The sequence below is a fragment of the Loxodonta africana genome, chromosome 1 (assembly GCF_030014295.1).
Source record: "Loxodonta africana isolate mLoxAfr1 chromosome 1, mLoxAfr1.hap2, whole genome shotgun sequence".
NCBI lineage: Eukaryota > Metazoa > Chordata > Mammalia > Proboscidea > Elephantidae > Loxodonta > Loxodonta africana.
This window is the reverse complement of record NC_087342.1, coordinates 49,429,016-49,501,104: the sequence shown is the minus strand read 5'-3', so window position 1 is coordinate 49,501,104 and position 72,089 is coordinate 49,429,016.

Sequence of the window (72,089 nt, the reverse complement as noted above, 5' to 3'; positions counted from 1 at the left end):
ATATTGTTAGAGGATTAATATAGTGGGCATTTGAGAGCATTCATTGAAGACAACAAACCGTTAAACCAAAAAGAAATAAATGGTGGCTAAAAGTGGTAGACTGCCAGGAGAAGGCATTTTTAAGAAAGGAAAGCCCTGAATGTGTTTGAGGCAAGGAGGAAGGAATCACTATAGTAAGAAAGACTTGAATCACAGTAAAGGAAATGAATAAGCTTGAGAGTGAGATGTCTTAAAATAAAAAATGGGTGCAACTTAGGACACATGAGGGAAGGGATAGTTACGGTGAGTAGGACTCAAATATGAGAGCTTAGTAAAGAAGAAGAGATGATTAGGAGAAGAAGGTTAACGTGGATCAATCAGTGAAGATTAAGGCTTGATTGTGAGAAAGGAAGAAGTAAAAGTATGATTGGTGATGGTGGGAACAGATGAAAGGAGTAAGGAATGAATGGAAAGGATGAATGGAAGCGATCCCAAGAAACAGCAAGTGCCAAAGTATAGCTGGAAGCAATGTCTGAGTCAAGCATACATCTACTTAAAAAGAGAACTTAAGCTAGAAGATATCCTGGAATTTTTTTTTTTTTCCTGGTGGCAGTCTGTGCTCTAAAAGGAAGGATAAATTTAGTAGATTTAGTAATTATTTTAGGTTGGGACATGATATTGAAGGCTTATCTAAAATCAGGAGACTTTAGGAGTCTAGGCTGATGGTGGTGGTGGTGGCTGTTAGTTTCCATCAAATCAACTCTGACTCGTTGAGACTTTATGTACAATAGAACAAAACATTGCCTGTTCCTGCTCATCCTCACAATTGCCAGCATGTTTGAGTCCATCTTTGTAGCTATTGTGCCAATTTATCTCACTGAGGGTCTCGCATGCTCTCGTTGGTTTACCAAACATGATGTCCTCCTCTAGTGATTAATCCATGCTGATGATGTGTCCCAAGCAAGCAAATCAGACAATGTTCTGTTGTGATCCATGAGGTCTTTGCTGGCTGATTTTTGGAAGTAGATCGCCAGGCCTTTCTTGCTGGACTATCTTAGTCTGTAAGCTTTGTTGAAATCTGTCCACTATAGGTGACCCTGCTGGCATTTGAAATACTGATAGCATATCTTTCAGCATTATAGGAATACACAAACCACCACCGTCCAACAAATTCAAAGAAGGTTGTGGAGACTGATGGTAAGAACCAGTAAAATAGTGCTCAAGTGGGGATGATACAGTCAAAGAAAGTCAAAAGATTGGAAAAAATGGAAAAGAATGTGGGTCAGGAGAGTGAGGAACACTGAGAAGTAGGCTTGATGGAGGTGAACAAGAGTGAGAAAGCAGTTGTGCTTATGAGAAGCTCACCAACTCCAAGATTTCAGAGGTGGAAAGCAGTAGCCTATGGTGGGCAATTCTAGAGTATGGAAGCCATACAGGGAAAGTGGGATCAGATATTGTTGAAACTGAGTTCATAACACTTCCTTGATAAACTCGCTAGGAATGTTAACATCACTGAGAATGATGGTGAGTGAGGAACAATATGAATCAAAAATGTTAATAGTGGCTAACAGTGTGAAGTCTGGAACAGCCGAAAGCTTGACTGCTAGCTATACCGCTTAACAGCTGTTTGTCTTTGGACAGATTATTGAAGCCCTCTAAGTCTCATTCTCCTCTACACCCTGGAAACAGTAGTAGACGCCTCTCAAAGTGTTTAACATGGCAGCAATCATGGGTAGTCAATCAGCAAATATTAGAAAATATCATTACCAAAAACCAAAAACACCAAACCCAATGCCATCGAGTCAATTCCAAATCATAGCGGTCCTATAGGACAGAGTAGAACTGCCCCAGAGGGTTTTCAAGGAGCACCTGGTGGATTCAAACTGCTGATCTTTGGTTAGCAGCCGTAGCTCTTAACCACTACGCCACCAGGGTTTCCAGGAAATATCATTTGGAATGTAAAAATGGAATGTGAGGAGCTCTACAGGACAGCAGTAGAGATTTGGAAAGTCAGTAAAGAAACCCTTGAGGCACTCCAAAAGGCAAGGAATGGGGAAAAGTACTATGGAAGGGCCATTGAAAAGGCTGGGACTCCACGGAAAAAAGGAGAGGAAGAAGCCAGTATCTGTTAAGACAAGAGGACAAAGGAAAACATGGAAATGAGAAATAGGCTTAATTAAGATACATGGAATTATCCCAGTATCAGTTAGGAACTTTGTAAGTTACAATCAAAAGATAAACCAAAAAAAAAAAAAAAAATAGTGATCCTGTAGGACAGAGTCAAACTGCCCCATAGGGTTTCCAAGGAGTGCCTGATGGATTTGAACTGCTGATGTTTTGGTTATCAGCTGAACTCTTAACCACTATGCTACCAGAGTTTCCACAATCAAAAAAGACAGGGGAGAAAGGGGAAAGGGACAAGGCAGGTGAGGGGGTTGCACAAAGAAGAGATGGGCATGAAAATGTTAACTGTCCCAGGTACTGGGAAGGATTAGAAGTTTCTATCTCCTCTCACCAACAAGACTCATAAAATGTCTCCACTTAAAGGTGGGGGAGGGGCATCCATTCCTCAAACACCCAAGACATGAGCGCTTTGGTCGTGATCCCAGGAACCAAGGACATAAAGTCAGAAGGGAAGATCTCGGAGGACAGCATCACTTACGAGCTCGCTGAGACCAAATAAGCTTTCACAGAAGAAGCTTGGTCCTCCTAACTGGAAGAACTCTAAGTAGAGCATTTTATTTTTTCCTACAATTGTTTTTTCATCACCATGCTCAGACTTTAAATATGTTTAGATAGTCATGTTAACATTTATGAGATGTTTGATCTTAATCCGTTAATAGTATAAATTATGTTTTCTACACAAAAATATTGCCTGTTATATTTTGTAAATAGTATTCTATTAAAAGGGAAAACATCTTCCTAGAGAGTTAATAAAATGCAAGTATATTTATATTTATTATGATTTATGCACAAACATAAATATACAAAGTATTGATTTTGACCCTCCCCATATTGGCATCCTTAACCAAAAAATGTTTTCATTCCCTGTGCCCCTTAGTCACTTCATCTGCTGCTTCACCATACCCACTCTTAAGATTTCACTGGGCTGCAATACTGTTATTTTCTATTCATTCACAACCATCCAAAAGCAAATTTGCCACGTGTTTTACAGTGCAACACAATGGTGTTTATGAGATCATGCCTGGAAGATTCGTGGTGGGGTGGAATCTACCTTTAGGCCATATCATTTGCATATGAGGACCTAATACCATTTAAACAGGTTAAAATCACAGCCTTCCAACACAAAACCAGTTATTAGAACATTGCCATAAGCAAAATATTGAGGCTTAAGCTGACTGCACACAATGGAAGGGGATGGAAGGGTGAATCACAGGAACACTATTGCTCTAATCTTTCCCATGATCCTTTGTACATATGAATTTTTCCCTATTTTCATTCACGTGTTTTATAAAAATCACTTTCAGGTTTATGGAAAATGAGGCATAAAGTGAGCAGTTTTTAAAATATGAGCTACATGGAAGAAAGAACAGCAACTAAGATTTTTGTGATTAATATGATAGATTTCCAGTAGGAAGTATTTAGTTTATCTTCACATAGAAAATGAATATTAAAATATTCATACCCCAAGGCTACCAGCAAAAGCAGATAACAGCTGTTGGTCTAAAATGTGGTTTCATTATGCAGAGATTGGAGTAAGCTTGTAATTATGAATTAAAGCTAGAGCAGTTTAAAAAAACGTTGAGTAGGTTTTCTCACTCCAACATTTAAAAATCAGTTTTCTGTTAAGAAATAAATAAATTGTTCCCACAATTTCCCTCAATAAGCTTTCAAGTGGTATCAGCAACAACAGGCTTGCTTTTGCTCACCTCAAAGGGAAATATGCAATAGATGCTTCATATAAATTCCTTAAAGACTTTTTTCCTAAAGCAGTTTCAAATGTCTTATACTAAGTTCATATTTCAAATAAACAAACAAAACTCAACTCTCATATTTTTTCAGACCTAAAGATATAGCTAATACAAGAAAACAAGATTTTTAAAAAGGATTTTGGTTAAGCAGATTGTGAGGTTTGTACCTGCGATGTATTATTCTTTCTTCTACATGATACCACTACATTAGGTAAAGTATTTGTGATGTAGTTACAATGTAAGGTCATCAAAATGAGGTATTACAACTTCAAAATCATAAATAAAATAGCATCTCAAAATCACTGAAAGTAGGCACAAATTTTTAATTGCATTCTAAAAAGAAAAAATAAGGTAATCTCTTTTCCTATTGTTCAATTAATAATCCACTGAGAACTCTGACTTTACTTTGAAGCAATTTATTTTAAGTAACATAAGCCAACTGTCTCTCACAAACTCTTGCTTGTTCACGTTCTCTCTCTTTCAAACGCGCGCGCACACACACACACACACACACACACACCACACAAGCGAATTATACAAAATAAAGCACAAAATATCTTGGCCCTCTACCCCCTCTCTCATTGCTTCCCCATTACAGTCTGTTAGGAATCTGGATAGATTATTACCGAGAAAAAACTAAAGAACATAAAATGGACTGAGGAGTGTAAATAGTAACTAAGGGAGTCTTTTGTATTAATGTGACACATTTCATTGAGAATCATAAAACATTTTAAAAAAATATTTTCTGAGATTAAATGTTTTTATCCTTTCTTGAGGATGAAGAAAACGAGACAGAAATGATGTACTAGACCCAAAATGAGTAAGAGTTAATCATGGTTAATAAACAAAAGATGGCAAACTTTGCTTCCATTCTTTGCTGTGATATGAACTTAAGTTTTGTGTAATCTTGGTGCTATGAACCACATATCTGTACTAGTTTCTCCTTTTAACAGAGTGATTCTCTCCTTGCCTTGCTCTAAGATGTGCCTAGAAAGCAAAAGGGAGTCAACAATCTTAACTCCCTCTTCCAGCCTCCACCTTCCTGGATCAGATGAGGAGAAGGAAAAGCAAAGGACAGACACACAGAAACCCTAAAACTGCCCCCATAGCTCTAACCAACACCTTCAGGTGAGAGATGTAGGTGTAAAATGAAAGGGAGAACAGAAACAACTATCTGGATAACATAAAATCAGAATTGTTACTTCACAATAATCTTAACAGCATAGCTGAATTGGAAGAGGAGCAAAAAAGGAAGTTCATCTTTATTAGACTTTCTATTTGGCAACTTTAAAAACTGTTTGATACAGTGCACTTACCTCCTCCTGGTGACAGATACAGGAGCAGGGAGTCAAAAGAAGAAAAACAATCTGCACAACCACAAAAAATCTCTCACTCTTCAATGAGCTCCATTAATGCACTCAATAATTTATTATGAACAAAAAGCCAAGCCAAACCAGTTGCTGTCGAGTCAATTCCAACTCATGGCGACCCCATGTGCTTAGAGTAGAAGTGCTCCATAGGGTTTTCTTGGCTGTAATCTTAATGGAAGCAGATTACCAGGCCTTTCTTTCACAGTACCACAGGGTGGGTTCAAACCACCAACTTTAGTTATCTACTGCTGCTATAACAGAAATACCACAAGTGGATGGCTTCAACAGTTTATTCACTTACAGTCTAGTAGGCTAGAAGTCCAAATTCAAGGTGTCAGCTCCAGGGGAAGGCTTTCTCTCTCTGTCAGCTCTTGAGAAAGGTCCTTGTCATCAATCTTCTCCTGGACTAGGAGGCTCTCAGCTCAGGGACCCCAGGTCCAAAGGACACTCTCCTCTCCTGGCATTACCTTCTCTCTGCTAGCTTCTCTATTTTATACCTCAAAAAGAGATTGGTTCAAGACACTACTTAATCCTGTAGATGGAGTCCTGCCTCAGTAACATAACTGCCTGCTAAGCTCACCTCACTAACACCATAGAAGTAGGCTTTTCAACACATAGGAAAATCACATCAGATGACAAAATGGTGGACAACCACAATACTGGGAATCATGGATAAACCAAGTTGGCACACATTTCTGGGGGAACACAATTCAATCCATAACAGTAACTGAGTACAAATTATTTGTGCCACCCAGGAACCTTTATTACCAATGACAAACACGAAAACAAGTTGACCTTAAAAATTGAAAGAAAGCATTTTATTATTGATATGTCAGCAGACAAAAATAAGTTGTTCATAATAAAGATAACTTTCTTGTTATCTCTAACAAGAAACAAGACAGAGAAACTTTGAAAAGTGTAATCAATTTAAAACCTGCTCTCATGCTCACCCTAATAAAGACGTTACAACAAAAAAAAAATGAAACTCAGATTCTTCTTAGATATAAAAACTTTTATAACTAAATTATAAGTAACCATAAAACACACACAAAAAAGTATAAACCTTTTCCAAAAAGCAAATTAAATAAATAGTGAAACAGTCAACATAAGTATATAAATTCATACTTTTGTTTAGATAATCAATCACATTGGTGTTTTAATTAGAGTCATGTGCAATATTAAATAGCAATGTAAATATAAAAAATATTTCTAATTTTATTGTGTTTTTTTCTCCCCCTTCATGTAAAAGGTAGTGGAGAACATTACAGAATATGGAAAATTAAAATATGGATTTCTTTCTCCTTCTGCCTGCCAACATTTAATTATGTGGCAAGGAGAGACCATTATTATCTTTCACAGTTTTGTGTAATGTTTGATGGAAAATAGCAATAAAGAAAACTTGGGAAATAATAATAGCATTCAATTCTTGGACTGCCTAAGATTTAACACCTTTTAATATACAGTACCAGTATTAATTAACCCCCATAAACAATGTAGGTGGGTGAGCATCACCATCCCCCTCGGGTGAAGAAACCGTGCGGACAACATCTTTGCCTGAGTCAGGCTAGGACCCTCTGTCTGCAATAACATATAATTTCTTAACTCCAGAAAAAATCAAAAGGAAAGAGATGGCATACTTCCAAATCCAATTGCTTCTGCAAGTTTTGGAAGAGTTGATCTGAAATCATTTTGAATTCTGTTGGTTCACTTAACTTCACCAGTTTAGCTGGTCGGAGCACCTCTCTCTGAAGATGGCTCTCCGCTGCACAGACATCCTGTGCTCTTTTAATTGAGCCCCTTTGGGGGATGGTATCATTTAAATATAACAATATATTCAGAACCCTAAAATAATTTCATCTATAATAAATTCTTAAGCAAGGGAGGAAGACCAGCCTGGGGACCCTGGGAGGGGAAGATTGCCAGGTACTAAGTCAGAGATTCACAAGGAAGTTGTAGAATCTCCTTCCCTAGAGACTTTTAAAAATAGAAGAGACAGCCCTCTGCATACAGCCCTAATATGCTTTGCTATTACAGAGCTTCACTATAGGTTTTCTCAGGCTTGATCTAAAAAGAAAGAAGAAAAGGGAGGAGGGGAAGAGAAAGCCATTAACTAGACGGGAGGAAAACTCAGTGTAAGAAACACCTTTGATAGTGAACTAAGTCTGTTCATTCATAATATGAGTTCTCTGACTTTTACACTTGAATGCAAACGTACAGTCTTAAAGGGGTTTAGATACTAACGCCTGTTTGATTCCACTGCTTTACGTTTTTATCTGAGTTTTTATTTTCCTGTTATGTTCACTGCCTACTGTACTGTGTTTTTTCAGTACATGTCAGGTCAAGAAGAAACTGAAAGTTGCTTGGATATTTTGCTTTTGGTCCTCCTTTAACTCCACAATTCTCAGTATAATTGAATACATATGTACACACATGACCAAGCATAAATATAATTTAACAATAGCTTTTCAGGGAAAATGAGCAATATTTTAAGTGTACATAATCTTTTAATTAATCAATTATGGAATATATTAATCACAGCTTTCAGGATTCGAGTTTGAGACAAATACTTTTCTCACTAAAAAGAAAAAAAAGAGAGAGAGAGAAAATTCTCCTGAATGCATACTGTATATCCACACTTAGAGCATCTCAGTGACATGTCCTTTTTCAGTACCCATACTCAAGACGTTGACCACTTTTTTACCTTTGACAGCGTACATTTGAAGCCTTTTTAAGACTACTGGGATTTGTCCTGCATCCTCTCTTTGGTTAAACTGATTGTTTCTTTCTTAATTGAATGACTAGAATTTAAACAAGCTTTCCTTTAAAAGTAAGCCTGATACTTTGGCCAGATAATATTATGTGGTCAAAAATTAGTACTCATTTGAATACATCACAACTCTGGAAAGTTCCAAAAGCTATTCCAAAGGTTTTGGTAATTTAATTGCTTTCATAAATTTCTGAATATAGTTTTTTGTTTTTTTTTTTGATACAGCACCATGGAATAATCTACATTTTGACACTCTACTTGGGGCCCAAATTTAGGATAAAATTCACTGTGGGAAAATCAATGCAAATAATTTAACCAAAATGTCCATCAGCTGAACAGAATCCGTCTACACAAGACTAAATTTGTATATATGTACACCATAATAAAGAAACCCTGGTGGTACAATGGTTAAGCTCTGGGCTGCTAACCGCTAACCGAACTCATTAAATTCAGCGTTTCAAGGATATGGGTGACTTTGGCATCTTTTTCTTCTTTATAAAAGAGGAAGCTTGTTAAAAATAATCAAAACTCACAGAAATTTGAATTTAAGGTTTATTCTGAGCATTATGCATATAGGGAGGCCATTTTGATCCCAGGTATAGCAAATGGCTCAAAGAAGCTAGGTGCAATGGAGCCTATAAAGAGAAGAGGAGGGAGAAATATAGAAGATCAACCAGTGGCTAATCTTAAAGTGATTGATTGAACCCTACCTTGCCCCTTTACTGAGATCGGCTGATATCAGGTTACTTCTGGCCTGTTGTTATGTGGCTTCAAGTTGATTCCGACTCATAGCGACGTATAGGACAGAGTAGAATTGCCTGATAGGGTTTCCAAGGAGCAGCAGCTGGTGGATTTGAACTGCAGATCTTTTGGTTAGCAGCCTGAGCTCTTAACCACTTTGCCACCAGGGTTCCATTTCTGGTCTGGCTGTCAATAATTTGGCCTTCCACCCACCTGTGCCCAGAGCCTTTTTGAGACTTAAATTAGGAGTTAGTGGTTTGTTGAGTGCCCTTTTCTAACAGGATAAGACAAATTTACATTGCTATAGAGCAGTTTCAGGCAGGCTTTTCCTGGTAAATATTTGGTTTCCTGAATCAGAAAAACTTTAAAATCAAAGTTAGATGTCTGTTATTAATTTTTCCCTTCAACAAGCTATTATTTTTCATGTATACAAAAAAAAAAACAAAAAACCCATTGCCGTTGAGTAAATTCCAACTCATAGCAACCCTATAGGACAGAGTAGAACTGTTTCATAGAGTTTTCAAGGAATACCTGGTGGATTGAACTGCTGACCTTTTGGTAGCGATAGCTCTTAACCACTACTCCACCAGGGTTTCCAAAACTCATTGCCATCAAGTGGATTCCTACTCATAGCAACTCCATAAGGCAGAGTAGAACTGCCCCATAGAGTTCCCAAGGAACGGCTAGTGGACTCAAACTGCTGACCCTCTGGTTAGCAGCAGAGCTTTTAACCACTGTGCCTCTGGTGCTCCTCAAAAACCAAACCCATTGCCTTTGAGTTCATTCCGATTCATAGCCAACCTCTAGGACAGAGTAGAACTGACCCATAGAGTTTCCAAGGCACGGCTGGTGGACTTGAACTGCTGGCCTTTGGCTAGTAGCCAAGTTCTTAACCACTGTACCGTCAGGGCTGCTTATATTTATATATATATATATTCATGTATAAAAAAATATATCTGTGTAAATAAGGGATCCAAGTTAGTTTATTTATACTAGCAATCCAAGAGAAACCGTGAGAACTCTGGGGACTAAGGATAAACCAGGTGTAGAGGTTCAACACAGAGAATCTAAGAGCAGAAAAGATGACTTGGGCCACTCCAGGCAATGATCATAGATAGTTTCTTCAGTTTTACCTGTAGAATTATGAAATAAAATCTGGAGAATCCATAAACCTTTAAATTGGTGTTCATATTTGTTCCGTCAGTCAATGAACAAAATTTTGATTTGGCAAAAATATTTACAGAAATACAAATTCAAGGTCTTATTTATAAAATATGAATCTGAAAAGTCATTGGGTCTTGTCTAGGACATAATGCTGTTGTTATTACAGGCCATCAAGTCCGTTCCAACTCATAGCAACTCTGTATACAACAGAACAGAAACACTGCCCCAGTCCTCCGCCATCCTCACAATCGTTGTTATGGTTGAGCCCACTGTTGCAGCAACTATGCCAATCCATTTCTTTGAGGGTCTTCTTCTTTTTTGCTGACACTCTATTTTACCAAGGATGACATCCTTCTCCAGGGACTGGTTCCTCCTGATAACATGTCCAAAGTATGTGAGGGGAAGTCTCACCATCCTTGCTTCTAAGGAGCATTCTGGCTGCACTTTTTTAAAGACAGATTTGTTCATTCTTTTGGCAGTCCTAGGCTGTAATCTTTAGAGTAGCAGACTACCAGTTCTTTTCTCCTGCAGACCCAAGAAAAAATCTATCCAAACTTGGTCTCGTGGACTGACACCATCTCTGATAAATGTGAAAAAAAATTAAGCTCCAACTGAAGGTCAATCTTGTTTTTAATATACTACCTCATTGTAACTACGTTTTTAGCTACTTGTGCTATTGAAAACAAAAAGAATAATTCCAAGTTGTTTTTCAACATCCACCCTCTCTTTGGAGAAGACTGTGGAAAGAGCAATCATATTTCTAATGTCTTATTGGTTATGGCTTCTACTGGTTATGGATAACAATTATAAAGATTTGACAAGGTTCATCCTTTTAGGTGGAACCATTAAAAAATCAATTAGCATTTGTTTTATAGAATATATATATATATATATATAAAAAATTGGATTGTTCTTTCTTGTAAGATTGTTTGATTATGTCCTCTACCAAGGAATGGAAGGAATTTAATTAACTCCAAAAAATTACTAAATCTTAGGAGGTATTTTACAAAATGCCATTCTTTACTTAATAAAGGGCAAGCACCATATTTTATGAGTTTCCATTCATCTGATAGAGCTATAGTGTTTGTAATTGTGTATATAAAGCCATCAGTCTTCTAGAGTCATCTTTAGCTAAGCAAGCCCCAAAGCACCGTCCATTCTGCTCAGATCTGATCAGCATCTTTATAGCTTATCAGCCTTGGGGTTCAATTTTGTTTTCGATGCTTTTATAAATGAGCACAATCACTGGTGAATCTGTTCTTCCAGATTGCAAAGAGAAAAATCGAGAGAGGAACTTGAGTAGATTACTGTGTCATTGAGAATAAAGTACAAGCACAAATGCACCTAAAGTAGTCGCAGGAATGTTTTTGTCCGAGTGCACATTTTCAGTTTTATTTCAGTAAAATTAGATGATTGTCTTAGTTATTATTGCTTTTGAAGTTATACTCTAACCCCAGGCTAGGGGTTTGATCAAGGAACTATCTAATAAAATCAATTTGTTCCAAGTAGTGTTTTTTTTTTTTTTTTTTTCTTAAAAAGAAAGGAAGGGTAAAAGAAAATAGGAATAGCAATAGATAGAAAGTCTAAGAATTACTTCAGGACTTTCTTCTTCTGGGCAGATGTACAATACATTTTATACTTTTTAGTAGCTGAATTCAACAGTATGGTTGGTTGTTGACGTAATCCAAAATAGCAGAAGCCAAGAGGAAATTTTAATGGCTTTTGAACATAAAATTTCTTCAGAAAAGCGTTCAGAATAATATTTACCTCAGTGGGTGGCTTTTTACGTCAGTAGAACAATTAGAGCACACAATGTCGAGAAAAGTTTTCTTACATGTATTTATGAAAATCTTTTGCTGTATTTAAAGTAGATCAAATAAAATATTGTATTACTTAGTATTTTAACAGAAGAAATAAAATTGCAAAGATCAGGATATCAAATATCAAAGAGTATATTTATAATTTGTTAAGCTGAAGGAAGACTATGGGAGTCCCTGGGTGGTACAAAGAGTTAACATACTTAGCCACTAACCAAGAGGTTGAAGTTCAAGTCCACCCAGAGGTACCTTGGAAGAAAATCCTGGCAATCTAATTCCAAAAACTCAGCCACTGAAAACACTGTGGAGCATAGTTGTACTCTGACACGTATGGGGTCACCATAAGTCAGTCAAGCTGACAACAGCTAGTAACTGATGAGGAAGACTATGATGTTGTTAAAGCAATTCCAGGGCCTGGTTAATAGATAATGTTCCCCTTTATGCTAGAAACTCAGAGGAGCAATAGTAATGTTAAAGATCCAAATCAATATGTCCTGTTCCTGGAAACCTATTTCTCAGTTATTATAAATTATAACTATATCTTAGGGATCAGTCTCCATATTTTAGGAGCAAAAACTGACACGAATGAGCCTCAAGGGACATTTAGTTTCCACATTTTCTCTCTACCCATTCTGTGCTCAGCATCAATCAGTTCCTATAGCATCATTCTTAGAAGGGTTTACAACACAGACCTGAAAATGGAGACACATACTTGTCCTCACCACAGCATCTCTGAGAGCTGAACACAGAATATCTTGCCATTTTGATTGTCTTCACATTGACAGTCACTTTGGCTTACATATGGACCTATCAGCAATGGAGCCAAAAATCTAGATTAACCATCAAGATTTCTGATCACATGGCCCACAACTCATCATCCTGTCATTTTTATATCACAAAAGAACTTCTTAGAACTTATGAATGACTTAAACTAATTCTTAAGGCCTTTTTTTCTAAATAAAACAAAATTATTTCTGGTATTTCTCTAAAAATATTACATATTACACACACACACACAAATTTTTTCCTACTTCTTTGTGAATTTCAGTTTCATGGAACTAAGTATGGGTTAATGTAATTAATGTAGAAAACACTGCACTCAAAAGTGGCTGCCATCAGACAGAAAACACTGTACTCAGAAGTGTGTGAAGAACTTTGCCTTTTAGTAGAACTGGACACATTTTGGAATAGCCAGAAAGACCAACAGTAAAGAAAGGGCACAGAATAGGACATCTAAGAGTATTGGATTTATGCAGAAGTCTGATTGGGACAAGGTTCTTCATTGTCAAGATTTGGTTGGGTCACATAAAGACACACTTGAAAGAGGAGAGGGAGCTTTACACACAAGAGTAGGTGGATAAATAAAAATTAAACTAAAGTGAACAGTAACCATAAACAATGATAGTGTCTCTAAAAGTAAATTTGGGGCTAACTAATGTCAGGTCTAGACCACTGATGCACTTCCTACCTGGGTGGGGGCACCTCAGGGATCAGATGTGGCTGGGCTTAAGGCACTTGGGCAGGTAACTCTGAGAAAATGGTGGACATCGAGTTTACGATCTTAAGTTTGTAGAGAAAAATAAATTAGAAGCATAGGTAACTCTGTGGAAACTATAAACAGAAATGTGAGTGAAAGTGTTGATAAAACTTTTGAATGGAATAAGTTATATATTTTTCTCTTTGGTCTTTGGGGAGACTAGGGTCAAAAAGCCATTCGACTGATTTCAGTGCATGTGTGTCAGAGTAGAATTGTACTCCATATGTTTTTCGAAGGCTGATTTTCCAGAAGTAGATCACCAGGCCTTTCTTCCAAGGTTCCTCTGGGTGGGCTCACACCTCCAACCTTTCAGTTAGCAGCCAAAAGAGTTAATTGTTTGTACCACCCAGGGATAGAAGAAAGACCTGGGGATCTATTTCCAAAAAATCAGCTATTGAAAACACTGTGGAGCACAGTTCTACTTTGACACATGTTGGGTCACCATGAGTTAGAGTCAACATGACAACAACTGGTTTAGGGTAAAAAAAATATTTCGTAAATAAAGATATAAATAGAAGACTATAAATAGCTCCCAGGCCCTGGGTTAATCAGATTTGGAAAAAAGGGATGAGTTAAAGCCAACAGGAGGAAGTTGCTTGAGGCAAGGAAATGTGGCAAGTTGTTTACAGAAATCAGGCCCAAAATCTAGGTAGTTGCTGGCTTGGAGGCTTTTTCTTTTTAGTGCAGAAGAATCTGCAGGGTAATATTAACACGCTCACAATTTTTTTTTTTTTCATACTCAGTGGACACAATCCTATTTATTCCTCACTTACAGAAGCCTTCTCATCTACCCCTACATCTCAGGAGCCTGAGCAATACCTAACGATTTAGTTCTTAAATTCATCCAGATTCGGCATGTAAGTATACATACATTACATGACATTTTTCTATATCATGAAATCTATGTCTACTTAGAAACAGTAAGGGCTTATATTTATGTTAATAGTCATATATTTACATTTACATAAAACGGACATAAGTATCCAAGTTAAATCCTGAAAAAACAAATAGTTTTAAATGTTTTAAATTTTAAGATTATATGTAATCTCCAGAGTGAGGACTGTGTTGATTCTGGTACCATTATTTCCGAGTTTGGAGTCCCTGGGTGGAAAAAATGGTTAAGCCTTGGACTACTAACAGAAAGGCTGGCAGTTCAAACACACCCAGAGATGCCTCAGCAAAGAGGCCTGCCTGATGATCTGCTTCCAAAAGGTCACAGTTTTGAAAATCCTATAGAGTACAGTTCTTCCTTCACACTTGGGGTCATCAGAAGTAGGAATCCACTCCATGACAACTAACTACAACATTCCCAAGTTAGCTTGATTTGCTACATCAGGTTAAAGTATTCTAAAACTGAGCAGAGTGCAGGAATAAGTAACAGACAACTGCTTATTAAAATACCTATTCTTTCTACTTTCTCAATTATCTTACTGTTTCCTCATAATTTTAAAGAGAACATTCACTTTGTCATCAAGATTAATAATGGCAGGTGGAGCCAACACGGCACTGTAGACGGAGGCACCACTCCAACCCTCCACAGCAAAGACCTGGAAAACTAAGTAAAACAGAGACAAACATCAGTCCTGGAACCTTAAGTGTCAAATGAAGAGATAAAGAACTCAGCCAAGCACAAAATGGAACAAGAAACTGACAGAGAACAGACAGCAAGGAGATATACATGCAGAGGTCTCTTATCAGCTAATGAAGCACAGATTCACCATCTTGGACTCCTACTGGAGATCGGCGCACAGGAAGTATGGGAAAGATACTTCATGATGCTTCTAGCAGGAGACAAAGCACTCAGTAACCAGGGTATATGTTTTCCCATCCCCCATCCTTCCACCCCTTGCTCAGCCTCCGCAGCTTCATAGCTGGCTGCGGTCTCTCAGTGGGCCAGGAAGTGTAGGGTCCATGTCACTTGGATTCACCCCTCTCGCATTGGAGATTGGAAGACGGGAAGTATGGGAAAGCAGCTTCACGGAGTTCCCAGCAGGAGACGAGCACCCGGTAACCAGCGATATACACCTTCACATCCCTTCTTCCCCGCACTGGGCCTCCACCGCAGTCCCTTGGCTGAGAGGCACCAGCTCCAGCCCTGTGCCAATTGGATTCACCCCGCCCAAACTGGCTGGCTCCATCAGTGCCATTTGTTTGTTTCTGGTATTGCTATTTCCAGCTTCTTTTGGTTTCCTCCCTACCTCTCACCACCTCCCCCTCTTTTCTTTCTAACACTTGGCTCCATGTGCCAGCTTTGCTTCTTCTTGAAAGGCCATGAAGTGACACTCAGCTGGAGAACTGCTTTCCCGGTCTGTGCTGCCACACTGGTGGAATTCCCGGGGTCTTTTTGTTTTGTTTTTGTTTGTTTGTTTTCTTTTTCTTTCTGTGGTTTGGGAACCTCTTCTAGCTGATCTGTACAACTGTGTCGGTGAGATCCCTGGGGGCATTTCTTTTATTTTCTCTTTTTTCCTTTTTGTCTTTCTTCATTTCTCAGCTTCTCATCTCTTTATACTTACCTTCTTTCCCTGTCTTATGAATACCTCATACTGTGTGAGATCTCTGCCCCTTCTACCAGGCTGTACTGTGCCACCTGGGAGCCACTTACCTGGTCTTCCCAGCCACAGTGGTGGAGTCCCTGGGGGCTTTTCTTTTTTTAATTTTTATTTATTTATTTTTTCTCTTTTTGTTTTTCTCTATTTCTGTTTCTCGTCTCTCTACTCAAATGGCAAGCTCCTTTAGCACTCTTTTGTTTTCTTTTGTTTTTGGCTCCTGTTTCTCTCTCCTCTCTCTCTTCTTTCCCATACCCATCTAAGCTCCACCCATCACAACCTTCCCCCTCTTTCCTGCCTACCTGCACCGTGGACTGAACATAGCACTCCCTAGCAGCACAGGCCCGGTCTACCAGAACCTGCCCTGCACAGATTCCTGGCCCACCCTCTGGGCCCTAGTATGTGCCATAAACAGCCCATCCCAAGCCCCCTTGAGAAAAACCTGCCCTGCTGCATCATAGCTGAGCAACTGGCCCTGCCCATTGGACAAGGAGCTGACAAATATCATGCCCACAGAGGAGCAAACAACAAAGAATGCAAAGCCAGCCTGTTCAGATATAACAAGATAAAACAAAAAAAGCAGGATGAAACAACCAAATTGACAATCAATAAATGAAGAAAATAACTACTGAATGACCTGAAGACGGCAGACAGTATCAAAACATTTAAAAAAAAATATGGCAGGGTGGTTCTGGTAGGGATTCAAAATAAAACACCAGATGGCTTTCCAGCAGAAGAAGAGGCACTAGAACTACCTGAAAAGGAATTCGAGTCTCTAATATTCAGAGCTATCCAAGAGTTGAAGCAAAAAGCAGACAAAAATGAGGAAAAAATAGACAAATTCATGGAAAAGGCAGGCAAATTCATGAAAAATACAGACAAAAAAATGGAATAACTCAGGAAAACAATAGAGAAAAAAATGCCAAAATAAACTCACAACTAGAAATCATACAAAAACAACAATTAGAAATCCAAAAGATAAACAACAAGATTTCAGGAATTGATAAAGTCATAAAAGGGCTGAGAAGTAGGTTTAAAACAATGGAAGATACAATCAGCAACATTGAAGGCAAACAGTAGAAAAGTCAGAAAAAAAGAATGAAGAAAAATGAAGAAACCCTGACAATTATGTGGGAAACAATCGAAAGCAAAAACTTGCAAGTCATTGGAGTTCCAGAACACGGGAAAAAGTGCAAAACACAGAGAGGATCATTGAAGAATTGCTGACAAAATAACTTCTCTAATATCTGATAGATGAAAAGCTAACCGTCCAAGAAGCTCAACAAGCCCCATATAGGATAGACTACAAAAAAAAAAAAATCATCAAGGTATATCATAATCACATTCACTAAAACCAAACACAAAGAAAAAATCTTAAGAGCAGCTCAGGAAAAACAAAAAGACACATACAGAAGGATAACAATAAAATTAAACTCTGATTACTCAGCAAAATCCATGCAAGCAAGAAGGCAATGAGATGACATATAAAACCTTGAAAGAAAAAAATTCCCAGCCAAGAATAATATATCCTGCAAAACTCATTCAAATATGATGGTGAAATTAGGTCATTTCCAGATAAACAGAAATCAAGGGAATATGTAAAAACCAAACCAGTCCTTCAGTCTGAGAACAAACAACGTCAGAACACAGTCTGAATCTAGGATACAGGATTGTACCAGCCAGATACCATCCTAGGAAATGAACACCCAAGGACTATCCAAAGCCAAAATAATTGCAACAGGGAGTCACAGGGAGTAAATGACAACACCAAAACAATAAAAGAGGGAATAAACCCTGTAGGTACAGAACTTTCTAATGGACAAGAAGGCAAGGTGATACCAAGTAATAATAGACTGGTTCAAACCCAGGACGATACAGGTAAATTTCGAGGTAACCACAAAGAAAGTTAACAAACCTACTCATCAAAATAAAGAAGGAAAACTTACAGTCTCAGTAAAAACAAAATCTACAAAAACAAAAGAAACGACAAAGAAACCCACAAACAAAAGGAATTCAGCATAGGAGAGTAATAGGAACAAATGTCAGCACCACATAAAAAAGCCCTACAAAATGACAGCAATAAACTCACACTGATCAATAATTACACTGAATGTAAACGGCCTAAATGCACCCATAAAGAGACACAGAAGTGTCAGAATGGGTTAAAAAAATAAATATATATATATAGGATCTGTCAATATGCTGTCTACAAAAGACACACCTTAGAAACAGACGTAAATTTATTAAAAATCAAAGAATGGAGAAAATACATCAAGCAACCCCCTACCAAAAAAGAACAGGAGTAGCAATATTAATAACAGATAAAATAGATTTTAAAACAAAATCCACCATAAAAGACAAAGAAGGACACTATATAACGATTAAAGTGACAATCAATCATGAAGACATAACCATAAAAAACATCTATGCGCCCAAAGACAGGGCTCCAAAATACATTAAAAAAACTCTAACAGTACTGAAAAGAAAAATTGACAGTTCCACAATAATAGTAGAAGACTTCAACACCACTCTCAGTAAAGGACAGAACATCCAGAAAGAATCACAGTAAAGATACTGAAGAGTTAAAGAGCACAATCAGCCAATTTGACCTCATAGACATATATAGAACACTCCACCCAACAGCTGCAAAGTACACATTCTTTTCCAATACACATGGAACGTTCCTTAGAATAGACCACATCTTAGACCACAGAGTAACCGTCAACAAGATCCAGAACATTGAGATAATACAAAGTATCTTCTCTGACCACTATGCCATCAAAGTAGAAATTAACAGGAAGTGTAAGGAAAAAAATAAATAAATTACATGGAAACTGAATAACACTCTACTTAAAAACCACTGGGTAACAGAAGAAATCAGAGATGGAATCAAAAAATGCCTAGAATCAAATGATAATGAAAAGACATCATACTAAAACCTTTGGGATACAGCAAAGGCAGTCCTCAGAGGTCAATTTATAGGAATAGATGCACACATCAAAAAACAAGAAAGAGACAAAATCATAATATTAGCTACACAACTCAAATAGGGAATAGCAAAAGAAGCCCACAGCCACGAGAAGAAAGGAAATAATAAAGATCAGAGCAATAAATGAAACAGAAAAACAATAGAAAGAATCAACAAAACCAAAAGTTGGTTCTTCAAAATGGATCAACAAAATCAACAAACCACTGGCCAAATTGAAAGAAAAACAGGAAAGGGAGAAAATAACCCAAATAAGAAATGAAATGGGGGACATTACAACAGACCCAACTGAAATAAAAAGGATCATTTTAGAGTATTATTAAAAACTATACTTAGGAAGCAGAGCCAAGATGTTGGAATACACAGGTGCTTTTTTTTTTTTTTTTTTTCCCCAGTGAACCCTCTTTACAACAAAGACCAAAAAAACAAGTGAAACGAGTATGTTTATGAGAAGCTAGGGGCTCTGAACATCAAAGGGCAAGCTTAGAAAACAAACTGAGGGGCATGGGGAGGAAAAGACTTTTCAGAAGCAGGGTGAAGTTACCAGACCTGAATCACGGGGAGCCCTCAACACCATTCCGGGAGCAGCAGCGGTAGGCTAGTACTAGCATTCAGCTGCAATTTTGGTTAGGGAGGAGCATCAAGCCACACAGCCTACTCACACCTCTGGAACCAAAGAAGAACGGCACTCTCGGCAAAAGCTAAGTACTTGTGTATATTTTACTGCCCCCCCGCCGACCCAAGCCAGCTTCAGCAGCTGTTGATACCCCTGGGTCTGAGGTAGGCCTGGTTGAGCACTTAGAGCCATCCTCCCAGCCTTGGAGAAAAGAATACATTTGCAATTATTTGCCAGCTCCACTAACCGGGGGAGTTCAGGACAGAAGAAGCTCCTGTCTAGGCATAAACAGTCTGTGGACTTTGAGTACCTTTCCTCTCTGCATGGAAACGTGTGGGCCTATTTCAGGAGAATAGGCCCTTGTTGGCAGACTCCAATCATTTCAGCAGTGAGGCAGAGAGGTGGGAGTTTGATATTTGACATTGCATTGCCTATTAAACACGGTCCTCACCTACCCACATCTGGGGCCTAAGGACTGGTAGCTCCACTCAGGTCACCCAGCAACCTGCAACAGGGGTCCAAAAATAACTGGTACTTCCCAGTCCTTACAACCAAAAACATTGGGTGCCCATGGTCTGTCTGCAGAACCCACACACCTGTACGCTCTAGGGAATAGGGACACACTATACTCAGAGACAAAAGGGGATGATTCTCAGGCCCCTGCCTTGTTCAGACTGTGACCCCCTGTTGCAACCAGATACCAGTACCTACACCAATCACCCTTGCCCCTCTAAGACTGTAGGAAGAGCCTGTACCCCACACTTGATGATCAGCTACCTGGACACTTTAGCTGAATTCATACAAGAAAAGCAAATGGACTCCTAGGCTGATATACCTGATAACAGCTCTAGCCATCTGGAGACAGGATGTCAGAGCTCTGAAGGTGAAAATAATCAAGCTAGCTCACTCAAGCAACCTATTTGGGCATATCAGAACAAAACAAAGCAAGAAGTTAAGACGCAGTAACCAAACATAAAATAAACTAATACAATTACTTATAGATGGCTCAGAGACAAAAGTCAATATCAAGTCACATACAGAAACAGACCATGATCGCCTCAACAAGCTCTCAAAACAAAGAATCCAGGGATTTTCTAGATGAAAGTGCCTTCCTGGAATTACAAGAGGCAGAAGACAAAAGCTTAATATACAGAACCCTTCAAGGCATCAGAAAGGAAATGAGACAATATGCAGAACAAGCCAAGGAACACACAGTTAAAGCAACTGAGGAAATTAAAAAGATTATTCAGGAACATAATAAAAAATTTAATAAGCTGGAATATCCATAGACAGCAAACAGAAATACAGAAGATTAACAATAAAATTACAAAAAAGACAACTCAACAGAAAGTCAGAGAAGCAGATCTGAGCAAGTGGAAGGCAGAATTTGTGAACTTGAAGATAAATCACTTGGCACTAACATATTTGAAGAAAAATCAGATAAAAGAATTTAAAAAACAAAGAAACCTTAAGAATCATGTGGGACCATATCAAGAGAAATAGTCTACGAGTGATTGGAGTACCAGAACAGGGAGGGATAACAGAAAATACAGAGAGAATTGTTGATTATTTGTGGCAGAAAACTTTCCTAATATCTGGAAAGATGAGAACATATCTATCCAAGATGCTCATCAAACTCCACATAAGGTAGATGTTAAAAGAAAGTCACCAAGACATATTATAATCAAATTTGCCAAAACCAAAAACAAAGAGAGAATTTTAAGAGCAGCTAGGGATTTTTTTTTTTTTTAGAGATAAACAAAAAGTCATCTACAAAGGAGAGTCAATAAGAATAAGCTCGGACTACACAGAAGAAACAATGCAGGCAAGAAGGCAATGGGATGACTTATATAAAAAACTGAAGGAAAAAAATTGCCAGCCAAGAATCATATATCCAGCAAAACTGTCTCTAAAATATGAAGGTGAAATTAGGACATTTCCAGATAAACAGAAGTTTAGGAAATTCATAAAAACCAAACCAAAACTACAAGAAATACTAAAAGGAGCACTTTGGTTAAAATATCAATAATATCGGGTAACAATCCAAGACTAGAACACTGAGCAGGTCGATCAGAAGTCAACCCAGACAGGGAAATCACAAAAATAAATCAAGATAAAAAAAAATGCTCAAAACAGGGTAGCAGCAATATTATTATGTAAAAGAAAAAAACATTGAAACAATAAAGAGGGACTAAGAAATGTAGTCATAGAACTTACATATGCAGAGGAAGATAAGGTGATACAAAGAAATAAAAGTCAGGTTTAAATTTTGAAAAACAGGGGTAAATAATAAGGTAACCACAAAGGAGACAAACTATTCTATACATCAAAATAAAATACAAGAAAAAAATAGAGACTCAGCAGAAACAAAATCAACAACAATGAATATGAGGAAAGGACAATATATAAAGATCATCTACACAGCACAAAAAATTAAGTGGAAGAAGAAACTGTTAACAACACAAAAAAAGACATCAAAATGGTAGCATTAAATTCATAAAATTTTTTTTTTTTTTTTTTACCTATCAACAATTACTCTGAATGTAAATGGACTAAATGTACCAATAATGAGACAGACAGTGGCAGAATGGATTAAAAACAAGATCCATCTATATGCTGCCTACAAGACACACATTAGACATAGAGACACAGACAAACTAAAACTCATAGGATGGAAAAAATATATATGAAGCAAACAACAATCAAAAAAGAGTAGGAGTGGCAATATTAATTTCTGACAAAATAGACTTTAAAGTTAAATCTATCGTAAATGATAAGGAAGGACACTGTATAATGATTATATATAGGGAAAATATACCAAGAAGATATAACCACATTAAATATTTATGCACCTAATGACAGGGCTGCAAGATACATAAAACAAACTCTACCACCATTGAAAAGTGAGATATACAGCTCCATGATAACAGTAGGAGACTTCAATACACCACTTTCGCTGAGGGACAGGACAACAAGAAAGAAGCTCAATAAAGACACGGACGATCTAAATGCCACAATCAAACAACTTGACCTCATAGACATATACAGAACACTCCACTCAACAGTAACCAACTATACTTTCTTTTCTAGTGCATATGGAACATGACCTAGACTAGAACACATATTAGGTCATAAAGCAAGCCTTAGCAGAATCCAAAACATTGAAATAGTTCAGAGCATCTTCTCTGACCATAAGGCCATAAAAGTGGAAATCAATAACAGAAAAAGCAGGGAAAAGAAATCAAACACTTGGAAACTGAACAATACCCTGCTCAAAAAAGACTGGATTATAGAAGACATTAAGAATGGAATAAAGAAATTCATAGACTCCAATGAGAATGGAAACACTTCCTATCAGAACCTTTGGGACACACTGAAAGTAGTGCTCAGAGGTCAATTTATATCAACAAATGCACACATACAAAAAGAAGAAAGGGCCAAAATCAAAGAATTATCCCAACGACATAAGCAAAGAGAAAGAGAACAACAAAAGAAACCCTCAGACACCAGAAGAAAACAAATAATAAAAATTAGAGCTGAACTAAATGAAATGGAGAACAGAAAAACAACTGAAAGAATTAACAAGACCAAAAGCTGTTTTTTTTAAAAAATCAACAAAATTGATAAACCATTGGCCAAACTGACAAAAGAAAAACAGGACAGGAAGCAAATAACCCAAATATGAAATGCGATGGGTGATATTACAACAGACCCAACTAAAATTAAAAGAATCATATCAGATTACTGTGAAAAATTGTACTCTAACAAATTTGAAAACCTAGAAGAAATGGATGAATTCCTAGAAACACATTACCTACTTAAACTACCACAAACAGAGGCAGAACAACTAAATAAACCCATAACAAAAGAAGAGATTGAAACGGAAATCAAAAAACTCCCAACAAAAAAAAAAGCCCTGGCCCAGATGGCTTTACTGCAGAGTTCTACCAAACTTTCAGAGAAGAGATACCACCACTACTACTAAAGGTATTTCAGAGCATAGAAAAGGACAGAATACTACCTGACTCATTCTATGAAGACACCATATCCTTGATATCAAAACCAGTTAAGGACACCACAAAAAAAAGAAAATTACACATCTATATCTCTCATGAACTTAGATACAAAAACCCTCAACAAAATTCTAGCCAATAGAATTCAACAATGTATCAAAAAAATAATTCACCATGTCCAAGTGGGATTCATACCAGGTATGCAGGGAAGGTTCAACATTAGAAAAACAATTAATGTAATCCATCATATAAATAAAGCAAAAGACAAGAACCACATGATTTTATCAATTGATGCAGAAAAAGCATTTGACAGAGTTCAACATCCATTCATGATAAAAACTCTCAGCAAAATAGGAATAGAAGGAAAATTCCTCAACATGATAAAGGGCAATTATACAAAGCCATCAGCCAACATCATTCTAAATGGAGAGAGCCTGAAAGCATTCTCCTTGATATCAAGAACCAGACAAGGATACTCTTTATCTCCACTATCATGCAACATAGTACTGCAGGTCTTAGCCAGAGCAATTAGGCAAGATAAAAAAAATAAGGGTCATCCAGATTGGCAAGGAAGAAGTAAAAGTATCTCTATTTGCAGATGACATGACCTAATACACAGAAAACTCTAAGGAATCCTCAAAAAAAAAGTACTGAAACTAATAGAAGAGTTCAGCAGAATATCGGGATACAAATAAATATACAAAAGTCAATTGGATTCCTTTACACCAACAAAAAGAACATCGAAAAGGAAATCACCAAATCCATACCATTTACAGGAGCCCCCAAGAAGATAAAATACTTAGGAATAAATCTTACCAGAGATATAAAAGACTTATACAAAGAAAACTACAGTACACTTCTGCAAGAAACTAAAAGAGGCCTACATAAGTGGAAAAACATACCTTGCTCATGGATAGGAAGACTTAACATTATGAAAATGTCTATTCTACCAAAAGCGATCTTCAGATTTAATGCAATTCCAATCCAAATTCCAATGACATTTTTTAATCAGTTGGAGAAACAAATGACTGACTTCATATGGAAGGGAAACAGGCCCTGGATAAGTAAAGCATTACTGCAAAAGAAGAACAAAGTGGGAGGCCTTACTTGCCTGAATTTAGAACCTATTATACCGCCACAGTAGTCAAAACAGCCTGGTACTGGTACAACAACAGATACATAGACCAATGGAACAGAATTAAGAATCCAGACATAAATCTATCCATATATGAGCAGTTGATATTTGACAAAGGTCCGAAACATTTAGATGGGGAAAGGACAGTCTTTTTAACAAACAGTGCTGGCGCAACTGGATATCCATCTGCAAAAAGATGAAACAAGACCCATACCTCACTCCATGCACAAAAACGAGCTCAAAATGGATCAAAGACCTAAATATAAAATCTAAAACTATAAAGATCATGGAAGAAAAAACAGGGACAACGTTAGGAGCCCTAATACGTATCATAAACAATATACAAAACATTACTAACAATGCAGAAGAGAAACCAGATAACTGGGAGCTCCTAAAAATCAAACACCTATGTTCATCCAAAGACTTCACCAAAAGAGTAAAAAGATTACCTACAGACTGGGAAAAAGTTTTTAGCTATGACATTTCTGATCAGTGCCTGATCTCCAAAATCTACATGATACTGCAAAAACTCAACTACAAAAAGACAAATAACCCAATTAAAAAATGGGCAAATATATGAACAGGCACTTCATTAAAGAAGACATTTAGGTGGCTAACAGATACATGAGGAAATGTTCACGATCATTAGGCATTAGAGAAATGCAAATCAAAACTACAATGAGATTTCATCTCACTCCAACAAGGCTGGCATTAATCCAAAAAACACAAAATAATAAATATTGGAGAGGCTGTGGGGAGACTGGAACACTAATACACTGCTGGTGGGAATGTCAAATGGTACAACCACTTTGGAAATCAATTTGGCACTTCCTTAAAAAGCTTTTTTAAAAAAATAAATAAATAAAAAGCTAGAAATAGAACTACCATACGATCCAGCAATCCCACTCCTTGGAATATATCCTAGAGAAATAAGAGCCTTTACATGAACAGATATATGCACAGCCATGTTCATTGCAGCACTGTTTATAATAGCAAAAAGATGGAAGCAACCAAGGTGCCCATCATCAGATGAATGGGTAAACAAATTATTGTGTATTCACACAATGGAATACTACACATGGATAAAGAACAGTGATGAATCTGTGAAACATTTCGTAACATGGAGAAATCTGGAAGGCATTATTCTAAGAGAAATTAGTCAGTTGCAAAAGGACAAATATTGTATAAGACAACTATTATAAGAAATTTAGAAATAGTTTAAACAGAGAAGAAAATGTTTTTTGATGGTTACGAGAGAGGCGAGGGAGGGAGGATGGGAGAGAGTATTCACTAATTAGGTAGTAGATAAGAACTACTTTAGGTGACGGGAAAGACAACACACAATACAGGCAAGGTCAACACAACTGGACTAAACCAAAAGCAAAGAAGTTTCCAGAATAAACTGAATGCTTCGAAGGCCAGCGTAGCAGGAGCAGAGGTTTGGGGACCATGGTTTCAAGGGACATCTAAGTCAATTGGCATAATAAAATCTATTAAGAAAGCATTCTGCATCCCACTTTGCAAAGTGGCTTCCAGGGTCTTAAACACTAGCAAGTGGCCATCTAAAATGCATCAATTGGTTTCAACCCACGTGGATCAAAGGAGAGTGAAGAACACCAAGGACACAAGGTAATTATGAGCCCAAGAGACAGAAAAGGCCACATAAACCAGAGACTACATCAGCCTGAGACCAGAAGAACTAGATGGTGCCCGGCTATAACCCATGACTGCCCTAACAGGGAACACAACAGGGAACTCCTGAGGGAGCAGGAGAGCAGTGGGATGCAGATCCCAAATTGTCATAAAAAGACCAGACTTAATGGGCTGACTGAGACTAGAAGGACCCCAGTGGTCATGGTCCCCAGACCTTCTGTTGGCCCAGGACAGGAACCATTCCCAAAGCCAACTCTTCAGACAGGGGTTGGACTGGAAAATGGGTTGGAGAGGAATGCTGGTGAGGAATGAGCTTCTTGAATCAGGTGGACACTTGAGACTATGTTTGCATCTCCTGCCTGGAGGGGAGATGAGAGGGCAGAGGGGGTTAGAAGCTGATGAAATGGACATGAAAAGAGAGAGTGGAGGGAGGCAGCCGACTGTCTTATTAGGGGGAGAGCAATTAGGAGTATGTAGCAAGGTGTATATAAGTTTTTGTGTGAGAGACTGACTTGATTTTTAAACTTTTGCTTAAAATAAAATAAAGTTTTTTTTAAAAAGGAAAAATAAAAACTATACTCCAACAAATTTGAAAACCTAGAGAAAACTGACAAATTTCCATAAACACCCTCCCTACGCAAACTAACATAAATTAATGTCGAAAATCTGAACAGAGCCATAACAAAAGAAGAGATTGAAAAGGTAATTTTAAAAAACTCCCAACAACAACAACAACAACAAAAAAAAAAACCCAGGCCCAGACGGCTTCACTGGAAAATTCTACCAAATATTCAGGGAAGAGCTTACAGCAGTACTACTCAACTATTTCAGAACATAGAAAAGGAAGCAATACTTGCGAATTCATTATATGAAACCAGCATAATCCTGATGCAAAAACTCTCAACAATATTCTAGGCAATAGAATTCAGCATCATATCAAAAATAATAATAATAATACATTACAACCATGTGAGATTCATACCAGGTATGCAAGAATGGTTCAGCATTAGCAAATCAGTCAATGTAATCCACCACATAAATAAAAAGAAAGAATCACGTGATCATCTCAATCGACAAAGAAAAGGCATTTAACAAACTCCAACACCTATTCCTGATAAAAACTCTCAATAAAATAGGTATAGAAGAGAAATTTCTCAATATAATAAAGGGCATCTATATAAAAACAACAGCCAATATTATTCTTAATGGAGAGAGGCTGAAAACATTCCCCTTGAGAATAGGAACAAGCCAAGAATATCCTTTATCACCACTCCTATTTGACATTGTGCTGGAAGTTCTAGCTAGAGTAATAAGGCAAGAAAAAGAAATAAAGGATATCCAAATTGGTAATGAAGAAGTTAAACTGTCCCTATTTTTTGAATGATATGATTCTATACATAGAAAACCCAAAAGACTCCACAAGAAAACTCCTGGAACTAATAGAAAGATTCAGCAGACTAGCAGGATACAAGATAAACATACAAAAATCAGATTCCTACACACCAATAAAGAGAACAATGAAAAGGAAATCAGGAAAGCAATACCATCTATAAAAAAAGCACCCCTAAAAAAGTAAAATACCTGGGAACAAATCTAATCAGAGATGTAAAAGACATATACAAAGAAAGCTACAAAACAATATTGCAAGAAACCAAAAGAGATCTGCATAAATGGAAAAACATACCATGCTCAAGGGTAGGTAGGCTCAATATTGTAAAAATGACACTTCTACCCAAACAATTTGCAAATACAATGCAACCCCATTCCAAATACCAATAACATTCTTTAAAGAGATGGAAAAACTTATACTTAACTTTATATGAAAAGTGAAGAAGCCCCAGATAAGTAAAGCACTATTGAAGAAGAAGAAGAAAGTGGGAGGATTCACACTACCTGACCTCAGAACTTACTGTACAGCTCCCAATCCCAGTGCCATTGAGAAACCGGTAGTCAAAACAGCCTGGTACTAGTACAATGACAGATACATTGACCAACAGAACAGAATTGAGAACCCAGGTGTAAATTCATCCACCCAAGGTCACCTGATCTTCGACAAGAGCCTGAAGTCCACAGATGGGGAAAAGACAGTCTTTTTACCAGATGGTGCTGGCAAAACTGGATGTCCTTCTGCCAAAAAAAAATGAAGCAGGACCCATACCTCACACCATACACAAAAACTAATTCAAAATGAATCAAAGACCTAAATTTAAAGCCAACAAGTATAAAGTTCACTGAAGAAAAAATAGGATCAATGCTAGAGGCCCTAATACAGGGCATTGGCAGGATACAAACCATAATCAACAACACACAAACTCTGGAAGATAAGCTAGATAACTAGGATCTTCTAAAAACTAAGCACTTTTGCACATCAAAAGACCTCACCAAAAGAGTAAAAAGAGAACCTACAGACTGGGGAAAAAAAAATTGGCTATTAAAAATCAGACAAAAGTCTAATCTCTAAAATCTACAGGAAAATCCAACACCTCTACAACAAAAAGACAAATAATCCAATTTAAAAAAATGGGCAAAGGAAACGAACAGACACTTGACCAAAGAAGATATTCGTGTGGCCAACAGTCACAAGAGGAAATGCTCACAATCACTAGCCATTACAGAAATGCAAATGAAAGCCACTATGAGATACCATCTCACCCCAGCATTACTGGCACTAATCAAAAAAGCAGGAAATAACAAATGTTGGAGAGGCTGTGGGGACATAGGAACTCTTATGCACTGCTGGTGGGAATGGGAAATGATACAACCAATGGTATGGCACTTCCTTAGAAAGCTAGAAATGGAAATTCCTTATGATCCAGCAACCCCACTCCTAGGACTATATCACACCCATGTTCATTGCAGCATTGTTCACAAGAGCAAAAAGATGGAAACAACCTAGATGCCCATCAATAAATGAATGCATAAACAAACTTTGGTATATACACAAAATGGGGTATTATGCAGTGGTAAAGAACAATGATGAAACTGTGAAGCATCTCATAACATGGATGAATCTGGAGGGCATTATGCTGAGTGAAATAAGTCAGACACAAGAGGACAAATATTGTATGAAACCACTACTGTAAAAACTCATGAAAATGTTTACACACAAGAAGAAACAGTCTTTGACGATTAAGAGGGAAGGGAGTGATGCGGATGGAAAAACACCAAATAGACAAGTGGTAACTTTGGGGAAGGGTCAGACAGTACACAGTACTGGGGAAGCCAGCACAACCTTTACAAGGCAAGTTCCATAGACACACCCAAAGTCTCCAAGGTACCAAACTGCTAGGCTGAGGGCTGTGGGGACCAGGATCTCGGACAACATCTAGCTCAACCGGCATAACATAGTTTATAAAGAAAATGTTCTACACTCTACTTTGGTGAGTAGCGTCTGGGGTCTTAAAAGCCTGTGAATGGCCATCTAAGATGCTCCGCTGGTCTCACCTCTTCAGGAGCAAGGGAAAATGAAGAAAACTAAACATACAAGGGAAAGATTAGTCCAAAGCCACATCTACCACAGCCTCCACCTGACTGAGGCCAGCACAACTAGGTGGTGCCCAGCTACCACTACTGACTGCTCTGACAGGGATCACAATAGAGGGTTCTAGACAAAGATATAGAAAACATGTAGAAAAAATGCTAACTCACAAAAAAACTAGACTTACTGGCCTGACGGAGACCGGAGAAACCCAGAGAGTATGGCCCCTGGATACCCTTTCAGCTCAGTAATGAAGTCACTCCTGAGGTTCACTCTTCAGCCAAAGATTAGACAAGCCCATAAAACAAAATGAGACTAAAAGGGCATGACAGCCCAGGGGCAAGGCTAGAAGGCAGAAAGGGACAGGAAAGTTGGTAATAAGGAACTCTAAGTTGAGAAGGGAGAGTGTTGACATGTCATGTAGTTTTTAAAAAATGTCATAAAACAATATGTGTATTAACTGTTTAACGAGAAGCTAGTTTGTTCTGTACACCTTCATCTAAAGTACGATTTAAAAAAAAAAGATTAATAATGGGATGTAATCACAGGGAAATTGCAACTTTGTCCTCCCACCAAAAAAAAACAATGAAACTTCTGAATATTACACAGCAAATTTATGATAATTTTTTTGGATAGCCTACATGTAAGGAAATACATCCACGAAGTAGGATTTGAAATAAATTTAATGCAATGTAAAATTATTTTTATTATTTTTTATTAATAATTGTAATGGTAAATGTTACGTGTCAACTGGGCTATGCCATGATTCTCAGTGGATTGGCAGATATGTTTAAGAAAAAAAAAAGATTGCCATCAAGTCAATTGCGACTCATAGCAACCCTATAGGTCAGAGTAGAACTGCCCATAGAGTTTCCAAAGAACACCTGGTGGATTCGAACTGTTAGCAACTGTAGCTCTTAACCACTGCACCCCCAGGGTTTCCGATATTATGTAATCATCCTCCAGTTTGTGATCTGATGTGAGCAACCAACCTGTTGAAAGGGAAGTTTCTTTGGGGGTTTGGCCTGCATCCTATATATACAGATATTCTTGCAAAGTTCGCCCTCTCTCAATCCTGCATCTGATTTATCGTCCTCTGACCTCCGGTTCTCGGGACATGAACCAGTAGCCTGCCACCTGATCGGCAGATTTTGGGATCTGATAGCTTCCATAGCCCCATGAGCCAGTAGTCTGACATCTGATATGCAGATTTTGGTTTTGTCAGCCCCTGCAACCAGGTTAGTCAGGAGAAGTCTCCAGTCTGACAGCTGACCCACAGATTTGGGATTTGCCAGCCTCCACAACTGTGTGAGCCATCTTCTTGAAATAAATCTCTGTATATGTATATATATTTATGTGTATATATATATACACTCCTATGAGAACTCAGCCTAAGACAAATACTTGTAATTACTACTACTTTACCAAACATAGTGTCCTTTCATAGCCGCTGGTCTTTCCTAATGATGGGTCCAAAGTAAGCAAGTCAAAGTCTCACCATCCTCACTTCTAAGGACCATTCTGCTGTACTTCTCTAAGACAGTCTTCCCCAACACCATAATTTAAATACATCAATTCTTGTTCTGTCTTCCTTTTTCATTGTCCAGCTTTTGTATGCATATGAAGGAATTGAAAATATCACGGCTTGGGTCAGAAGCACCTTAGTCATCAAAGTGACATCTTTGTTTTTCAATGCATTGAAGAGGTCTTTTGTAGCAGATTTGTTGTTTTTCATAAGGTTTTCATTGGCATATTTTAGGGAGTAGATTGCCACGCCTTTCTTCCTAGTCTCTGTTAGTCTGGAAGCTCTGCTGAAACCTGTCCACCATGGGTGACCCTGCTGGTATTTGAAATACCAGTGGCATAGCTTCCAGCATCACAGCAACACGCAAACCACTACAGTATGCTAAACTGGCAATGGGTGACACTTTCATTAGAGGGCTATAATGGGAACTCTGCTTGAAACCTTGTTCTCCAAATTTTGACAATTTTTGACACTCAGGTATAAAGTTGGCAAAGGAGTAGGCTTCTAAGAGAAATGGTCACACCTGATATAAAGTATGTACAAATGCATAAATGGAGTCTCTAAATACACCTTCAAAGTAAATTATACACTTACAGTCAAAATGATATTTTGATGGGCTTTGATGAGCAACCTTTGTTCTAAACCCATGTCAGAAATAGATAAAATATAAAAAGAAAACAATAAGAAGACATTCTTTGGCTCATAAAGGAGTTAAACACCTCTGTGGACCAGCACTAGTAATAAGCCCCAGGAAGAGTAGGATGAAGCCACAGCCTAGCTCTGTTCCAGCCAGGAAAGAGGCCAGGGCCCAGGAGTGGAGAATGTGCAGAGTAACAGAGATCAGAACAGCTCATGGCAGATGGAGAAGCAGAGCTCACCTTATAACTGGAGGCAAAAGGCTGGGACAGATCATCCCACCCAAGAAAGGAAGCTGAACAAGCTGCCCTGACTACGGGTTGGGGCTGTGTCCCTCGCGATGCTGTAGGACCGGGAAGAAGGAGGACACAGGCCCCGTCTCATGCCCAGAGGCTGAGCGGTGCTGCCCTCTGCTGTGATGGCTGCATCTGCGATATCCCCACTTTCCTCCCGGGAGGAGCTTCAAAGAGAGTTAGAGGCAAGTTCTGGACTTGAGGCCTGAGGGTCTGGGTGAAAGCCTGAAAGGCTGGCAGGAAGAAAACATCCATAATATCAAAGAGGAAGAGAAGAGAAAGAAGAGAGAGGAGGAAAACACAAAACAACACAAATAATCTTCCACTCAAAATAAGCCTACAAACCAAAATATCAAAACACACGAAGACTTGTAATGATAAGAAAAGCAGTCCATTTCTTAAATTAATCAATATGATCAGAACATGAATTCTTCAGAAGTTAATATTCAAGAGTCTGGCAAAGACTTTATTATATTTAGGAGGTTTAAAGAGCTGAACAAAGGCTTAAGGTCCTCTTAAAAGACAAAGAAATGACACAAACACACACACACAGGGATGAAGAGGTGACCATGAGAAAACAGATATTTTGAAAAAATTTTTAAAAGGCATTTCATACAATAAAGATTTTTAAAAATTTAAGACAATTCAAAAGACAAACTAAATTCTAGATTCTAGCCTGGATACAGATGAAGAAAGAATTTATGAATTGAACAATGGCACTAAAGGATTTGCCCAGCATACAGCACAAAGAAACAGAAATATTAAATTTTGAGGAGATATTAGGTGAGAATTTTCTAGAATAAAAGAAAGACAGCAGTCCTGAGATCAGAAGGCATTCAGAGGGTCAAGAGAGATCACTATATATCTACCCCTAGAAGCATTGCAATCAAACCGTTGAAAATAAGAGAAACAACAATTTGACTTCTTACTAGCAATGACAGATACAACAAAATGAGAAAATACTCTCTTCAACTGCTGATAGAAAATAATTGTCCACCTAGAATGTTACATCTAAGCCTCACTTAAGAAGGAGCCTAACATAAGTCATTTTACGTGTTAAAAAAACAGTCGACCACTCACAGATTCTCATTATTAAAAGATACTCCAGAGAAATTTAAACCAGAGGAAAAAAATGCAATGTAAGAAACAAAACTGAGTACAAACCTTGATAAGGTTTATTAATAATATATTTTAATAAATGATTATAATATTTGCTTAAGTTTTTACTGTAAAAAAAAAATTCCAAATAGCAATACAAAATGAGGGAAGATTGTTTAATGAATAGTCAGAAAATGCTAAGGTCCTTTTTTGTGTTTGAGAGGTGATTACAATTACGGAATAATTCTAGAATTTGTTAGATTTTATAGTTAAGAACGTGTGTTAAAAAATAACGGGTAACCATTGAAACAACACAGATACAACCAAGAGCTTTCAAACAATCACCCAGACCAAAACAAACCCTTTGCTGCTGAGTCGATTCCAACCCATGGCGACTCCGTATGTTTCAGAGTAGAACTGTGCTCCACAGAGTTTTCTTGGCTGTAATCGTATGGAAGCAGATCAACAGGGCTTTCTTCCAGTGATCTTCTGGGTGGATTTGAACTGCCAACCTTTCAGTTATTAGCCAACAGCAATCTGTTGGCACCACCCAAAAACCTTAAAACCATCACAAGATGAGGAAAAAAGGAATATGGAAAACTTTATCAAAGTAACACAAGCCACCAAAAAGAAGGGGAAAAGAAGCAAATTAAAAATAAAATGTTAGAAATCCAAATATATCAGTAATCATAATACATGCAAGGTAAATACACCTGTTATCAGATTATCATATTAGATAAAAAACTGAAAAACTCAACTACATGCTGCTTATAAGAGACGTACCTACAACAAGATCAACAAGAAAGACTGAAAATGCAAGACAACACACCATATCTGCATGGTGCTCACAGGTTCTCCCAGATTTCTAAATAGTCAGGAGGCCATTAGAAAAAGGCCTCAAAAGTATTTATTTAAAAAAGAAAAGAAAAGAAAAACTGAGGAGAAAGAGCAGTAAAATCTTCAATTCAAAATCTAGGCAAAGAATAACAAGGTAAAACTGAAAAACACTAACAGAACAAAATAATAAATACTGTGCAAAAATCAAAATTAATTGACCAGAAAACTGATGAGCAAGGGATTATTCGTAAAACCACTAGCTGGCTAGCATAAACTTAATATCAAAATCAGACAAGGACAGTGCAACAGAAGAAAGTTGTATATCAATGTCACACATAAACAGAAATGAAAAATTCAAAATAAAATATTAACCAATCAACTTCAGCAGCCTATAATATAAACTACACATACACACAGAATGTGGTGGGGAAAACGCTGAAATCAGAGAAGCCTAAAACTGAATCCTGGACCATCTTCTTTCTAGATGAGTCATCTGGTATTTAGTATTTATGGTATTGGTTTTGTTAACATGATTCCAATAGAAATCAGTTATATAGACCCTGGCTCACTTACTTTGGACACGTACGTCATCAGGAAAGACCAATCTCTAGAAAAGCAAATCATGGTCGGTAAAGTAAAGGGCCAACTCAAAAAAGAGAAACCACCAATGAGAGGGATTGACCCAATAGCCACAACAATGAACTTAGACATGCAAATGATCATGAAGATGGCACAGGACCAGATAAAGTTTTGTTCTGTTATACGTAAAATCTAAATGAGTTGGAGCCGCTTGATGGCAATTATTGATAAGAAGCAACAACCAGATGGTTCTTAATTTACTCAGAAATGATGGAAGTAGAGACTTTTAATGGAATATTTTATTTCAGAAGAGTTCACCTTTGAAGCTGTTCATTTGTTCCTAAAAATATCAATGCTGCAATATTTTGATTGGCTAAAAGTAAATATGAATCAAAATCTTTTTTAAAATATAAGAACATCTCAAAGTTGACAACTGAATGCTGTTATTCCTTTCATTTCATTTTTACAGCTAAAAACAATGTTTTGTCGGTGGTTTTCTTTGCGTAGTTTATACATGAAAGTAAAACACTGCTTGTCTTGACATTTCTGTTTCTGAACTCTCATCATCTTCCTACCAAAGAGTCAGAACCTAGCGAAATGTCCAAACGCACAAACTCCTCTATGCACTGAGTTCAGATATTGCATCATTCAGAGATGTGTGGGTCCACTCTGACATGGCCTGAATTCTGCAAGGCTGTCTTGAAACTCAATGAAGTCCATCAGGGCACAGCTGTTATCAGTGAAATCTGGTCCATAGTCAACGTCAAAATGCTCCAACAACCCTCCTGGAAATTTGAAAGCCATGTCTTTGGTGGCTTGAGTGTCAGGAAAAAAAAAAAAAAATATATATATATATATATATATAAATTAACATTTCAATAAAAACAGGTTGATTTCCAGCCAGCTGCCAAAAGCAGGCATGCTGGCACCATGCCTGCACACAAGGCTTCGCAAAGTGTCCATCCACCTGCTGGTGGAAAACACATCACTTAGAATTATCAAAACAAATGCATTATAGCTTGCCTTTTTAAGCAACCTTTTACAGGCATAATTTATTCTGTTGAAATCTTGCCACCTTAGGCCACCTCAGGGCTCTGAAGAAAGTTCTGTGTAATATGAGAGTTACAGTCCTGGAATTTTCCCCCCTGATCTCCTTTAGTCTATTTCCCTCCACCCAACATGACCTTGCACTTTACTTATTTATTTGTGTAAGAGGATCAGACCATTTCTCAGACACCTGAATACACATGTGGTGAGGGGTAGCGGGGAGGGTGGAGATAGGAATTTCTTTCTCAGAGTAACAGATAGCACCCCTGGAGCAAGTTTTTCTCTTGCTGTGAGATCTTTTAACCCACCGTCTTCTTGGAACATGGGTGGCAATTAATATGGGCCTAATTGACTTGTCTAAGAGCAAAAGTCAGATTGGTTGTTAAACTCTCGCCTAATTCATTTAGGGACTAGCATGGCTGTATTACAGAAGCAGAGCGTTGAGTATCATAAAAGTGCTATGGTTTACTCAGCGTTATCTAAGAAACAACAATCATATTCCCCTCTACACCTTTCTGCTTTAGCTTCGGTAATTTTCTTTTTTTTAACCTTTCCCACAAGGACTACTGATTGAATGAAACACAAAGATTAGAAAACAATGCAGCGAGTGTTAAAGCGGAAGCAGCTTTCTAGAGAAAATGTTTTCGTTTTCAGAATTCTTTTATTGCTGTTGTAGTGGTAGAGGTAGGGATGGTTTAAATAGTCTGAGTAGCCTGGAAATAAAGGAGAGATAAAAGAAATGGCATAGCTTTTTTCTTTTAAATGACATTAATATTAACAATGTAATCAAGGTAAAGACCATACCTTGAAGTGAAGTCCCTCGGTAATTTTTTAACATGCATACACATTTTTGCCCAGAGACGTTAACGGATTTACACTTTTTTAAGTGTCCAATTTTTATCTTTCTGATAGAAATGTCTTATAATGTGAAACACTGAATTTCCCAATAGGGGAGCAAACATCTTAACTGCCTAGCTGATGGATAAAAACCAAAGTCAAACCAGTTGCTGCGAAGTTGATTCTGACTCATGGCGATCCCATGTCTGTCTGAGTAGATAGGTCTGTGCTCCAAAGGGTGTTCAGTGGCTGATGTTTTGGAAGGAGATCATTAGGTCTTTCTTCCAAGGTAACTCTGGGTGGACTTGAACCTCCATTTTTTCAGTTAGCAGCTGTAGGCATTAACCATTTGTACCGTCCAAGGACTCCTCTGACCAGGTAAGGTAAGATTTATTCCATTTTTAATTGTCTCCAAGGGAAACAGTTTCTTTGTAAAGCTAATCAGATTTCAATCACCTTAAATAGATTATAGAAGACCTTTTAAAGGTGGATATTCATAAGTTAAAGTCCTTCCCACCAGAGGAATCAACACCGTCATGCTGGCCATAAGACCCTTTCTCCAGATGGCAGCCATGGCCTGTGACAGGGGACCCTGGACAGTGAATCTCCACCTCCCCAGAATAAGTATATGTCAGAGCAAAACGTGCTGTCTTGTGTATGTGTATGTTTAAGATGAAAAGACACACTTTAATTACTTTACCGAAGTAAGTAAAAGAAAGTTTCAAAGAAATATTAAAGGATGCTGGCAGACAGCCAAAACTATTTAACGGTTAGCAGGGCAAGTGGAGTCTTGCTGTCTCATTTTTAGTAATGATTTAAAGCAGGCTACTCTCTTTTTTACTCTCCTCACCATTTCTGAAACCTCTACCCTTTGCCCATCATTTCTCTCCATGCACAGAACACCAGGTAAGCATCACCATGCCCAGGCCCTTCCCTGATGGAGAAGAACGAAGGAAATGCAACATCCATCGAGGGCTTCCTTTTTAATCGGTCATGGTCACGCTATTCGAGTAGGAAGAAGTCTGCAATGCATTACACATTTTCCTCCTGCATTCATAATCTGAAAAATTAGCTATATTTTGTGGTCATTCCTATTTTTGTTTTTGTTTTTTTCTGGTTGGGAATTGTTCTCAAAGGGCTGGGCCTAGAGAGCACCATGTAGAGTCAATTAGATTGTGGAACAAAAGGAAAACAAACCACACTAAAGGAATGGATGAACCTTCCGTCCTGTCGTTGAAGGGATCTGCAGAGAAAGTGGGCAGAGCATTCGCATGTGTGGTAGCTCGAAGTTACTCACAACAGGCTGACCAGGTCAAGAGTATGAATCCCAAATAATCAAACGTGCTTTTGAAGCACTGGTCAAGATATAGCACCCATTGTAATCCCCTTCCTGCCGTTAAATTGTAATCCTACTAGAAAGAAAAGCTGAATCAAACCTCTGCCCCACATCAGTTGGTGCCTTGGGAACAACTGAGGACAGAAGCCACTCAACAGGCAGGTCATAGGGCCGTCCACATGATGACCCCAGTTTGTCTCACGAAAGCGTGGGCAGAATCAAGTCACCATGTTAAATGCAGGGAGACATTTTAAACAACATGCTACAAGCCTATGCAGCTTCACTAGACCATTTCCCAAAAATAATAATAATAATTTATGACTTTGTAGAATTGTAGGGGTGGAAGCAGCCTGACACAGAATCTAATTCAATTTCTTCAATTTCCAGATGAGGAAACTAGGCCCAAGGAGATTAAGTGACTTAAATAAAGGTGATAGCTTACTGGAGTCTCTGGGTGGTGCGAATGATCAACCCACTCAGCTGCTAACAGAAAGGCTGGAGGTCCTATTCCACTCAGAGGCACCTCAAAAGAAAGGCTTGGCAATCTATTTCTGAAAACTCAGCCATCAAAAACCCTATACAGCAGAGTTCTCCTCTGACACTCATGGGGTCTTTATGAGTTGGAGTCAACTTGATGGCTAATCAGAGAAAGGATTAAGCCATAACCTGATTTCTCTTTACAAAATACTGGCAACAGAAAATCAAGCAAAATGTACTTGCTTCCAGAGCAATCTCTATGTTCTGTTTTCCAAATTTGGCAGAAGTATAAGATACTCTCTGGAAATACTGGTGGCATAGTGGCTAATAGCAACGGCTACTAACCAAAAGGTTGGCAGTGGTTAGCAGTTCGAATCCAGCAGATGCTCCTTGGAAACCCTATGGGGCTTTTCTACTCTGTCCTATATCTATTAGTCAAAATCAACTCAACAGCAATGGGTTTGGTTTGGTTTTTGGTATAAGATACTCTAGAGGTCCCTGGTTGGCTCAAATGGTTAAGTGCTTAACTACTAGCCAAAAGGATGGCAGTTCAAACCCACCCAAAGTTTCCTCCAAAGGCACGCCTGGCAATCTGCTGCCGAAACGTCACAGCCTTGAAAACTCTATGGGACCAGAATTCTACTCTGAAACACACAGCGTCGCCATGAGTCAGAATCAACTCCATGGCGACTAACAACAACCACAATGTAAGATGCCGTTATCAACAGAAATTCAACAATGTTTTCTACATTTATTTACAAACATGTTTTCTCATATACTTTTAAAACATTAAATAGCATATTTGCACAAATGACTCCTAAATCTCAGTCAAAAATTAAGACAGGATAATATTTTAAAGACAAAATTTTTTCTTGTAGTTTATTGCAGGGTATTAAGTTGCCTCATGCTCTAGGACTCACTGTATATCTCTTTCAAAATTGTGTTTCAAGGTTTTCAAGCACACACGATAACCATGCTTCCATTTCACATGTGGGAATGTGTTTTTTGTAAGGCTTCAGGTAATAATGAGTAGAGCATATCTTATGATTTCGTAAGTCACGTGTAATCATTCAGAACAAAGAAACAACTAAAACACACTTTTATATATGTAGCTTTTATGGATAGCCAATCATTAAAAACTGGCGATTGGATTCTGGTCTTTTGCCTTCTAGTGTTTTTGTTTTGTTTTTACATTTTTTAACAGAAATGTGTCAATGGCCGAATTGGGAGAAAAATGTCACTTTTAATGCAATTTACAAATATACAGAGCAGTTATCTGTTGTTCTGGCCATCCAATATACGTTCCTCTCCTGATAACAATCCCTTGATTTGTCTCTCTCAGTTCATGTGGCTCTGGGCATCCCCCTGTTGCCATGGAGTCGACTCCAACTCATGGCAACCCTATGTGTGTCAGAGCAGAACTGTACTCCATAGTTTTCAATGGCAGATTTTTCAGAAGTAGATCACAAAAACATCTCTGGGTGGCCTCAAGCCTCCAAACTTTTGGTAAGCAGCCAAACATGTTAACTGTTTGCACCACTGAGGGACTCCACCACCATATTCACTTCTACATCTCACCAGTATGTGGAATTATGACCCACACATAACCAGTATATTCCATTCACTTGTCAACAGCAATTACTTTGCTGATAGTCACTGAATGAAGTCATTCCAGTAAGTTCGAATCCTAAAACTTTCACTAGACTATTATGGGAGATGTTTTCTTTCTCTGCTAGGGGTTACTAAGCTTCAAGGACAGGAGTCAAGAGCTCCTGAGGTGAGCATGCTGAGAAAATGAAGCCACGCAGAGGAAAGTGGAGTGGAGAGATAGAGACAGATTTTTTTTAAATATCACCAAGTGTTTGGATACAGGTATGCCTGAATACAGAACACCTGCAGAATTTCATTGACCTGCACCAACAAGCTCCTCCCCCCTTTTACTTGTTTTTGCTTAAGCCAGTGTAAGTTAAGTTTTATCCCTTTGCAATTAAAATACTTAACTAATACAATATGGATGGGGGTGGTAGACATTATGCTAAGTGAAACAAGTCAATTACAAAAGGGCAAATATTGCACGACCTCACTTATATAAAAAGACAAGAACAAGCAAAAGTATAGAGACCAAAGTTTATTAGTGGTTACCAGGGATGGAGGAAGGGGGAAAGGGGAGACTTTTGCTTATGGTATACTGAGTTTCAGTTTATAGTGATGGAAAAATCACATTGATTAAGGGTAGGATTGCACAACCAATTAACGTAATTGCTGTCAAGAAGTTAAACACCTATAAAAAGTTGAACTGGCAAAAGTTGTGTAATGGATATATTTACAGAAATGACAAAAAAAAAAAAAAAGAATAACTGCTGAGGCTGCTTATGTACAATTAAACACCTCATGGGATTTGGTTTCTTGTTTTGGAAGTTTAGGGTCATGGGATAGCCGAGTCAATTGGCCTAATATTGTTGTTTAGTGCTTCTATTCTACCTCCTAGTTTGTTGCAGAGTCTGCGGTCTTAAAAACTTGCAAGTGGCCACCCAAGGCATGACAATTATTGGTCTATTTTGCCTGGAGCAACAGAGGAAAAAGGAGAGTCAGAAAGAGGAGGAGAAAATGGAATGCATGGCTAATTGCCTCCATGAACAACTGCCACCTTTGCCATGAGACCAAAAGAACTGGATAGTGCCCAACTACCATTACTGACCATTTTGATCAAAGATCCTATAGAAGAACCATGATCAAAAGGGGGGAATGCAGAACAGAATTTCAAATTCTCATAGGCTTCTGGCTTTCTGTATGCATAGAGGCTGGATGAACCCCTGAAACTGTTGCTCTGAGATAATCTTTAAACTTAAACCAAAAACTATCCCCTGAATTCTTCTTAAAACCAAACAATACTTTATTTTAACTAGTAAAGAATGTCTGCCCTGAGCACTGTGTTCTTTTAAGATCTATCTATATGGGATCAATCTGACAACATAGCTTAAAAAGTTAGATTGGAACCTTTGGGGGCAGTGAGTTTATGTAAATGAAAGAGGAACAACTTGGAAAATGAGAGTGAGAACTGTTACACAACTCTAAGAATGTGATCAACATCATTGAGTTGTATATGTAGAAACTTAAATTGGTTTCTGCTTTTGCTGTGTGTATTCTCAGCAACAACAAAAAAAATTAATTACTAGTAGTGAAAAAAAAGATCTGGACACCAAAAAAAAAAAAGACTTGATCTGAGAGAGGCAGAGCCAAGATGAATAAACAGACGCTTCTCGCAAGCCCTCTTTACAACAAAGACCAAAGAAAACAAGTAAAATGACTATATTTATGACAAGCTAGGAGCCCTGAGCATCAAAGGCAAGCCTAGAAAATGAACCGAGGGGCAGGGAGAGGAAGAAACAGTTCAGAAGCAGAGAGGAGTTACTGGAACTGAATCGCAGGGAGCCCCCAGGCACCATTCCCGGAGCATTGGTGGCAGGGGGCTGCTACTAGCGACAGGCCGAAGTTTCCTCAGGGAGGAGCAGCCAGCCACAGAGCTTACAACCACTTTGGAAATCGATTTGGCACTTCCTTAAAAAGCTGGAAATAGAACTACCATACCATCCAGCAATTCCACTCCTCGGAATATATCCTAGAGAAATAAGAACCTTTACATGAACAGATAGATGCACAGCCATGTTCATTGCAGCACTGTTTATAATAGCAAAAAGATGGACGCAACCAAGGTGCCCACCAACGGATGAATGGATAAATAAATTATGGTGTATTCACACAATGGAATACTACGCATGGATAAAGAACAGTGAGGAATCTGTAAAACACTTCATAACATGGAGGAATCTGTAAGGCATTATGCTAAGTGAAATTAGTCAGTTGCAAAAGGACAAATATTATATAAGACCACTATTATAAGAACTGGAGAAATAGTTTAAACAGAGAAGAAAATATTCTTTGATGGTTACAAGAGGAGGGAGGGAAGGAGAGTGGGAGATGGGTATTCACTAATTAGATAGTAGATAAGAACTACTTTGGGTGACGGGAAAGACAACACACAATACAGGAGAGCTCAGCACAACTGGACTAAACCAAAAGCAAAGAAGTTTCCAGAATAAACTGAATGCTTTGAAGGCCAGTGTAGCAGGGGCAGGGGTTTGGGGACCATAGTTTCAGGGGACATCTATGTCAATTGGCATAATAAAATCCATTAAGAAAACACTCTGCATCCCACTTTGGAGAGTGTTATCCTGGGTCTTAAACACTGGCAAGCAGCCATCTAAGATGCATGAATTGGTCTCAACCCACCTGGATCAAAGGAGGATGAAGAACACCAAGGACACAAGGTAATTATGAGCCCAGGAGACAGAAAGGGCCACATAAACCAGAGACTACGTCAGCCTGAAACCAGAAGAACTAGATGGTGCTCAGCTACAACCAATGACTGCCCTGACAGGGAACACAACAGAGAGCCCCTGAGGGAACAGGAGAGCAGTGGAATGCAGACCCCAAATTCTCATAAGACCAGACTTAATGGCCTGACTGAGACTGGAAGGACCCTGGTGGTCATGGCCCCCAGCCCTTCTGTTGGCCCAGAACAGGAACCATTCCCAAAGCCAACTCTTCAGACATGGATTGGACTGGACAATGGGTTGGAGAGGGATGCTGGTGAGGAGTGAGCTTTTTGAACCAGGTGGACACTTGAGACTATGTTGACGTCTCCTGCCTGGAGGGGAGACGAGAAGGTAGAGGGGGTTAGAAGCTGGTGAAATGGACACAAAAAGAGAGAGTGAAGGGAGGGAGTGGACTGTCTTATTAGGGGAAGAGCAATTGAGAGTACGTAGCAAGGTGTATATAAGTTTTTGTGTGAAAGACTGACTTAATTTGTAAACTTTCACTTAAAGCACAATAAAAATTAAAAAAAAAAAGACTTAACTAATGTCAAACAGCAGAGACTTAAACAAGAAAGTGGCAGGAATCCTCAACTGGGTCTGTTGAGTAAATTTTACCCATTTAAATAGAAGAACAAACTTTAAAGACTTCAGAACTCAAAGTTTCCTCATCTAAACCCTGCTCTTTATCACATCCCCTGAAGGTCTTCTTTTTTGAGATGGTGTTCTGGTTCATGAAAATCCCAAAAAATCTTTAATAAACAAAAAAAGAACAATATTTTAGATTCCTCTTCTTCCCATTAGCTGATGGTTTTTATTAGCTGTTGTTGAGGTTGGCTCCCTGACTCATGGCAACCCCACGCACAACAGAAAGAACAACTGCCCCATCAGTAATCCCCAAACATTGTGCTCCATAGGGTTCTTATTGGCTGATTTTCATAAGCAGACACCGGACCTTTCTTCCTAGTCTGTCTTAGCCTGGAAGTTCCACTGCAATCTGTTCAGCATCATAGCAACACACCAGCTTCCATTGAAAAGATGAGTGGTAGCTGTGCATGAGGTGCATTGGCCAGAAATTGAACACTCAACCCAAGTTTCCTGCATTGAAAGTGAGAATTCTACCACTGAACCACCAATACCCCCACAAACAGAAGCATAAGAGGACAAGACTTTCAGTTGGTTTCTGTGGAGCTACAAAGAGTACAGAGAATGCATTGTTTTACTAAACTAGGAGGATTGGGGAACTCTGTTAAAGTGAGAATGTCAGGAAACAGGAATATTTTGGCCATTAATTGTCAGGTTTGTTTTTGCTGTTGTTCTTCTATAATTATATTTGGAGGAAGAAAAGAAAATGTATGTCTGAGTCCATGGTTTTAACAGGTTGGCTTCTACTAATGTCTTAATATATCTGATGTAAAACAACAAACTAATGATTTTAATTCAAGTAATGTATTGTCCACCACTAATCTGTCAATTTGTCATACTGTGGTGGCTTGCACTTTGCTGTGATGCTGGCAAATACGTCACCAGTATTTCACTTACCCTCATGGTGGACAGGATTCAGTGAAGCTTCCAGACTAAGACAGAGTAGAAATAAGGACCTAGTTCTCTAATTCTAAAAAAAAAATGGTCAATGAAAACCTTATAAACAATAGTGGAACGTTGTCTGATATAGTGCCAGAAGAGGAGCACCTCAGGTTGGAAGCTACCCAAAAGGCGACCAGGGAAGAGCTGCTTCTGCAAAATAGAGTCGACCTTAGTAGTGCAGGTGGATTAAAACTTTCGAGGCCTTCATTTGCTGATGTGGCATAACTCAAAATGAGAAGGAACAGCTGCAAACATCCATTAATAATCAGAATGTAAAATGTATGAAATATGAATCTAGGAGAATTAAAAGTCATCAAACATGAACTGGAATGCATGAAAACAAATATTCTAGAAATTAGAGAGCTGAAATGGACTGGTATTGGCCATTTTGAATGGGACAATCATATGATCTACCATGCCAGGAATGACAAATTGAAGAGGAAAGGTGTCGCATTCATCATTGAAAAGAACATTTTGAGATCCATCCTGAACTACAATGCCGGCAGTGAAAGGATAACATACATACACCTACAAAGAAGATTAGCTGATACAACTATTATTCAAATTTACACACCAACCACTAATGCCAAAGATGAAGAAATTGAAGATTTTTACCAACATCTGAGGTTTGAAATTGATCCAACAGGCAGTCAAGATGCATTGATAGTTACGGGTGATTGGAATTGGAAAGCTGGAAACAAAGAAGGATCTATAGTTGGAAAATATGGCCTTGGTGATAGAAACGACACCAGAGATGAAGAATAGGATTTTGCACATACTTTTTTCAACAACATAAACAGCAAACTATATACATGTACCTTGCCAGATGAAATACACAATAATCAAATCAACTTGTGGAAAGAGATGATGGAGAAATTCAATATCATCAGTCAGAGCAAGGCCAGGGGCTGCCTGTGGAAGAAAATGTCAGTTGCACATATGCAAGTTCAAACTGAAGGGGAAGAAAATTAAAACAAGTTCACAAGAGCTAAAGTAGAACCTTGAGCATATCCTAGCTGAATTTAGAGACCATTCCACAAATAGATTTGAAGCATTGAACAGTAATGACCAAAGAACAAATGAGCTGTGGGAAAACATCAAGGAATCATACATGAAGAAAGCAAAAGGTCGTTAAAAAGACAGGAAAGAAAGAAAAGACCAAAATGAATGTCAGAAGAGACCCTCAAACTTGCTCTTGAATGTAGAGTAGCTAAAGCAAAAGGAAGAAATGATCATGTAAAACTGCTGAACAGAAGATTTCAAAGGGTAGCTTGAGAAGACAAAATAACATACTACACTGAGATGTGCAAAGACCTGGAGTCAGAAAACTGAAAGGGAAGAACAGGCTTGGCATTTCTCAGCCTGAAAGAACTGAAGGAAAAATTCAAGCCTCAAGTTGCAATATTGAAGGATTCTATGGGCAAAATATTGAAAAATACAGGAAGCATCAAAAGAAGATAGAAGGAACACAAAGAGTCACTGTACCGAAAAGAATTGGTCAATGTTCAGCCATTTCAGGAGGTAGTATATTGTCAAGATCTAAAGTGCTGAAGGAAATCCAAGCTGCACTGAAGGTATTGGTGAAAAACAAGGCTCCAGGAATCGACAGAATACCAACTTAGATGTTTGAAGAAATGGATACAGCACTGTAAGTGCTCACTTGTCTATGCCAAGAAATTTGGAAGACATCTATTTGACCAATCGATGGGAAAAGATCCATATTTGTGCCCATTCCGAAGAAAAGTGATACCACATAATGGGGAAATTGTTGAACAGTATCATAAATATCACATGCAAGTAAAATTCTGCTGGAGATAATTAACAAACAGTTGCAGCAGTACATCAAAGGGGAACTGCCAGAAATTTGAGCCAGATTCACAAAAGGACGTGGAACGAGAATCTAGGCTGAAAACAGAGAATACCAGAAAGATGTTTAGCTATTTTTTTATTGACTACGCAAAGGCATTCGATTGTGTAAATCATAACAAATTATGGGTAACACTGCAAAGAATGGGAATTCTAGAATGGGAATTCTTAATTGTGTTCGTGAAGAACTTGTACATAAATCAAGAGACAGCCTTTCAAACAGAACAAGGAGAAACTGTGTGGTCTAAAATCAGAAATGGTGTGCATCGGGGTTGTATCCTTTCACCACACTTATTCAATCTGTATGCTAAGCAAATAAGCAAGAAGCTGGACTATAGGAAGAAGAACAGGGCATCAGGATTGTAGGAAGACTCATTAACAAGCTGCAATATGCAGATGACACAACCTTCCTTGCCAAAAGTGAAGAGGACTTGAAGAACTTCAGATGAAGATCAAAGACTACAGCCTTCGGTATAGATTACACCTAAACATAAACAAACCAAAAATTCTCCCAACTGGACCAATAAGCAACATCATGATAAACAGAGAAAAGATTGATGTTGTCAAGAACTTCATTTTACTCAGATCCACAATCAAAACCCGTGGAAGCAGCAGTCAAGAATTCAAACAACACATTGCATTGGACAAATGGGCTGCAAAAGACCTCTTTAAAGTGTTAAAAAGCAAAGACGTCACTGAGGGTTAAGGTTTGCTTGACTCAAGCCATGGTGTTTTCAGTCACCTAAAAAAAAAAAAAAAAAAAAAATTTTTTTTTTTCATATGCATGCGAAAGCTGAATAATGAGTAAGGAAGATCATAAAAGAATTAATTCTTTGAATTATGGTATTGGCAAAGAATATGGAGTGTACCATGAACTGCCAGAAGAACCAACAAACCAGTCTTGGAAGAAGTACAGCCAGAATGCTCCTTAGAAGTAAGAATGACGAAACTTAGTCTCACATACTTTGGATGCATTATCAGGAGGGAGCAGTGCTTGGGGAAATACATCATTATAGGTAGAGAGTCAGCAAAAAGGAAGATCCTCAATGCGATGGATTGACACAGAGGCTGCAACAATGGGCTCACACATAGCAAAGATTGTGAGGATGGCTGAGGACCAGGCAGCATTTTATTCTGTTGTACATAGGGTAGCTATGAGTTGCAACTGACCCCATGACACCTAACAACAAGAACAACAACAATGCATTATACTGAACTTTCCCCACATGGTCTCAAATGCCTGAACTTTGGAAAGGTTTAAGCTATCAGGACGTTGTTGTTTTCTTTACCTCCTCATCTCCATTTGAAGAAGCACATTTAACAGAGTCATTGTTCTGCCCTATGATTTCAAAATGTGATTTAATATTAATATATTTAGAAGATTGGGTAGGGGAATTGGTGTACCAGATTGTAAACTTAACAGATTTTAAGGTATTATGAGAAACGATATGTTGATGGATCCCAGAGAAGCCCAGAACATTTTGTTCTAGGGGAAGCCCTGAAGAGGTGGCAAACCCCCAGAGAGGAAAGAGCCTATTGAGTCTGTAGAGATGAGGTCTTATCAGTCTCCTGGAGAGTTCTGTGAACAGAAGGCAGAGAAACAGCAAAATAAGCCCCAGACCTAACAATGGCATAGACTTAGCAGAGAGAGCACAAGACCCATGATGAGTGAACAGAAAAAAAGTGTTGCTCGGCTGTGCTGTCCCTACATTAATGAAACGAAACCCATTGCCACTGAGCCATTATAATTCATAGTGACCCTATATGGACCAAATTCCACACAACCCCACCACTATTTAAGACCTACAGAATCAGGTACAACCCCAGGGAAAAATTAGCTAACATACAGTGTCTGTTGGTCTATTAAAACTGGTTCTCAAAATAAAAAATAGACTGATTTAGAGAATACGAAAAAAGTTATGCACCTCACTCACCTGAGTTGTTAATTGAGTTTCATGCACGATAGAAAAACGTAGTTTTTCCAGGAAGTCAAGGGACGATATGGTTATGCTCATTGTGCAGAATTTCAATAAAATATTGCTAAAGTAACAGAAAAATCCATTTTTATAATTTTCAATTCTTCGGTTCTTTCTTGTCACTCTATGAGAGTGTTTTGTGTGCATATTTTTATTCATGAACATATTCCATTCAACAAATACTCATTGAACACCTCTTTTGTACAAGGTACTAGACTAGACACTGTGAGAAATATGTAACATGCTGCCTCTTCCCTCAACAGACTTATAATCTAAATTTTATCACTAGATTGGCGGGAGACAAATTAAGCTATTATCTTTCTATATTGGTATTACCAAATGAGTAGTAGAAATGACAGTAGTTTATAAGTTTAGAAAAATGAATCCATGTGCTAGAATTGTCGTGAAAATCTTCACAGAGAAGTGTTTTTCAAACAGTGGATGATGACCCATTAGTGGTCAAAAAAATAACTCTAGGGAGTTGTGACCAGTATGTAAAAGGAATGAAATGGGATGGGATAGGATTGAATAGGATAGGGTAGGGTAGGGTAGAAATATGAATCATATGTTGTAAGGTATATATTAATGAAACTTTTGATTGTCTGGGTCTTGATATAAAATGTATTTCTTACTGTGGGTCATGGTAAATATGTCTTGAAGCCACCATTATACACTAGGCAGAGATAGGACAGTTCCTTAAAAGAAGCAAGGACTGCAGTAAGCAGAGCAGAAAGCTGACCCACGGTGGAAATGATACGAACCAATTTGGAAATCAGACAGGAGTGAACAAACAATAAGGAAGCAACTAGTCTGGGTTTATGTAAGAAAGTGAATGGAACTATCACTGAGAGGCTCTTCTGGAACTATTCTAAAACTTACCTTCTTTGATTTCTAAAGGCTAATTTCCATTAGAAATCTTGGTCAGTAGATCTATATTACTCCTCTTACTTTACAGCAATGAATTCACAGCCTTGATATCCTTGTTCGAGCCCTGTAGATAATCTTTCTTCTCCACCACCACTCAGTAATTCTAGTGAAGCCGACTTCACACACACACGCACTTTCTTATAGACCTAGATCCATATGAAAGTCAGTGTGATACCCCCAATCTACATACACCCAATAGTCTCAACCTCAACCCCAAGGCACTGACCAAACACCATCCTAAATCTTCCTCTGTAACTTAGAATGAATCCCTCCTATCCTCTTTCAAAGCACAGCTTCTTAGACATCTGGTAGAACAGGAAAGGCACAAACCTGGTGCTACCTCCATGAGCATCTGCCTGTCTGCAAACTCTACATCCTGTGTGTCTACTGATAGGACCAGCCTTTCCCCTACTTGTACAGTGATTAGTATTCTGTTTGGCAGGAGACAATGCCAACACATTTTGAGAGGAGAGGAGGAAACTGGAAGGATCCCAGAACATTTTGCTGTTGGCTCAGCTGGTAGACAGAATGTTTCTGTCTTTAGCTGGGGGTGATCATACAAAAAAATCTGAGTCAGAAAAATATATGTGTGTGTGTGTGTGTGTGTGTGTGTATTTTACTTGTTTTATTTCCTGTGCTAATTTTTCTTAAAACACCAAGGATAGGGAATCCTAAAAGTTCACTCACAGTGCCCAGAGGCAGGTCATATATAGAAAATGAGGATCTTGAAAAAGAACATAAAGATTATTCACCACAGCCAGAAGGTAGAAGAACTCCAGGTTCCACCTACAGATGAATGAGTAAACAAAATGTGGTATAGCCGTACAATGGAGTATTACTCAGCCATAAAGAGAAATGAAGTTCTGATACATGCCATGACGTGGATGAACCTTGAAGACATGACACTAAGTGAACTAAGTTAGACATACATAAAAGGAAAATACTGTATGATTCTGCTGATATAAAATTCCTAGAATAGGCAAATGCATAGAGAACAAAGCTTATTAGCAGTTACCAGGGGCTGGGATGAGTCGGGAATGGGGAATTGCTGCTTAGGGGGAATTGAGTTTCTGCTTGGGGTGATGAAAACATTTTGGAAATAGGTAGTGATGTTGGTTGCACAGCAATAACATAAAGAAAAAACAATGTAAAAACATTTTCATGAGAAGAATCAACTCATCACATCTCTACCAGTTCTCTACTACATGCAGGACAAAGATGTCATTTCAAAATCAGTAGTTTGAGAAGTAAATATTGATGTACAGAGACTGGAATTCCACTTGGATTTGTTTTCTGACAGATGACATTACTCCATACTGATTCTTGCCATGTACATACACAGCCTGGGGTCTGATGCCCTGCCCTGTTTCATCTCATCGTCTCGGGGAACATTACTAAGGAATTTAATAGGCTCTTCCAGATAAGACAAGTACTGCTCAATACCAGGTTAATGAAATGTTTGTGGTCATTGCCTCAGCCTACATCATTTTACTAAAGAATGTGTAGGTTTTAAACAACCACATAAGCCTCTACTCCTTAAGAAACCCCAGTAATATTCTTAAATTATTTCTGATAAGCACTTCATCTGTGCAATCCCTTCTCTAGTCTCTTTGCCGTTTTTATAGATGTAATCAATTATTTCAGTCAAGCAAAGTGCACTGCCAACTTTCCAGAATTCCTCGCACGATTTTAACTACCAGCTTGGGGTTTTATTCAGCATGAGCATAAAAGTTATTATATTCTAATTGCTTGTGATTGTTCCTGCATCGAGATTTATTTTTGTTGGTTATTTCAAGAGACTATAAAAATGAGTTTAGTGACTTCATTCTGGTTTTCCTGATTAATTCTATTAGAACTGTGGAAGCCTGGGGCCTTTTGGCCTTGCTGAACATCTTGAACAATTTTTTTAAACAGTTTGGGTTTGGCAAAACCTATTTTGCCAAGAACATTATCCCTTAATTTTTAAAAACCGTGTGCATTTTAAGGAAAATGTAACCCATATGTTCCTAATTCTTCCGTACTAAATACATCAAAATGTTTTGTAAGAATGGCTTGATTTCCAAGAAGCCTTATAAGCCTTCCTTATAAGACCTTTTAAGTAATTTTCTTTTAAAATGGGAAGTTATTTGCGCCAAGTATAAAGCTATTTAGACATCAACTGTTGCAAGAACCCCATCGAACTGAGAGGACATATTTTATGATCCTCTGGAATATATTTACTGGATAAAATGGTAGCCAAAAAAATAAAAATAGAAGTAAATTGGTGTTATGAGAGAACAAAATCAAATAAAGAAATATTTTTAGATGGTATGCCTGTTTTCTGAATCTTCATACATGGAGTATTGATTTATACGTTTGCTATTTGACAAAAACACCTGCTTCAAAGGAGTTTGCTGAGAATAATTTTTTCTTTTTATTTAGTTCTAGATGGAAATTTTAATTCAGTTCATTTTAATATTCCTAGTTTTTAACTCCAACAGTGAGAATGAGAATCAAAAGGCTATTAATAAATCAGAGCGTGTGTGTATGTTTATTGGGGCATACGTATGTCTGTATATAAATATACATGTATGTATGTAAGTGTGTGTGCGTGTGTGTGTGTGTGCATCATCCCAGATGTTCCTGTGGGCTCTCAGGTAGCTACAGCCTCCTTCAGTAGCCTTTAAATTCGAGTCCAGATCTTGGATCAATAACTCCTACCCCTCAAACTGGTAAAATTTGGCGATTCTTCTCCTCACTCTAAATTCACAGGCTGATGCATCAAACAAAATCCTGGCATTTTCAGAGGGCAGCCACTGCCCCACCCCCCCAAAAAGACTCCCATTAAGAGACCAAACAACCTGTCTGGCCTGTTTCTGACTGGATTTCTAGAATATTCTCTTATTTTCTCCCTTTCATCTTACTCTCAGATGTCAGAGCATCTGACAAAAGGAGGACCCTTTCCCATGCTGCAGGCCTATAACGATGCAGGTGTTTGCTGTCTCCAGAGCAGGTCTCCCCTCAGATCTATCCCACTTTGGGTGATCCTGGAGGCAAAGATCAAGGCTTTCACTGGCCATCTTCTTTCGGGCCCTGTGTCCAGTCCCCTCTTCTTCTGTCAGCATACTGCCTGGCCAGTGTACCCTAACTTCCATTTGGAAGCCAACCCAACACCATGCAGTCAGAGAGTCCAAGAAATATCACAGCAAAGATATTAAAAAGGTAAAATTTTTTTATTTGAAAATAGTCATAGGATTAGTGCTCAATGAAAGGAGAAATTATATCAACAGCTCTGCTGTGAATGTAATTTATTATACATTAATATCATTATTATACTACATTAAAATGTATAAACAAACTCACACATCTATGGTCAACTGATTTTTGACGAGAGTGCTAAGTCCGTTTGACTGGGAAAGAAGAGTCTCTTCAATAAGTGGTATTGGGAAAACTGATTTCCACATGCAGAAAAATGAAACAGGAACCATGCCTCATGCCATTTACAAAAATTAATTTAAAATGGATTGAGGACCTAAATGTGCAAACTAAAACCATAAAAATCTTAGACGAAACTCCAGGGGCAATGCTGTCAGGCCTAGCTTTTAACAATGGATTATCTAATATAATAACAAAAGTACAAACAACAAAAGACCATATAAATAAATGGGACCTCATAAAAATTAAAAACATGTTCATCAAAGGGCTGCGGACCATGATCTCGGGGAATATCTAGGTCAACTGTCATAGTTCATAAAGAAAATGTTCTACATCCTACTTTGATGAGTAGTGTCTGGAGTCTTAAAAGCTTACAAGCAGCCATCTAAAATACATCTATTTGTCCCATCACGTTCAGAGCAAAGGAGAATAAAGAAAGCCAAAGACATAAGGAAAACATCAGTTCAAAGGACTAATGGGCCACACAAACCACAGCCTCCACAAGCCTGAGCCCAAAAGAACTAGATGGTACCCGGCTACCACCACCTATCACTCTGACAGGAATCACAATAGAGGGTCCCAGACAGAGTGGGAGAAAAATGTGGAACAAAATTCAAATCACAAAATAAGGCCAGGGTTACTGGCCTGACAGAGACTGGAGGAAACCCTGAGATACGGCCCCTGGACATCCTGCTAACTCAGGATTGAAGCCCTCCTGAAGTTCACCTTTCAGCAAAAGATTAGACAGGCCTATAAAACAAACAATAACACACATGAGGAACATGCGTCTTAGTCCAATCAAGTATATGGGACCAAATGAGCAACACTTGCCCAAAACCAAAGAGAAGGCCAGAAGGGACAGGAAACCTGCACAAATGGACACTGGGAACTCACGGTGCAAAGGGAAAGGGGGAGCGTGCTAATTCATTGAGAGGGTTGCAACCAATGTCACAAAACAATTGTGTATAAATTTTTGAATGAGAAACTAAAAAAAAAAAAAACTTTTTCATGGAAAGACTTAACTAAAAGAAAGTGAAAAGGCAAGCTACTAACTGGAAGACTATCTTTGGAAACCATATATCCAATAAAAATCTAATAACCAAAATCAACACAAAACTTTAAAGACTTAATAACAAAAAGGCAAATAACACAATCATAAAATGGGCAAAAGATTTTAATAGACATTTCACCAAAGAGGATATTCAAATGGCCACCAAACAAATGAAAAGATGCTCAGTATCATTAGCCATCAGACAGATGTAAATCAAAACCACAAGGAGATACTATTTCACTCCCACTATTTTTTTTTTTTTTAGGATAACTAATAACTAGGGTTAAAAAAAAAAAGAAAGAAAATAACAAATGTTGGTGAGGATGTGGAGAAATTACAACCCTTTTTCATTGCTGGTGGGGATGAAAAATGGAACAGCCATTGACCCAGCAATTTCACTCCTAGGTATATACCCACAAAACTTGAAAGCAGAGACTCAAAGACTTGTACACCAATGTTCACTGCAGAACTGTTCACAGTAGTCAAAAGGTGGAAACAACCTAAAAGCCCATCAACAGATGAATGGATAAACAAACTGTGGTAAATACTTACAATGGAATACTACTCAATCAGTAAGAGAAATGAAGTATTAATACGTACTACAAAATGGATAGAACTTGAAGACACTATGATGAGTGAAGTAAATCAACCACAAAAGGACAAATATTGTGTGACCGCATTTATGTAAAAAGACAAGAAAAGGCAAATATATAGAGGAAAAGTTTATTAGTGGTAACCAGGGGCAGGAAAGAGGAGGTAAGGGGTATTAAGGGTGATGGAAAAATCTTATTGATTAAAGGTTGGGTTACACAGCCTATGAAAGTAATTGCTATAAATAAGTTGTATACCTCTAAAATATTGAATTTGCAAAAGTTGTGTGACAGATATATTTACAACAATGACAATAAATAAATAAATAAATAAGAGGAGCTGCTGACACTGCTTATGTCCAGTCAAAAACCTCATGGAATTTGGTTCCTTGTTTTGAAAGTTTAGGGTCATGATTTCATGGAACATCCCTTGTCAATTGGCCTAATAATGTGTTAGTGTTTCAGTTCTAGCACCCGGGGTCTTAAAAGCTTGCAAGTGACCATTCAAGGCCTGGCAATTGGTCTCTATTTGCCTGGAGCAACAGATGAAGAAGGAGAGTCAGAAATAGGAGGAAGACATGAAATGTGTGTCTAAGTGCCTCCAGGAACAATTGCCTCCTTTGCCATGAGACCAGAGGAACTGGATGGTGTCCAGCTACCATTACTGAACATTTTGATCAAAGATTCTATAGAAGAATGTTGATCAAAAAGGGGAAAATGCAGAACAGAATTTCAAATTCTCATGGACTCCTGACTTTCTGGAGGCATGGAGGCTGGATGAACCCCTGAAACTATTCCCCTGAAATAATCTTTAAACTTAAACCAAAAATATCCCATGAAGTCTTCTTAAAACCAAAAATAGTCTAACTTAACTATTAAAAAACATATCTGCCTTGAGCATTATGCTCTTTTAAGAACTATCTATGTGGGTTTAAAGTGACAACAGTAACTCAAAAGATTAGACAGAAACCTTAGGGGGAAGTGAGTTTATGTTAATGAGGGACAAAACTCAGGAAGGTAGGGTGAGAATGGTTGCACAACTCAAAGAATGTAATCAATGTCACTGAACTGTACATGTAGAAACAGTTGAATTGATATATGTTTTGTTGTATATATTTTTAACAACAACAATTTTTTTTTAAATGTATAAACAGCAAAAAAAAAAAAAAAAAAAGTGGGCAAGTCATTTTCAACTTTAGGGTCTTAGTTCCCTGTAAAGTAATGGAAGTAGGTGGAATGATCCTGAAAGTCACTTCCTGCACAAATATTATGACTCTCTTATTAACACACCGCCTTTCCAGCCGTTTTGAAAGTGAAGAATAAGACATCTGTGGTTGGTATTCAGGAAACACAGTGGTTCTTGATCCAAGCATTCAACAGCTCAGCCTGAGTTCCTGTTGTGTGCTGGGCTAGGTATTTGCTGGGATTAGGAATACAAAGAAGGAAGAAAGAGACAGATTCTACCCTCATGAATTTTAGAGCTGTTTAGAGAAATAAGCACCCAGACAGCTGTGACAATGTCTGATTAAAATTTTAATTCATAGGGGAGAAAAATAGAGGCTGTAAATTCTTTGTACTTGACAAGTGATATAAAAACTCTCTCAGGGGACAATTGCCAAGGAAGGCTGATCAAAAGAGAGCTGATCAAAAACAAGATTAAATATTCTAAGGAGAAGGTAAGAAAAGGCTAAAATAATGTATTTTAAAAGCCAGTGTAATGCAAATAGCGTTAATTTAAATTTCACTTTCTTTGCACACAAAATGTATTTTATGTCCTCACTTTTTTTTATTATTTTTATCTGTTTTGAAACAATACATATATACGGTGATTTACAGTGATCAAATCTCCCTTCCCCCTTCTTAAATTCCTGTCACTTTAGTTTGGGTATGTATTTCCATGTAATGGTTTTAGTCCCAGTTCTCTGTCACCCCAACGTACTGCTACTGACACAAACAGCCAGGACAATGGGAAGAGTCATCAGACAATGTCTTGGAATGAAATTCACAACAATATACACCCTTCCTACAGAATCCTGGTTTCTCCGGGTCTGGAACATAACCAGAACTTTGACATGTGTCTTTGAAAAAGATCATGGTGGAGCTGGAGGAGGGCCAAGGAAGCACCACAGTATCTATTAACACAACTGGTAGATTGGACATGGTGGGCATTTTCAAAACTGGACTCTAACCTGAAAACACAAAGACTAGATCACTGATACTCAAAATGCTTCAATCTTGAAAAGTAACATTAGAAGGATCTTCCAATTCTGTTATGGTCCTTAAGGATTAAAGAAATTTATGAAAATAGAGGATGCACAGTGAATTGCAGGTTTAAGTGTTTAAATACAAATGGCAGATTGTTTTTCATTACTCTAAAGCTATTTGAATGCACATCATCAAAAGTTTTAGATTCAGATCCCAAGCAATTGAAAGTATTCCTCCATGCAAATCATCTATTTGTTACATCTTAGAAGCAGACACAATCTGTGAGTATGACACAATGCTGTTCTTGTTATTAGGTGCCCTCTAGTAGGTTCCAACTCATGGTGAACAACAAAAGACAAAACACTGTCTGGTCCTGCAACATCCGCACAATCCGTGCGATGCATGAGCCTGTCATTGCAGTGACTGGGCAATCCATCTCATTGAGGGCCTTCCTCTCTTTCATGAACCCTCTATTTTACCAAGCATGATGTCCTTCTCCAGGGACTGGTCCCTCCTGATAACATGCCCAAAGTATTTGAGACAAAACCTCACCATCCTTACATCTAAGGATCATTCTGGCTGTATTTCTTTCAAGACAGATTTGTTCATTATTTCAGCAGTCCATGGTATGTATATTCAATATTCTTCGCCAAAACCATAATTCAAAGGCATCAATTCTTCTCCTTCTTTATTCATTACCCAGCTTTCACATGCATAAGAGGTGATTAAAAATAACATGGCTTGGGACAGGTGCACCTTAGTCCTCAAAGTGACATCTTTGTTTTTCAGCACTTTAAAGAGATCTTCTGCAGCAGATTTGCCCAATGCAACATGTCATTTAATTTCTTGACTGCTGCTACCATGGGTGTTGATTGCGGATCCAAGTAAAATGAAATCCTTGACAAGTTCAGTATTTTCTCCATTTATCACGATGTTGCTCATTGGTCCAGTTGGGAGGATTTTTGTTCTCTTTATGTTGAACTGAAATCCATACTGAAGGCTCTAGACTTTGGTCTTCATCAGTAAATACTTTGAGCCTTTTTTGCTTCCAGCAAGTAAGGTTGTATCATTTGCATATCTCAGGTTGTTAAAGAGTCTTCAGCAATCCTGGTGCTGCCTTCTTCATATAGCCCAGCTTCTCAGATTATCTGCTCAGCTTCATTGAATAAATATGATGAAAGGCTACAATACTGACCCATAGCTTTCCTGACTTTAAACCACAGAATATCCCTTCATTCCATTTGCAAGATTGCCTCTTGGTCTGTGTGCAGGTTCCTTATGAGTACAATTTAAGTGTTCTGGAATTGCCATTCTTCACAATGTTAACCATAATTTGTTATGATCCACACAATGAAATGGCTTTGCATAACCAATAAAACACAGGTAAACATCTTTCTGGCATTCTCTGCTTTCAGTCAAGATTCATCTGATATCAGCAATAATATTCTTCGTTCCAGGTCCTCTCCTGAATTTGGCTTGAGTTTCTGGCAGTTCACTTTGGATGTTCTGCTGCAACCATTTGTTAATTATCTTTGGCAAAATTTTACTTGTGTGTGATATTAATGATATTATTCAGTAATTTCCACGTTCTGTTGGATCACCATTCTTTGGAATAGCCATAAATATGGATCTCTTCTAGTTGGTTAGCCAGGTAGCTGTCTTCCAAATTTCTTGGCTTGGATGAGTGAGCACCTCCAGTGCTGCATCTGATGTTTGCTGGAACATCTCAATTGGTATTCCATCAATTCCTGGAACCTTGTTGTTCACCAGTGTAGGTTGGACTTCTTCCTTCAATACCATTGGTTCTTGATCATATGCTACTTCTGAAATGGTTGAACGTCAACCAATTATTCTTGGTACAATGACCCTGTATATTCCTTCCATCTTCTTTTGATGCTTCCTGCATTGTTTAATATTATCTCAGTAGAATCCTTCAATACTGCAGTTCGAGGACTGAATCTTTTTTTTTTTACTTCTTTCAGCTTGAGAAACGCCAAGTGTCTTCTTCCCTTTTGGTTTTCCTTTTTTTTTTTTTTAATTTTTACTGCGCTTTAAGTGAGAGTTTAAAATCAAGTTGGTCTCCCACACAAAAACTTATACGCACCTTGCTACATACTCCCAGTTGCTCCCTTCCTCCACTCTCTCTTTTCGTGTCCATTTCACCAGCTTCTAACTCTGTCTACCTTCTTATCTCCCCTCCAGGCAGGAGATGCCAACATAGTCTCAAGAGTCCACCTGATCCAAGAAGCTCACTCATCACCAGCATCCCTCTCCAACCCATTGTCCAGTCCAATCCATGTCTGAAGAGTCGACTTAGGGAATGGCTCCTGTCCTGGGCCAACAGAAGGTCTGGGGGCAATGACCACCGAGGTCCTTCTAGTCTCAGTCAGACCATTATGTCTGGTCTTTTTAGGAGAATTTGGGGTCTGCATCCCACTGCTCTTCTGCTCCCTTAGGGATTCCCTGTATGGGCAGCCATCAGTTATAGCTGGGCACCATCTAGTTCTTCTCGTCTCAGGCTGATGTTAGTCTCCGATTTATCTGTCTCTTGGGCTCATAATTACCTTCTGTCCTTGGTGTTCTTCATTCTCCTTTGGTCCAAGTGAGTTGAAACCAATAGATGCAACGTAGATGGCCGCTTGCTAGCATTTCAGACCCCAGATGCCACTCTCCAAAGTAGGGTGCAGAATGTTTTCTTAATAGATTTTATTATGCTAATTGCCTTAGATGTCCTCTGAAACCATGGTCCCCAAACCCTCGTCCCTGCTACGCTGGCCTTTGAAGCATGCAGTTTGTTTAAGAAACTTCTATGCTTTTGGTTTAGTCCAGTTGTGCTGACCTGCCCGGTATTGTGTGTTGTCTTTCCCATCACTTAAAGTAGTTCTTATCTGCTATCTAATTAGTGAATACCCCTCTCCCACACTCCCTCCAACCCCCCACTTTTAACCATTAAAGAATATTTTCTTCTCTGTTTAAACTATTTCTCGAGTTCTTGTAATGGTGGTCTTATATAATATTTGTCCTTTTGAAACTGACTAAATTCACTCAGCACAATGCCTTCCAGATTCCTCCATGTTATGAAGTGTTTCACAGATTCATCACTGTTCTTTATCGACGTATAGCATTCCATTCTGTGAATATACCATAATTTATTTATCCATCCATCCACTGATGGGCACCTTGGTTGCTTCCATGTTTTTGCTGCAATGAACATGGGTGTGCATATATCTGTTAGTGTAAAGGCTCTTATTTCTCTAGGATATGTTCCAAGGAGTGAGATGGCTGAATCATATGGTAGTTCTATTTCTAGCTTTTTAAGGAAGTGCCAAATCGATTTCCAAAGTGGTTGTATCATTTTACATTCCCACCAGCAGTATATAAGTGTTCCAGTCTCTCCACAACCTCTCCAATATTTTTTGTGTTCTGTGTTTTGGATTAATGCCAGCCTTGTTGGAGTGAGATGAAATCTCATTGCAGTTTTGATTTGCATTTCTCTAATGCCTAATGATCGTGAACATTTCCTCATGTATCTGTTAGCAACATGAATGTCTTTTTTAGTGAAGTGCCTGTTCATCTCTTTTGCCCATTTTTTAATTGGGTTATTTGTCTTTTTGTAGTTGAGTTTTTGCAGTATCATGTAGATTTTAGGGATCAGGTGCTGATCGGAAATGTCATAGCTAAAAACTTTTTCCCAGTCTGTAGGTCGTCTTTGTATTCTTTTGGTGAAGTCTTTGGATGAGCATAGGTGTTTGACTTTTAGGAGCTCCCAGTTATCTAGTTTTTCTTCTGCATTGTTAGGAATGTTTTGTATACTGTTCATGCCATGTATTAGGGCTCCTAACGTACCTATTTTTTCCTTCCATTTTTATCATTTTAGATTTTATATTTAGGTCTTTGATCCATTTTTAGCTCATTTTTATGCATGGAGTGAGGTATGGGTCTTGTTTCATCTTTTTGCAGATGGATATCCAGTTATGCCAGCACCATTTGTTAAAAAGACTGTCTTTTCCCAATTAACTGCCTTTGGGCCTTTGTCAAATATCAACTGCTTATATGTGGATGAGAGTTAGGGTTAGGGTTAGGGTTAGGGCTAGGGCTAGGGCTAGGGCTAGGGCTAGGGTTAGGGTTAGGGTTAGGGTTAGGGTTAGGGTTAGGGTTAGGGTTAGGGTTAGGGTTAGGGTTAGGGTTAGGGTTAGGGTTAGAGTTAGGGTTATGTGGATGGATATATGTCTGGATTCTCAATTCTGTTCCATTGGTCTATCTATCTGTTGTTGTACCAGTACCAGGCTGTTTACATGCTGTGGCAGTATAATAGGCTCTAAAATCGGGTAAAGTAAGGCTTCCCACTGTATTCTCATTTTGCAGTAATGTTTTACTTATCCGGGCCCTCTTTCCATTCCATATGAAGTTTGTCATTTGTTTCTCCATCTCAATAAAGAATGTCTTTGCAATTTGAATTGGAATTGCATTAAATCTATAGATCGATTTTGGTAGAATAGACATTTTTATCATCCTATCCATGAGCAAGGTATGTTTTTCCACTTACGTAGATCTCTTTTGGTTTCTTGTAGAAGTGCTTTGTAGTTTTCTTTGTATAAGCCTTTTACACCTCTGGTAAGATTTATTCCTAAGTACTTTATCTTCTTGGGGAGTACTATAAATGGTATTGATTTGGTGGTTTCCTCTCCAATGTTCTTTTTCTTGGTGTAGAGGAACCCAAATGATTTTTGTATGTTTACCTTGTATCCCAATACACTGCTGAACTCTATTAGTTTCAGTAGTTTTCTTGAGGATCCTTAGGGTTTTCTGTGTATAAGATCATGTCACCTGCAAATAGAGATAATTTTACTCCTTCCTTGCTAATCTGGATGCCCTTTATTTCTTTATCTAGCCTAATTGCTCTGGCTAGCACCTCAAGCCCAATGTTGACTAAGAGTGGTGATAAAGGGCATCCTTGTATGGTTCCTGATCTCAAGGGGAATGTTTTCAGGCTCTCTCCATTTTGGATGATGTTGGCTAATGGCTTTGTATAAATGCCCTTTATTATGGTAAGGAATTTTCTTTCTATTCCTATTTCACTGAGAGATTTTATCATGAATGTGTGTTGAACTTTATCAAATGCCTTTTCTGTATCAATTGATAAAATCATGTGATTCTTGTCTTTTGTTTTATTTATATGATGGATTATATTAACTGTTTTTCTAATGTTCAACCATCCCTGGATACCTGGTATGAATCCCACTCGGTCATGGTGAATTTTTTTTTTTTTTTTTTTGATACATTGTTGAATTCTATTGTCTAGAATTTCGTTGAGTATTTTTGCTTTTAAGTTCATGAGCGATATAGGTCTCTAATTGTCTTTGTTCCCAGAGTCTTTGCCTGGTTTTGGTAACAGGGTTATGTTGGCTTAATAGAATGACTTTGGGAGTATTCCATCCTTTTCTATGCTCTTAAATACCTTTTTTTTTGTTTTTTTAAATACCTGTAGTAGTAGTGGTGTTACCTCTTCTCTGAACGTGTGTTAGAACTCTGCAGTGAAGCTGTCTGGGCCAGGGCTTTTATTTTTTTGTTGGGAGTTTTTTGACTATCTTTTCCATCTCTTCTTTAATATGGGTCTATTTATTTGTTCTACCTCTGTTTGTGTAGTTTAGGTAGTGTGTTTCTAGGAATTCATCCAATTCTTCTAGGTTTTCAGCTTTGCTGGAGTACAATTTTTCAGAGTAATCTGATATGATTTCTTTAATTTCAGTTGGGTCTGTTGTAATATCACCCATCTCCATGTCTTATTTGGGTTATTTTCTTCCTCCCCTGTTTTTTCTTTTGTCAGATTGGTCAATGGTTTATCAATTTTGTTGGTTTTTTCAAAGAACCAGCTTTTGGTCTTGTTAATTCTTTTAATTATTTTTCTGTTTTCTATTTCATTTCGTTCAGCGCTAATTTTTATTATTTGTTTTTTTCTGGTGCCTGAGGGTTTCTTTTGTTGCTCTCTTTCTATTTGTTCAAGCTGTAGGGATAACTCTTTGATTTTGGCCCTTTCTTCTTTTTGGATGTTTGCATTTATTGATATAAATTGACCTCCGAGCACTGCTTTCACTGTGTCCCAAAGGTTCTGATAGGAAGTGTTTTCATTCTCGTTGGATTCTATGAATTTCTTTATTCCATTCTTAATGTCTTCTATTATCCAGTCTTTTTTAAGCAGACTATTGTTCAGTTTCCAAGTGTTGGATTTCTTTTTTCTGTTATTGATTTCCACTTTTATGGCCTTATGGTCAGAGGAGATGCTTTGTAATAATTCAATGTTTTGGATTCTGCTAAGGCTTGCTTTCTGACCTAACATGTGGTCTATTCTTGAGAATGTTCCGTGTGCACTAGAAAAGAAGGTACACTTGACTGCTGTTGGGTGGAGTGTTCTGTATATGCCTATGAGGTCAAGTGGTTTGATTGTGGCATTTAAATCTTCCATGTCTTTATTGGCCTTCTTTCTGGATGTCCTGCCCTTCACCAAAAGTGGAATGTTGAAGTCTCCTACTATTATTGTGGAGCTGTCTACCTCACTTTTCAATGCTGATAGAGTTTGTTTTAATGTATCTTGCAGCCCTGTCATTGGGTGCATAAATATTAATATGGTTATATCTTCTTGGTATATTGTCCCTTTAGTCTTTAGTGCCCTTCTTTATCCTTCATGATGGATTTAACTTTAAAGTCTATTTTGTCAGAGATTAATATTGCCACTCCTGCTGTTTTTTGATTATTGTTTGCTTGAAATATTTTTTTCCATCATTTGAGCTTTAGTTTGTTTGTGTCTCTAAGTCTAAGGTGTGTCTCTAGTAGGCAGCATATAGATGGATCTTGTTTTTTAATCCATTCTGCCACTCTCTGTCTCTTTATTGGTACATTTGGTCCATTTACATTCAGGGTAATTATGGATAGGTATGAATTTAGTACTATCATTTTGATGTCTTTTTTTTTTGTGTGTTGTTGACGGTTTCTTTTTCCTTCTTAATTTTATGTGCTGAGTAGATTATATATTCTCCTTACCTCATATTCATTATTGTTGATTTTGTTTCTGCTGAACCTCTTATTTTTTCCTTGTTTTTTATTTTGATGAGTAGCATAGTTTGCCTCCTTTGTGGTTACCTTACTTTATTATTTACCCTTATTTTTCTAAATTAAACCTACCTTTTATATCTTTCTATTGCCTTGTCTTCCTCTGCATATGGAAGATCAATGACTACATCTCTTAGTCCCTTTTCATTATTTTAATGTTGTCTTCTTTTATATAATAACATCGCTGTTACCCTGTTTTGAGTGTTTTTTTAATTTTGATTTATTTTTGTGATTTCCCTGTCTGGGTTGACTGCTGATTGTTCTGCCTAGTGTTCCGGTCTTGGATTGATACCTGATATTATTGATTTTCTAACCAAAGAACTCCCTTTAGTATTTCTTGCAGTTTTGGTTTGGTTTTTACAAATTCTCTAAACCTTCTTTATCTGGAAATGTCCTAATTTCACCTTCATATTTGAGAGACAGTTTTGCTGGATATATGATTCTTGGCTGGCATTTTTTTCTTTCAGTTTTTTCTATAAGTCATCCCATTGCCTTCTTGCCTGCATGGTTTCTGCCAAGTAGTCCAAGCTTATTCTTATTGCCTCTCCTTCATAGGTGACTTTTCATTTATCCCTAAGCTGCTCTTAAAAATTCTCTCTTTATCTTTGGTTTTGACAAGTTTGATTACACTATGTCTTCGTGATTTTCTTTACAAATCTATCTTATGTGGAGTTCAATGAGCATCTTGGATAGATATCTTCTCATCTTTCACGATACCCAGCAATTTTTCTGCCAACAAATCTTCAATAATTCTCTCTGTGTTTTCTGTTATCCTTCTCTGTTCTGGTACTCCAATCACTTGTAGGTTATTTCTGTTGATAGAGTCCCACACGATTCTTAAGGTTTCTTCTTTTTTTTTTAATTTTTTATCTGGTTTTTCTTCATATATATTAGTGCCAAGTGATTTATCTTCACATTCACCAATTCTGCCTTCCACTTGCTTGATTCTGTTCCTTGGACTGTCTATTGAGCTGTCCACTTCTGTAATTTTTTTGTTAATCCTCTGAATTTCTGATTGCTGTCTGTCTACGGATTTTTCCAGCTTATTAACTTTTTCATTATGTTCCTGATTTATCTTTTTGATTTCTTCAATTGCTTTATCTGTGTGTTCCTTGGCTTGTTCTGCATATTGCCTCATTTCCTTCCTCATGTCTTGAAGGGTTCTGTATATTAATCTTTTGTATTCTGTCTCTGTCAATTTCCAGAAAGACACTTTCATCTAGAAGATCCCTGGATTCTATGTTTTGAGTGGTTGTAGCAGTGATCATGGTCTATTTCTTTATGTGACTTGGTATTGACTGTTGTCTCCAAGCCATCTATAAGTTGTTGTATTATTTGATTTTACATTTGCTTACTGTGTCTTAGCTTCTTACTTTGTTTTGTTTTGATATGCCCAAATGGGTTGCTTGAGTGAGCTTGCTTGATTATTTTCACCTTTGGAGCTCTGGCATCCTGTCCCCAGATGGCTAGAGCTATTATCAGGTATATGAGCCTAGGAGTCCATTCACTTTTCTTGTATGAATTCAGCTCAGGTGTCCAGGTAGCTGATCATCAAGTGTGTGGTACAGGGTCTGTCCTACAGTCCTAGAGGGGCAGAGATGATTGGTGTATGTATTGGTATCTGATTGCAGCAGGGGCTCATGCTCTGAACAAGGCAGGGGGCTGAGAATCGTTCCCCACATGTCTCTGAGGAAAGCATGTCCCTGTTCCCTAGTGCATACAGGTGGGTGGATTCTGCAGCCAGACCACGGGCACCCAGTGTTTTTGGTCGTAAGGACTTGGAGGTACCAGTTATCCTTGGACCCCTGTCACAGGTGTCTGGGTGACCTGATTGGAGATACCAGTCCTTAGGCCCCTGATGTGGGTAGGTGAGGACCCTGTTTAGTAGCTAAAGCAATGTCAAACATCAAACACCCATCTCTCTGCCACAAGCTAAAACAGTTGGAGTCTGCCAACAAGGGCCTACTGTCCTGAAATAGGTCCACAAAAGTCCATGCAGATGGAAAAGGTACTCAAAGTCCACAGACCGCTTATGCTTGGACAGGAGCCGCTTCTGTCTTGAGCTCCCCCAGTTAGTGGAGCTGGCAAATTATATTTTCCCCCAACTGCAAATTTTTCCTTCTCCAAGGCCAGTGGGATGGCTCTAGGCACTCAACAGAACCTATCTCAAACCCAGGGAAATCAGCCACTGAAGCTGGCTTGGGAGCAGGGAGGCGTGGTAAAATATATGCAAGTACTTAGCTTTCGCCAAGAGCGCTTTCTTCTCTGGTTCCAGAGGTGTGAGTAGGCTGCGTGGCTGGCTGCTTCTTCCTGAGGAAACTGCGACCGAACGATAGTGCTGTCCCACCGCCGCTGCTCCCCGGAATGGTGCCTGAGGGCTTCCCACAGTTCAGGTCTGGTAACTCCTCTCTGCTTCTGAACCATCTCTTCCTCCCCCTGCCCCTCAGTTTGTTTTCTAAGCTTGCCTTTGATTTTCAGGGCTCCTAGCTTGTCATAAATATACTCGTTTCACTTGTTTTCTCAGCACTTTGTTGTAAGAGGGCTCGCCAGAATCATCTGTCTATTCCGCCACCTTGGCTCTGCCTCCCCGTTTGGTTTTCTAACTCCAGGTCTTTGCACATTTCATTATAGCGCTTTACTTTGTCTTCTTAGCCACCCTTGGAAATCTTCTGATCAGCTCTTTTTCTTCATCATTTCTTCCATTCGCTTTAGCTACTCTACTTACAAGAGCAACTTTCAGAGTCTCTTCTGATGTCGATTTTGGTCTTTTCTTTCTTTCCTGTTTTTTTTAATGACCTTTTGTTTTCTTCATGTATGATGTCTTGATGTCATCCCACAATTCGTCTGGTCTTTGGTCATTAGTATTCAACGTGTCAAATCTATTCTTGAGATGGTCTCTAAATTTAGGTGGGATATTTTTATACTCAAGATCCTATACTCGGGATCATATTTTTGCTCTTATGAACTTGTTTTACTTTTCTCCAGCTTCAACTTGAACTTGCCCAGGAGCAATTGATGGTTTGTTCCAATTGGCTCCTGGCCTTGTTCTTACTGATATTATTGAGCTTCTCCATTATCTATTTCCACAGATACAGTCAATTTGGTTCCTGTGTATTCCATCCAGCCAGGTCCACATGTATTGTCACCACTTTTGTTGTTGAAAAAAGTAGTTGCAATGAAGAACTCGTTAGCCTTTCAAAACTCTATCATGCAATCTCTGGCATCATTTCTATCACTAAGGCCATATTTTCCAACTACTGATCCTTCTTTGTTTCCAGGCTTTACATTCCAATCACTGATAATTATCAATGCATCTTGATTGCATGTTTTATCAATTTCAGACTGCAGAAGCTGGTAAAAGTCTTCAATTTCTTCATCTTTGGCCTTAGTGGTTGGTGCATATATTTGGATAATAGTCATATTAACTGATCTTCCTTGTCAGTGTATAGATATTATTCTATCACTGACAGTGCTGTACTTCAGGATAGATATTGAAATGTTCTTTTTAATGAATGGGATATCATTCCTCTTCAGTTTGTCATTCCAGGCACAGTAGACCATATGATTGTCCAATTCAAAATGGCCAATACCAGTCCATTTCAACTCACTAATGCCTATATCGATCTTCATGCATTCCATTTCATTTCTGACAACTTTCAATTTTCCAAGATTCATACTTCATACATTCCTGTTTATTAATGGATGTTTGTAGCTGTTTCTTCTCATTTTGAGTCATGCCACATCAGCAAATGAAGGCCCTGAAAGCTAGACTCCATCCATGTCATTAAGGTCGACTCTATTTTGATGAGGCAGCTCTTCCCCAGTCGTAGTTTGAATGCCTTCCAACATGTGGGGCTTATATTCCAGCACTACATCAGAAAATGTTTCACTCTTATTTATAAGGTTTTTATTAGATGATTTTTCAGAAGCAGACCACCAGGTCCTTTTCTTCCTAGTCTGCCTTAGTCTGGAAGCTCAGCTGAATTTTTGATATTTGAAATACCAGTGGCATAGCTTCCAGCATCACAGCAACAAGCAAACCACCACAGTTTGACAAAATGACAGAGTGGCAGATGACACAATAGGAAAATTTTAATGAATTGTTCTTAATAAAGACCTGACGCTGCAAAATTATATCATACCCACCAATATGTTGCAATATTTCCAAAATTTTACACGGAGGTGGAAATTTTCTTTCATTAGTAGCTTTTAGAATATGGGTGGTTAGGAGAGAGGATTCTACAGGGTAAAGCAACAAGAGTATAAATGGTTATATCTTACTATTCCTTATTCACTAATATTGTGTTTGCAAAAAAGGAGAGAAGAGAAGGTGGAAGGAAGGGAAAGAGGGAGGAAAGGTGAATGAGGGAAGAAAGAAAAAGAGGGAGAGAGAGGGGGGTGGGAGAAAGGGGGGAAGGAATGAAAGAAGGGAGGAAGGAAGGAGAAAGCAAGGAAAAAAGAAAAAGAATCCAATTAACTCAAGTGTTAAACCCACTACCCTCAAGCCAATTCTGAGTCATAGCTACCCTATAGGACAGAGAAGACCTGCACCATGGGGTTTCCAAGGAGTGCCTGGTGGATTCAAACTTTTGACCTTTTGGTTAACAGCCGTAGCTCTTAACCAGTAGGCCACTAGCGTTTCCACTTGAGTGTTAAATATATTAAAAAATGGAATTTTCATCTAATTGACTTGAACCACAGTATTTACAACTTTTGTATGAAAAAGATAGTGAAGAAAACCAACAGAATTCTAACTGCCTGTGCTCTGGTTTTATTTTTTTTTTTTTACAATTCTGTGTCTTGAATCGACTAACTCTTTTGGGTATAATGACTCTGCGTATTCCTTCAATCTTCTTTTGATGCTTCCTGTGTCATTTAATATTTTCGCCATGGAATCCTTCACTATTGCAACTCGAGGCTTGAATTTTTTCTTCAGTTCTTGCAGCTTGAGAAACGCCAAGTGTGTTCTTCCCTTTTGGTTTTCCATCTCCAGCTCTTTGCACATGTCATTATAATACTTTACTTTGTCTTCTCGAGACACTTTGAAATCTTCTGTTCAGTTCTTTTACTTCATCAATTCTTCCTTTTGCTTCAGCTGCTTGACGCTCAAGAGCAAGTTTCAGAGTCTCCTCTGACATCCATCTTGATCTTTTCTTTCTTTCCTGTCTTTTCAGTGACCTCTTCCTTTCTTCATGGATGATGTCCTTGATGTCATTCCACAACTCGTCTGGTCTTTGGTTACTAGTGTTCAATGTGTCAGATGGTCTCTAAATTCAGGTGGGATATACTCAAGGTCATATTTTGGCTCTCGTGGACTTGCTCTGATTTTCTTCAGTTTCAGCTTGAACTTGCATATGAGCAATTGATGGTCTCTTCCACAGTCAGCCCCTGGCCTTGTTCTGACTGATGATATTGCGGTTCTCTATCGTCTCTTTCCACAGATGCAGTCGTTTTGATTTCTGTGTGTTCCATCTGGTGAGCGCCATGCGTATAGTCACCGTTTGTGTTGGTGAAAGAAGGTATTTGCAATGAAGAAGTCGTTGGTCTTGCAAAATTCTAATATTCAATGTCCGGCATTGTTTCTATCACCAAGGCCATATTTTCCAACTACTGATCCTTCTTCTTTGTTTCCAACTTTTGCATTCCAATCACCAGTAATTATCAATGCATGTTCAATCAATTTCAGGCTGCAGCAGCTGATAAAAGTCTTCTATTTCTTCTTCTTTGGCCATTTCAAGAGGTGGCATATGATCAAGAACCGATGATACGGAAGGAAGAAGTCCAAGCTGCTCTGAAGGCACTGGTGAAAAACAAGGCTCCAGGAATTGATGGAATATCAATTGAAATGTTTCAACAAACAGATGCAGTGCTGCAAGTGCTCACTCGTCTATGCCAAGAAATATGGAAGACAGCTTCCTGACCAACTGACTGGAAGAGAACCATATTAATGCCTATTCCCAAGAAAGGTGATCCAACCAAATGTGGAAATTATAGAACAATATCATTAATATCATACACAAGCAATATTTTGCTGGAGATCATTCAAAAATGGCTGCGGCAGTATATCAACAGGGAACTGTCAGAAATTCAGGCCAGTTTCAGAAGAGGACGTGGAACCAGGGTTATCATTGCTGATGTCGGATGGATCCTGGCTGAAAGCAGAGAATGCCAGAAGGATGTTTACCTGTGTTTTATTGACTATGCAAAGGCATTCGACTGTGTGGATCATAACAAACTATGGATAACATTGCGAAGAATGGGGATTCCAGAACACTTAATTGTACTCATGAGGAACCTTTACATAGATCAAGAGGCAGTTGTTTGGACAGAACAAGGGGATACCGATTGGTTTAAAGTCAGAAAAGGTGTGCGTCAGGGCTGTATTCTTTCACCATACCTATTTAATCTATATGCTGAACAAATAATCCGAGAAGCTGGACTATATGAAGAAGAATGGGGCATCAGGATTGGAGGAAGACTCATTAACAACCTGCATTATGCAGATGACACAACCTTGCTTGCTGAAAGTGAAGAGGACTTGAAGCACTTACTAATGAAGATCAAAGACCACAGCCTTCAGTATGGATTACACCTCAACATAAAGAAAACAAAAATCCTCACAACTGGACCAATAAGCAACATCATGATAAGCGGAGAAAAGATTGAAGTTGTCACGGATTTCATTTTACTTGGATCTACAATCAACATCTATGGAAGCAGCAGTCAAGAGATCAAAAGATGCATTGCATTGGGCAAATCTGCTGCAAAGGACCTCTTCGAAGTGTTGAAGAGCAAAGATGTCACCCCGAAGACTAAGGTGCACCTGACCCAAGCCATGGTATTTTCAATCGCATCATATGCATGTGAAAGCTGGACAATGAATAAGGAAGACCGAAAAAGAGTTGTCGCCTTTGAATTGTGGTGTTGGCAAAGAATATTGAATATACCACGGACTGCCAAAAGAACGAACAAATCTGTCTTGGAAGAAGTGTGGCCAGAAAGCTCCTTAGAGGCAAGGATGGCGAGACTGCGTCTTACAAACTTTGGACATGTTGTCAGGAGGGATCAGTCCCTGGAGAAGGACATCATGCTTGGCAGAGTACAGGGTCAGCGGAAAAGAGGAAGACCCTGAACAAGGTGGATTGACACAGTGTCTGCAACAATGAGCTCAAGCATAACAACGATTGTAAGGATGGTGCAGGACCGGGCAGTGTTTTGTTCTGTTGTTCACAGGGTCGCTATGAGTCGGAACTGACTTGACAGCACCTAACAACAACAATGACATGTCTTGAATGGTATCTTTTTAAACTTACTTTGCTATAATCTATCTTGAAGTCCTACTTGTGAATGAATTAAAGGTCAATTTGTTGAGGAAAGTAATGAAGCAAAGGTGGAAAGAATAGACTTTTGGTGAACATTGGTGATCTCAACGCAAATTTTTCTAATTTAAAAGAAAGAAATACTTACATTTTAAGTATGAAGTGGTCACTTTTATTTCTGAGCCACCCACAATGACTTTGAAAGTTAAAATTAACTAGGTTTGAAAAGTTTTCCATTATTAGGAAGTATTCAAAGTCACCACAATTAAACAATTAACTGCCATCCTAACCTATTTGTGAGCCTGCTCTTCCTTTTCATTAAGCCACGCTGAGCCAATACCCACTTTATCAGCAATCACATCTCATTCCATTCCTGCACAGAGGTTAGCCTGAATTTGTGATAACTGTAGTCACACAAATCACACTTTACAGTATTCTGTTTACGGATTCTGAGTAAACAACAGATTTGTGAAGAAGCAAATTGTTTACCCATGTGAAGTGAATGGGCTTTTCCAGAAGAGCAGGATTCAGTACCCCCAAGAAGGTAATTTATTAAATGGAGCCGAAAGTATGCATTTATTTCACTGCTATGAAAAGGGCAGTGGAATCATCATTAAACAGCTACTTTAGAGCACAAGGGTTTGTGTGTCAGGTATCATGTAAACTTTATTTGTACATGCACCCAGTTCTTCCAAACATTCACAGCAATATGACAATACCTGTTAGACCACTCTGCAGTGCAGTAACATATTAATACTTGTGTGCTGTCAAGTCAGTTCTGACTCATAGAGAGCATGTATCAACCCTACAGGGCAGAGTAGAACTGCCCCATAGGATTTCCTAGGCTGTAATCTTTACAGGAGCAAATAGCTAGGTCTTTGCTCCCTTGGATACGGTGCCCTGGTGGCACAGTGGTTAAGATTTATGGCTACTAACCAAAAGGCCAGCAGTTCAAGTCTACCAGGTGCTCCTTGGAAACCCTATGGGCTAGTTCTACTCTGTCCTATAGGTACCTATGAGCTGCTGATGGGTTCAAACCATCGCCTTTTGGTTAGCAGCCAAGCACTGTAACCATTGTGCCACCAGGGCTCCTATATTAATAGTTAAGGGGAACAAAGCTCTACTTTGGAAGTCAAAACATCTTAGCTGGTGTCACCTACTATGGGCCAAACACTTAGCTCAGTTTATTCATCTTAAAATGGCAGTTAAACAAGAGGATACCTAAAGTCTCTTTCAACTCTGAAATAAGATTACTGATTTTTTTTCCATTATGTT